At 41.7% G+C, this 72089-nt stretch overlaps 1 long non-coding RNA gene across 1 annotated transcript; it reads left to right on the top strand.

Annotated features, from left to right (window-relative positions):
- The first annotated feature begins 19229 nt into the window (after window positions 1–19229).
- Window positions 19230–47876, top strand: LOC310880309. The gene is made up of 3 exons (XR_014571621.1): window positions 19230–19318; window positions 20039–20234; window positions 47638–47876. It is a non-coding gene; the product is annotated as an uncharacterized lncRNA (long non-coding RNA).
- The last annotated feature ends 24213 nt before the right edge of the window (window positions 47877–72089 follow it).

Raw genomic sequence — 72089 nt, 5'->3', positions numbered from 1 at the left:
AAAGCTGTATCTCCTCTGTTTATTGCTGGACCCACTTTGTCTAACAGGCTGCATATGGCTTCTAAGAAGGATCACAGAGTCAGTCAGTCCTTCACATCTCTGCAGTGGAGGTGCAGGCTCAGACTTCTGTCAGGCCCTACTATATGACTCTCCGCAAGTACTCTACCTATTATACCTTATTACATTAGACTCCCATTACATCTCCTGAGACATTACAGGTGTAAAATGACCCCAGAGGATTAGAATACATATCAGCTCCCTTTTCTTCATGGAGGAAGTTTCTCTGTCAGTGACTGTGAGCTGCTTTTATCACCCAGTGATGGCTTGAATCCAGATTGTTTTGTGACTAGAGGACTAGATTTGGTTAGGAGTGCTTATCAGTTGTCTTTGAATGGTCTCTTTTCTGCTCTGCTCAGGAATAGGAGGTATTTAGTGAGAATCTGATATTTGATACTTAGCTTTCTTCAGTGCTGACTTTTATGTGATGCATTATTCCTTGAAAACAGATGATAAAAAAAAAAAAAAGGAGATCACTGTCAAATTGCACATGTAAATATGTGCAAACCGGATGCTCACAGAGAGCATGTGGCTTCTGGTTTAAGCAGTCTGTATAGCCCTGGCTTGTGCATCAGGCCTTTTTACATGAGGGAGCCTCAGTGAGGCTTGATGTTCAGATGGGTAGTAGGTGAGGGTAGAACCTGGGTCAAACTTGTTTAATTGGGTTTATGTAGCAAGGTTTTGGTAGCAGGGGATGGGCTGCAAGAGTGGCTTCTGTGAGAAGAAGCTGGGGCTGCCCCTTGCTGAACAGAGCTGGCTTCAGCTGCCTCCAAAAGGAACCCACCGCTGACCAAAACTGAGCCCATCAGAAATGCTTTTTGCATCTCTGTGATAAACATTACATATTTAAGAAAGGATGACATATTTAAGTAAAATGCTGTACAGCAGCATCTGTGAGAGGACGAAGTGAGAGAAACAACTCTGCAAACACCCAGGTCAGTGAAGAAGGAGGGCAGGAGGTGCTCCAGGCATCTGAGCAGAGATTCCCCTGCAGCTCATGGAGATGCCCATGGTGATGCAGGTTGTCCCCCTGCAGCCCATGGTGTGCTATATCAGAGCAGATCCCCACACTGCAGCCTGTGGAGGAGCCCATGCAGCAGCAGGTGGATGTGCCCCAAAGGAAGCTGCAGCCCATGGAGAGGAGCCTGAACAGGAACAGGAGGTCTGGCAGGAGCTGCCGCCCATGGAGGACCCATGCTGGAGCAGTTTGTTCCTGAAGGACTGCACTCAGTGGCATGGACCCACACTGAAACAGTTCTTGAAGAGATACAGCCTATGGGAAAGACCCATATTGGATGAGTTTGGGAAGGACTGTGTCCCATGGGAGGGATCCCATACCAGAGGAGAGGAAGACAGTGCAGTTGAAGGAGCAGCAGAGACAAATTGTTATGGACTGACTGTAACCCCCATTTCCCTGTGCGGCTCGGGGGAAAGAGGCAGAAGAGTCAGGAGTGAAGCTGAGCCTGGGAAGAAGGGAGAATGAGAGGAAAGCATTTTTAGTTTTGTTTCTGTTTCTCACTATCCTACTCTATTTTTTAGTTTGCAATAAATGAAATTAATCTTTCTCAAGCTGACCTTTTCTGCCCGTGATGGTGATTGGTGAGTGATCATCCTGTCCTTATCTCAACCCATGAAGTTTTTTTCATCATAATTCTCTCCCTGTCCTGCTAAGGAGTAGGAATGAAAGAGCAGCACTGGGCACCTGGCAGCCAGCCAAGGTCAAACCACCACAACTTGTCATTGAAAGGGGCTTGTGTCTGGAGCAACCATATGGAAAATGAACTTAAAGTAAACACAGCAATTCATCCTTGCCTCTTATGTAGTGAAAACAAAAAGTGCTCACAACTTCTTAGACAGGCTTAGTTGAAAATTACTGTGTTTACATGGTTTCCCATACGATAAAAATAACATTAAGTGTGTTTTATTGTTGTAGTAAGTTTTATTTACTTGAATACTAATCAAAGTCTGGCTATACGTACAGACTGGGGGATGAGAGGCTGGAGAGCAGCCCCACAGAAAGGGATCTGGGGGCTGTGGTCACAGGAAGCTGAACACGAGCCAGCAGCGTGCCCTGGCAGCCAGGAGGGCCAACCGTACCCTGGGGTGCATCAGGCCCAGCACTGCCAGCCGGGCGAGGGAAGGGATCGTCCTGCTCTGCTCTGCGCTGGGCGGCCTCGCCTCCAGCACTGTGTGCAGCTCTGGGTGCCACAGTGTAAGGAGGGCATAAAGCTATCAGTGCCCAAAGGAGCAGCTGAGGTCCCTTGGTTTGTTCGGCCCAGAGCAGAGCAGGCTGAGCGGAGGCCTCATGGCGGCCTGCAGCTGCCTCACGAGGGGAGCGGAGGGGCAGGCGCTGAGCTCTGCTCTCTGGGGACAGCGACAGGACCCGAGGGCACGGCATGGAGCTGGGACAGGGGAGGGTCAGGCTGGGGGTTAGGGAAAGGTTCTGCACCCAGAGGGTGGTCGGGCACGGGGACAGGAGTTCAAGAAGCTTTTGGACAATGCTCTCAGACACATGGTCTGAATTTTGGGTAGCCCTATGTGGAGCCAGGGGTTGGACTCGATGATTCTTATGGGTCCCTTCCAACTTGGGATTTTCTATGGTTCTATAATTCTTTCTAAAAAAGCATACCGTGTCACTTATATTTTGGCACTAGCCCTTTTATTTTTTTTTCCAGACTGCATATACCTTACAGTCATTTTACAAATTGGGTCTTCAAAGATGGATTCATTATAAAATTGAAAAAGCAAGTGAAAGTTTCAGAGAGTTGTCTATGTGCAATCTTTTATGTTTGCAACAATTGCTATCACAAGAAGGATGCAAAGGTCGGATGGGAAAAAATCAGTATTCCTTTGTTAAAGCACTACTGTGTGTCATAGAGATCACTCCTCCTACCAGTTTGACCCTGTGCTTATGGCCCAATTATGCTGCTGAAAAGGCTTTGGTAAAAGCAAGATATCTTTTTTTTTTTTTCTTACTGGGAAAATGGGCCTGCAGTTTGAACAGGAGAGCACCGAAACTATTTTAATGACCAGCTATGTTTAGCTCCCTTGTCAAAGAGAAAAGTTTGAAAGAAGGCACATAACTATCCTGCTGAGTCATGCAGCTCAACCATGAAAGAAAGGGTTATTATTCTCCACCCGTTGTTGTGCATATTGCAGAGCAAACAAATGAACAAACAAACAGAAACCTGAATATGATTTACAGCCTGAAAAGCTGCTTAAATTTTAAAAAAGTAAGTCTTTGGCCATAATGTTGCGGTCTGGACATACTCTCACAAATTCAGTGAAATCCTGGCACAGCATGAGTCTCTTGAAGAATAATGATGACATGACACTGTAAGGTAGAGCTATAGTTTCTTTTAATGTAGCCAGATTGCTGGGAATGGGGAGAAGCCTCATAGTAATGATTTGGTTTTGAAATCTCAATACTAGGAACTCAATTCAGTTGTCTTGATGTCATCTGAGGCATCCAGGAGTAGCCTGGAGGGTAGGGGGCTGGTGAATAGGTTGCAGGACCTAGGGAAGACCTGTGACCTTCTGGTCTATCAGCTGATGGCAAGACAAAATACCCTTGGGGCACCTCAAATAACGTATGCGGCTATGTGTGGGCAGTTGTATCTTACTGTATCTAGAGGATAAGATGAACCTCCACTGTATTCACCAAATGCCATCTGAGTGGGAATTTTGTAATGGCTGTCTTCTGGTGGCAAATGTGTCCTCTCAGCACTGTCTGGATCACAGACACCTCTAAGGTGTCCCTGGCAGGCTGTGGCTCTGAAGGCTGTGTGCCACGTAGGAAACAGGGAGAAACATCGGACAGTTCTGAGAGCTGTCCCCTGGTAGTGGTTTAAGATACATTACCTTGCATTTCTTAATAGGTCAGTAGTGCCACCCAGGTGCTACTACTGGCACAGATGGGCTGGGTTTCAACTCCACAGGGTGGGCATGTCATTTCAAGTGTCTAAATGTAGATGTGTCCTGTTACACTCAATAGGTCAATTCCCTAAATACAGTCAGCTGGTACCCTCTGAAATGCCCTTGGATATCTGAAACTTTTTCAAGAAGTTAGCATTTCAAGAATGTTTCATGGGAACTGCTGGAAGTGTGTGCCTTTCTGGAGAGGCAGCTGGTGGCCAGGTGGGATCCCCAAGAACATCACAAATGACACTATACTTCACCATGCAGGGAGCTGGACTGAGCCCACAGCTTACAGGACAATTCAGCTGAATCTAAAGTAGCTACCTGTGTGTACCGAACTCTACTTACATGACATGCTTACATTATTGCTCTTACATGAGAAGCTGAGCACAGCTGTTAAAAAGAACTTCACCATTGTTCTTCCCAGTTCTGCAGAAAATGTTTGCAGGTGTTTGTACTGGAAAGAATAATGTGCTGCACAAAAAGATAGGATGGACGGGGCTCAGCTGATGGTGCCACACTCCATGTATTAAAGAAAGTTTAATCCTTTTCCTTTTCCTCACTTGGGAAAGTGGATTCCTGTCTGGCTGCCTGCTGGGCTGAGCTTTTAGAGCATGGAGACACAGATGCAGATTGACTTCAGAGACTGTTCTGCGGCATCTGAGAGGGTTGTGTGTGGGGGGGTGTTGTTTCACATATGAAGAACTACACTGAAAAACACACAAAGTGTCCAAGAGGAAGCTGAGAGAGCTCTTTCTCTTCCATCAGTCATTCCCTATGTTACCTCCTGAGTGCAATCCGGCTTCTTGAGATATTAGCAGCACGTGCATTTATACAAATGCCTGGAGATGAAGGAGATTTCTTCTCTCCATTGTTTTTTTTGTTAGGGGTTTCTTTTCTTGCCAAAATGTGAAGTCAGAAATGGCTTGAGTGCCTTACCAGCTGATCCGTTGAACGGACATGACTTTTGCCTTTGAGTATGGGTGATCAATGATAGGATTTAAAATAGTATTAGAGACCAAATCAGTTTAAAAGCTTCCAAGTTGAGAGTTTGAGTTTCCTAGACAGGGATTAAAAGCCTTTTCTGTTAGGACAAATGTCTATGTGCTTCTTTTTTTTTTTTTTTGGCTTGAAATCTGGCCCATGATCCTTGAAGAGTTTTCCACAATTTTTAGGAAAAATGCTCATGGCCTATTTTTAGTTTCAGAGCTCATATATATTACATTTAGGAATCATAGATACTTTCTCAGTGTATGTTTCCACCATAAGAACCACCACCATAAAACCAAGCGCTATTTTTGAGAAAAGCTTTTTTTCTCACGAGTAAATGACTATGCCACTCACAGTGTTAAATATTTTGCTTTATTTATCTGCTCTTTTCCTTCAGTTTGGAACATGCATCTCCAAGGCACATAGTGCACAGTGACTTGATGTCATGTAGGGGACAGACAGTGGCAAACAGATCTTCAATTAAATTCAATTGCTCTTTAAGGGCTGTTGCCCTAGTTTGAACAGAGCACATAGGTGAGAGTTTGAAGCACAGCAATGTCATATTTTAGAACTGTGATTAATCTCAGTTAAATGTTTTTACTCCTCTCCAGCTACCTCCCTTCCCTACCATGAATCTCGGGTTCGGAGAGCTTTCTGTGTCCTGTGTCCCATGGAGGAACCTGGCTCTGGCTGGCTTGGTGCTGCCAAATGTGAGAGAAAGAGAAACTGCAGAGCACACTGTGGCAGCAGCAAAATTCAGAGTGGCATTGCTTCAGTGGGAGGGCACCGCTGTGTGTCAGCAGGGTTTCAGAAGGCCAGGAGGTGATGTGAGGAGAAGTAATGGAGCTCTGGAGGATGTGAGAGGAAAAAGAAGGAAGGTGCCTTGGGCAGGGCATCTGAATTTCTCTGGATGTACCTCTGACCTTCAAGCTAGCCACCTTCCCAGCTAGCCCCTCAGCCAATCTGATATGGCTGGAGGGCCTGTTCATGGGTAACCTCACCCCAGAAGGGCTCACATTCTGATATATGTGCTCCTTCAGTTCCCATGTCCCTCTGAGGTGTGAAATGCCTCAGGCTCATACCTACTCTGTGCATGAATTCAGCCCAGCCATGCTCTGCCAAGCTCTGCCTGCCTCTCCTGCTCCCCTTTCCAACCATGCTGGAAACCAAAGTTGGCTGGGGAGGACCTGCAAGGTCTCAGTACAGCTCCAAGGCAAAATCAGGGAGAACAGAGCCTGGGTGATGGCTCATCACAGCCCGAGGCAACCTTGTTCCCCGAGCCAGCCCTAAGAGGGCCCTGCTTTGGGACTTTCTAAGCTTTGCATGTTACTCTCTGCACAGGTATTGTAAAGCAAATGGAGTGAGAATGCCATGCTTTCAGAAAGTCGTGTTTTATTTCATAGCTAATTGAATGAGATGGGTACTTACTATCTATGCATGTATCACGATACATCCACAAATGATACTTCTATTCCTTGGCTATAAATGTTCCTGTGGTTCATTCCAAAGCATTAACTGGAGGGCTAGCTGTCAGTCCATTACTACACTGCTGTAGCAGAAATCAAAACCTCTGCAAAAATGTCAGCCCCCTTTCACAGTGACAGAAAGAAATGACAGACAAAGTTTTGTAAAATTTCCCCCGCCTAATGCAAATACTGTTAATTCTAAAAAATAAGCCATGTCAAGCAAAACTTGGCTTCATGTCAAATAAGACAGTTCCAAACTGACAAAGTGATTGTGTAAAACAAAAAAAAATGAAAATGCACTTTCAAAAGTGGGAAGTTGTTTTATCTTGCTTTAGCCAACACTGTTATTCTCAACCCTCGATACGATTTTAACCTTAAAGTCAATAGAAAGCCAAACACTTCTGATGACCCCTTTCTCAATTATGCTGTTGAAATGTTCAACCCATGAAAATTGTAATGAGAGTCTATTGCCTTTTGTCAGACGAGGCTAATTCCCCATGAGAAATAATGTGTCAGGAGCCAGAAGAAACTTGTTAGAGATCAAAGGAAAAGCCTTGTGAAGCAAGATGGCTGAAAAGTGACAAAAATCAATTATGATGTGTTTGGATATTTTGCTAACTCCATGCTGGAGAAACTGTGCACTGGAAGATACTTTCTTTCTCTCAAGAGATGGCAACCTGCCACCAAGAAGCAAAAACAATGTGGGTAAACAACTTAGACGAACAAGCGCATTAAATTGCTGTAACCACGTATGCTACATTTGGCCTGCTCTTTATTCCATGAAAACCTGAGAAAATGTCTTTCATTCTCCTTAGAATCAAAATTGTATAAGACTCCAGAATTCAGAAAGATGAGAAAAGTTTCAAGAGAAATGGGAAGGCTAAGGGAAGCATCCAGGCAGGCTTTGCATAGGCTTTTCTCTGCATCAGGTAGGGACCGGGAGGGTGTGGTAGTAGTCACGGCCCTGATGCCTCTATTTTTCATTGCAAGGAATGAGTGGCATGTGAGGGGAAACAATGTGCAGCATATTTGTAAACTTCTGTGCATAACCTCATTGCATATTGCCTAGTGATGTCAAAAATTGGTGGGAAGTTTTGGAAAAGCTCCTTTCCTGGGTCTTAGCTCATATGTTGCCTTCCAGTATTCCCCACCTCCTCATTGTCAGATTTGGCTCACCTCATTGCGTATTATCACCAGGTCTCCAGAAAGGATGTCAAAGTACCTGTAAAAAGCTAAAAAAAAAAAACACAAAACAAAACTAGAAATCTTGGTTTATAAGAAAGAAATGAGATTTGACAGCTTGTGAGGTTGTAGAGGGAGGATGAGGCAGAATTTTTGTACGGAATGTGGCTTTGTTCTTCCACCTTATTCTCAGTAGTATTTTTCCTTGTTTACTTTAAGGCAGTTGCCTTGTTCAGCTAGGAAAAGTGGGATATAACTGTGGACTGGGGCAAAGTCTCCTGCCATGCATCTTGTTTATAACTCACAGAGGTGAGGGAGTGATATAGGAATTATTCATCTCCAAATTGGTCAGGGATTAGTCCTGATCAGCCTGAGTTGAGGATGTCTATCATCCTGACAAATGAAGTCAGAGTACTGCTCCAGCTCACCAACTGTGATATTCTGGCCAGCCTTGTTGGCTGGAGACAGGAAATGTGTTGACGATTCCACGCTTTCTGCCATTGCTTGAGTGCAGTCTGTTGTGTCCTGACAATTGTTTTCATGTCCCTTCTTCATTTGGGGTGCATCTCATCATTAGAGTTTCAGCAAGAGGCCAGAGGAATAGATTGGGATCGGTTATTGCTTTCACAAAGCCAGATCGACACATGCAATTACTTTTAGTGCATTTCCAACACCTCTCATCTGTTCTGCTTGGCTCTTTGTTAAATCCTTGCATGTGTAGGAGATGAATCATGTCACGTATCCAGAAAACGCTCTGTATTCTGCATCAGTGGTGGCAGCGTTTATGAGTTGTGCCTTTTCATAAATTATTTCCAAGATGCATTCTGACTGCTCCAAGTCTTTCACAGCCAGTTTGTTACAGGGTGGCATACTGGATTTTTCATCTCACTTTGTAGTAAAAAAAAGCAATCCATCAGTCATCATTGGACACATATTGAACCAGATTTTGTACTGTGGCAGAGGAAAGCTCAGCACAAAAGAAGAAGGAAAGGAAGGCTTATGAACCCCATGCAGACTGCTGACAGTAGTTGCTTGACTTCACTGTCACAGCTCCTGTGAGACCTACAGTGGAGAGAGACATGGTGAGCAAACTGTGTGCCCTGCAGGTCTGCTGGAGGGTAGGGAGGCATATTTACAGAGGCTATCTAGACACATTTACAGAGGCAGGTAGCAGGGAGCATCTTGCTCATGGGCTCTGAATTGTGCCATTTATAAGAGTCTAAAATCAGAGAGTGTGAATACCCTGGCAGAGAAGTATGGAGGAGACACCAGAATTTGGAGGAGAGGCCAGAATATGGAGGAGACACCAGAGTAGTTCCACAGCAGTGGCAACCCTTTTGCATAAGAGAGACCTTGTAGAAGCTGGGTGGGGGTGTTGATTTTTGGCCAGATGTGCATCTATAAAGCCTTCAGGAGTATCCTTCTGTTGTATTCTCTGTCTGTAAAAACTTGGCCATTCCACTCTATAATGTTTTAAGGAAAAAAAAAAAAAAAAAGAAGAAAAAGCCCAAACAAACAATAGCACCTTTTATTACGTTTCTTTCTGACTGAAACTTTCACTTTTTAAAGTGAATTTCTCCCATATGAAGCATCAAAGGAAATTGCAAAAGTTGATGAAAGAATCTCCCAGTCTTTTCTTATTACCTTTCACGTGGCACACTATTTTTGATTTCATGTCCTTGAGGAACCTCAGTAATTTATCTTAATAAATGTGTAATTTGCCAATGAGACTTCTTCCTTTTTTCTTTTCTTTTTTCTTTTTGAGTTATCTGAAAGTATCTTGAGAAAAAATCATTTGCTGAATCAAAACCTCAATGCTAAGGTGGATTTTTTTTTGGAATTGATAAGCAGAGAGTGGCTGAATAATGAGGATAATGGATAATTAGAAAAAGCATATGGCTTCCTGAAACTTCGTTATTCATGCCAGAAAATCACTGGGCAAACAGTGTTAGTACAATATATTCTGCGACTGTTGAGTAAGTGAAACGTATCTAAATCCTATGTAGTGCTCAGACCAGATAAACTGTGGGAGCAGTAAAGGAAACCCCCCCAAATGGCACACATGGCAAATTTTTCAGGAAATAGCAGTGAACTTTTCTTGTTATTATCTACCACAGCCCCTCTTCAAGTGAAAACCCAGGACTTGGCTAGTGATGCAAAACTCTTAATCATGACACTGATTCCTCATGTGCTGAAGGTGTGTTGGGTTTCGGTGGAAATGTTGCCTCTGTGGGAGAGAGCATCCCAAGTGGATGACCACACACACAAAAAAAGTAACACCTAGGCTGTGAAGGACCAACATTTAACTTGGCCTTGAAGTGATTAAAAATAAGAAGAATGAGTAAAATAACTTGAAGTTTCTCAGTAGATCTGAAATCCTCCCTCAGTGCTAACAACATCTCAACATGTCATGACGTTCAGGTATGCAAATTCTGCCCTCCTGTAAGGCAGTGGGAATAACATCCAGAGCTCACCTTATTTATCCTATTTTAGTCCTTGGACTGCTTTAATGTTAAAAGGAGTGCTGAGATCATGACGAGTAACAAGATGCAGGGCACTGTACTACTTGTCCTTAACTGCTCTTGCCTCTTGTAGCTCTCAAGATGATGTGTGCGTGCTTCATTGCTAAGCAGATACGTAAGACTTGTTTTAGGTCTTCCTAGAATGATCTGATTTTAGGAATCTTTATCAGTTGGGCCCCCATTCGTCTACTGTTATTTATCCACTTACTTACCATTTTCTCATAATTATTTTATAATCCATAGCTATTAGTCAGTGTGATAGTAATTGAGAATGTTTCTGAGGTATTATTATCCATATTTGCTATTTTGCAGGACTTCTGTCTCTTTGTGATGTCTGGTGGTAGCCTATGATCACCTACAACATGCAGCTGATTGTGTAGGACTTTTCAGACTTACTGATTTCTGTGAATTTTGATCTCCAAGGCGTCTTTTGGAGAAGAGCTTACAAATGAACCTATCAATGCAATTCCTACATTTGCTATAATGCGATTCAGCTACTTATTTTATTAATGATGGACTGGCCTACAGTGACTAAACACTAATTCCAGTAGGATTGACTTTCCAGGACAGATTAGAATTTGGCTCTTGAGGCTTGTTTGTGGAACATTTTCTAAGACTATTTCTCCACCAGGCAATCTCTTCAACCTGTGAGGAAAGTTTGGTAACATTTAACAGCAGCTAAATTTAACTCTCCGTAAGCACAGTGTTAGGCATTATATTTGTGGTCCAGTTCCATGCAAAGCAACACAGACTTGACCAATGGCATTTCAGAGATCTGTGTCAAGAATAATGTTTAACAACAGATGCATTTCTCCATTTCTCTTTTTATTTTTTGAACAGGAAGATCCAGTAATGAAGGACATCCAGCACTTTTTCAGTCACATAAGCAGACTTTAATGAAGTTTTTTATTCCAGTTCTGGCAAGGTTTATAGCAATATAAACTTAAAAGTGGGTGGGTTTTATTCCCCCCCCCCCCTCCTTTTTTTTCCCCATTTGGAATAAATACTCAGCTTTAAGTGTAATAAGAAGAAGCCATTGGGCAAGACAAGTAGCAATGATTGGAACCTAGGTACTTCATAATTAGCATTTAGCTATATTTAGTGGGTGCTTGAAAACAGCTTACAAAAACATATGTTTTGGGATGAGTGCAAATTGCCAGTGATGGAAAGGGCACATGGGAAGTCTATCATATCTACACACTATATATTCTTTTCTATTAAAAATAGGTAATACATTGTATGTAGGAACGTCAGAGGAAGATCTTTCCAGCTTGTTGGAAAACTTCACATTTTCAGGGTAAATGATATTTTTGTCTTTCTCATCTGTTTTTTTTTTTAAGTGGTTTTCAAGAGCATTCACTAAGAAAAATGAAAAACTGCAAAGAAATCTAAAATATCACATCCTCAGAACAAAAGAAAAAAGAAAAAAAAAGAAAAAGAAAAAGAAAAAAGAAAAGGAGAAAGAAATAACTTATGGACACATGAAGCATGTGTTAAATAACACATGCTGCCAAGCAATTTGAAAAAAAGTTAAACACCCTTTGAGTGTAAGCCTACCACAATTTACAACCCACAGCTGTGACTCAGAAGGAAAGTTCTCTATTAAAATGTCAGCCTTGTCATTTATTCCGTTTGTTATTTACTTAATTCTTTGATGGAAAACTTTGTTCATTAATGCCTCTCTTTATTCCAGGTAGCAGTCATGCTCTGGTGAACATTTGTATTTGCATTCAGTCCAGAGGTTTGAACTCTCTTAAGAGAAGATTACATATGAACCTCTGCTGCATGCAGGGCTTGACACCATGCAGTTTTATCCATCTAAATAGCTGCATCAACACACAGCAAGTAATTAAGATACAAATCAATAGCTGGTCAAGAGCTTAACCGTTATCAATAGCAGGAGGAAAGCAGAAGACAATGAAATAAGCTAGAAATTTACTTTCCTTCTATTAGAATCTTTAGGAACACCTGCATTCAGGACTTGAACACTAAACATATGACGAGACTGGAGGGAATCATGCAGTAACCCTAGAGTACACACTACTTTCAAATTCCCCAAGGAACTGGCAATTATAAGAGAGGTGGTCAAGGAGTGAAAGATAGAAAGTATCTTTCCTCTTTCCAAGAAGAAAACTGATTGCATGGTGTCCTCCTGAAAAGCTGTACAGGGTCTCTTGAATGGTCTATCATAATGGCTATTCATTGCCAAGGAGCAGAAGGGTGGTCCTCAGATCATTTTGCCATCTTCCTAGAGAGCCAGAGCAGAGGCTGGTGATCGTGTGGTAATAAACACAGATCCCTCAAGATGCGTGGACATCAGGCAAGCAAATTTGAACAGTTGCCCGGGATAGCAAATTGCAGCATTAAAGATATAGGGATCTTCATAGTATTATTTACTTATTCTCAAACTCTCTCTTAAAGAAATTTACATGGGCATGAGTGGTATGAGCTACTCAGACATCTTTTTGCATCTAAACAATTATAAAAGTTTGCGTCCTAGGAGGAATGAACACTGCGATTATGTTTCTGTTACCTGAATTTGACAAGAAATGTCATGCTCAAAGCTGCAGAGCATTGTTTTTGTAAGCCTGATTGTGAGTGACACCCACTACTCACCTTTCAGATGCTCAGCTAACTGGAAAAGTGCTCTTCTGTCATCTCTGAATGGGTCTCCCAGGAAAACTATATTATAAACTATATTATAAACTATATTATCTCTCTGTTATATCATTTAGGGAGAATGAATTTGCTACTTTAATATGCCCTCTCCAGCTTCCACTCACTGTGATGAGCTACTTACTCTGTGTTGCTTTATTGTGTGGATAATCTCTGCTTTACTCCTTGGAGCTACTGGCAGAGTAAGGGACTGCTCTGTGCTAGCCGTGGCTTCATAGTCCATCTCTGTATGGGATTTACGTGGCAAGGTTTTGGTACTGGAGGGCTGCAGGACACCTTTCACTAAATCAGGTAGCTCTCAGCTGCATCGAGCCTGACTTTGAGTGCTTCCTATGATGGGAGATCCACAACTTCTCTGGGCAACCTGTCTCACTGCCCTCATTGTGAAAAGTTTCTTCTTTATATCCAAAAGTATCAACCACTGGGAGCTGGGAGCTTGTGACATCTGGGAAGTTGCTCGTGAACCTTTAATTCAAATCTTTTCCCCTCTGATTTCATCACTGGGAGCAAGCTTCTTGGAGAGCATGGAAGAGTTTCTGTGAAGTTTCTATAATTGTAACCTCACAGTTGAGCTGTGTACATTTTCGCTTTGGGAAGAATCTCTCTTGTGAGATCTCACTTGCCCCTTCTTTGTTCCTGATTTACTCCGAGTTGAACACAGTAGCCTTGTGTAGGTGCCAATGAGTCTCCAGTGCCTTAAAGCGAGAGCTGGAGAGCTTACACAGAGCAGAAGTGAAACTGTATTACAGCCCGGTTTCTCACAGACACCGTGTGTGCTGAGCTGGGTATCTTCATTTTGTAATTATAACTCACTGATTGATTTCACAAGGTGCCTGTAAGCTGTGCTGTGTCAGCATGTAGCGACAGCATTACAAGATTACCTTCCATATTGGACAAACTCTAGGGAAGCAAATGTACTTAATGTGTTTGTAGGATTTCAGTAAGTAGGACACTTAGGACATTGCTTTTCACCTCGGTAGTATTTTATAATCTGAACTGCTTACTTGCCTGTGTATGTGTGAAAAATAATCTCTCACTTTGATGCCAAGAAGTGTCCCTATGCTAATACCTTTTTAATGGATGTATCCTGCTTTTTTTTTTTTTTTTTTTTTTTTTACAAAAAGGGCTGGTGAGAAGAAACACAGGCTGACTTTCATCAAACTGACTTCCAAAAATCTTCCCGCAGACTAATCTATATTTCATTAGATGAAGTACATAAGAGGCTATATCCCTCTTGATTTATGAGCAAAAGTTTTATGAGAAATATGAACTGTATAATGCAGATGATCCATCATTCAGAGATAACTATTTGTAACTCTAGCCAAAATCAAAATTCTCCTGCGCTGCTAACCAGTGATTATATGAGATAATTTTCCAGAGATCCCAGAACGCTACAGCATGGGTAAATTGGCCTTCAGACCAAGTGCTACGCTAGAACGTGTGAATTCTTGGAAAAAGTATCATTAATCTCAATTTTGACCTGAATTAATATACTCCAAGGCTGACAACACACTTTGGCTTGAGAATTGTGTACAGCAGCAGAGAAAGACTTAAAAAGACCTGATGAAGGTCTTGTGCCCCTGCATGCAGTAATTGGTCTAACAGATGATATCACTTCTCCCTAACGATCTAAGATATTTAGACCACTGTTACAGCAACAGGCTTGCTATTTCCAGACACAGACTTATTGTAAGAGAATTCAGCCCATCCCTGAGGGCTGGGTTAAGGCTCTGGATATGGGTTCAGGCTGAGACTGTCTGTCTGCTGGACAGTGGCTACGTGAAGCTGCTTGTGCATCTCCTATGTGCACCAAACAGAGCATGCATCACCCTTCTTTTCCTTGGAGGAGCCTCTGAAGTGCTCTCACCTTCCAGCACCAGAGACATCACATTTCTCAATCATAGGCAAGAGGAAAGGATGCCATCTTCCTCTCCTGCTTACCTTCAGCTCTGTGCCTAAGGCGCTGTCTTGTAGAGAGTGAAATACAGGAATCTGCACTGAAAATATGGGAGTCTGCACTGCCCTGTCCCAAAGGGATCTCTTTGTTTGGGTGCTTGATGCGGATCCCAGCTTCATGTAAGTGCTTGTGTCTGAAGAACACTTCCTTCTGTTTGCAGTTTCCTACTAGGTGGCTTCGTACCCTTCTCCAAAACTTAGTATGCTAACTACTATGAATCCTATTTTGAGGCACTTCATTCTAACTCTTCCTGGGCATGGCTTTAAGATACCAAAATCCCCTTTGTGAATGTGGCCCCAGGTGACTGTCCAGAGTCTCAGATGATACATGCAATGAGGGGATGCAACTGCATCCCCTCATGATGTCACTGCTTTAACTCATGGATTGCAGGCTTCCTCTTCCCGTCAATTACATCCTGTACTTGACTGTTCTGCTCAGGCTCTTGTCATTTTTCTTATTAACACAGGGTCCTCCACATCCACAGGAAAGCCTAAAGATCTGCTCCTACTCTTTAGCAGCTCCAGGTCCGTGGCTATTCTTGATGAGCAAGAGAACAGGGACTTCTGTCAGAGCCTGTTGGTGCTTTGTGGAAGCTGATGTTGCAGAGCAGGTCAGCCTCATGCAGGTATCTCAGAAATACTGGGGCACCCCAGGTGGTACTAGGCACCTACATTTATTGAGATGGATCCTGAAATCAGTGTCTACAGCCTACTGCTGAATTGCAGCTTGAAAACTAGATGAGATAAACCTTACCCATCCCAAAGACCATATGACAGCTCTCTCATTTTCTATGTGTAGCACCATTCCTAGCTCTTCATACCTTCCCTGTTCTCATATTATTTGTTAACTAGTCTTCAGTGCTGACTATGGTTTTAATTTCTTTTCATAGTGTAGCATTGAGCAGGTCACTTAATCTCTCAATATATCAGAGATTGGTGGTAGCATCTGTAAAAAGGTGATGTCAATGCTCTGAAGGGCTTTGCCAGGAAAAAAAAGTGATTAAAGAAAGCTTGCAAGAGCATTTCAAAAAGGTAAAGCAGGATCTGATCAGTAAACTGCTACTTAAATATGATGCTAATTGCACAGAACTTGAAGTGCAAAGAGAAAGGGAAGAGCATGGGCAGATGGAATTGACTGGCAAGGTGAACTTGTGGTTTTCCATGGATTCATTGTAAAAACCAGAGAGGATTGAGACGCTTTGACTCACCAGGGCACCATGAGGACCTGGATTTCGTCAGTTCAAAATCTCCCACCACAGCCAGATGGTCTGAACCTAATGAACTGAAAACACACCATTCTGCAAGCTTCTGATCTCTCTTGCATAGAGGACATGGTTCTATCATACCATCTGTTCTGAATACATTTAAAAAAATCCTGCTGGAACTTCATAACGCTGCTTCTTGATAGAGTTCCACATTGCATTGTGTCTGCTTTGTCATTGCACCCTACCTTCCTATATATAATTCAATTTAATCACACCTTTATATATAATGAATTTCATTCCTTTGCAGCAAGACTTCTGAAAAGAGAATTTAACTACTGGACTATATACATACCTAAATATTTAGCATTGTCATCTAGTATGAAAGATTTTCTTGCAGATGTAAAAAAATAATATCAAAACTTAAATGTCAGTTGTTGAAAAGAGCTTGCAGAAGATTCTTTTTGTAATAGTCCTGGCTGCGTTTTCAGAATCAGCTACTTGGAGGCAATACTTAGGTACTCAGTGATCATTTTTACATCTTCTGAATGTTGAGAATAATTGTTCATTTATGTTCAATTACAAGTAGCATTCTTGAAAAAGCTAATACTTGGAAAACTATGTCTCAAAAATGTTAGAAAGTTATAAGAAAAGATTATTTTTCCCATGTTTCCAAGGATCATGCTATTTGTCAAAGCCATTATTTCTCACTTCATCTCTAGGGAGTAAGCATTATCATTTTTATTATTTACCCAAGTCACCATATTCAAAGAACATGCAGAAATATTGCTCATTGCACATAATTCTTCCTTTCTTGAAGAATGAGAGCAAAGGCATCAAAGCAGGCTGAGCTAGATGTAGTTTGTCTAATTCAGTAACACAGTCTGTTAAAATCACAGCTGATTCCTGAGCCACCTTGAAGTTTGTTCTAAAAAGCTTTTACTTCTGCTGAAGCTATTTCTTCTTCCAGAAACTATGCCTACCAATTTTCTCCTTATTTCATTGAATGACTAAATGCCTTGGCAGTCCTTTCTGTTGGTTCTGTCCCCCTGTTTTGATCTTCAACTCAAAATAAAGAAAAAACAGGTGAGGGGGAAGAGGGTTGTTGTTTTTATTGTGCTTCTCTGAGCATCCTGAACTCCTCTTCCTCCCATAATATGGTGATTTGGCATGTAGAGAGCTGTTCCCACTTATAAAGCATAAACATGTAAAAAAAAATGGAAGAGAGAATGCTACAATGGCAAGAAATATGAAGCTGAGGAGTGCAGAAAAAGACGGCCATTAGCTTAAGTGCAAATGGTGACCAGAAAAGCATATGCTTTGCTATCTTGTAGACACTTTATTTTTGCTACATTCTTCTCCTCTTCCTTAAAATAAAATAAAAAAATAAATCTAGCAATGTCTGGTGTCTTGCACACAGCATCGAGTATCTATATACATCAAATGGCCTTCATCTGACAGAAATAACAAAATATACAGTAAAGATGTTCACATTCAAACTACTTGTCTAGGCTCTCTTTTTTATAGCCAGTACATGACTATAATTTTGGTATGTGATTCACCTCATGTTAAAATAAATGCCTATCATCGATCACATGAATTGTGTCCTGAAAATACCTATTCCCCATTGCTGCCTGTAAGAGGAACCAGGGAGAACATCTGAGGCACAGATGTCTTTGCTGCAGGCTTCCGAGAATTTGGATCCTACCAACACGCTGGTTTTGAAGGGATAGACTGAGACTGCCTTACTGACCAAAGCTGAACTCAGGCTGAGCAACTTGTCTGCCTGATGCCTCAGATAGTTTCGTTATTATTTTATACTTCCAGCCTTAAGCAGTTTTGTGGTATCACTGTTGTGTTGTTAATAACTGTTCTTATCAACCAGATATTTACACGGGAGGCAGTTCCATGTTGGTACTGGGTAAAGTGACCTCTCTTAATAGCTTCCCTATTATGCTGCAAAAATATTCTGGGTTCTATTGGGCTGAGAGCCATTGGACATGCACAAGCTACTATTGTTTCATTACCATTTCCTCCTCATCATTTTTTTTCCCGGGTTTCCTCATTTTGATATTTGTCCTAGTCACTACTGAGCAGCTGTTTTCAGTGCAGATTCCAGCCCTGGTTATCCCTGCCTATTACCGTTCAGAACTGGTTAATTAGGGTACGTCTCCCTTATCTTAGATGTTGCTTTAATCAGAACTGATTCTGTCCCACTGTGTTTAACACTGATACAATAGACGGTAGGCCAGGACAGATGTGTTTTTCTACCTGTAAAGTGGCCATTTCTGCACTTCCACGCTTTGGAGTCTGCTCATTCAGATCTCCCCTCCCCTCCCCTTCCCTTCCATTTTCTCCTCCTTTTTTTCTGCAGTGAAGCACCAAATATCCTGTGATAACATGAAAGCAATCAGAGCTTATCTGAGCATGACATTAATGAGAGAAGTCATAGGGATCATGTACATGACACCAACCATGCAGGGGGACATAGAAATGGTCAATTTGCATTTAGAAGCTTTATGTGAGATAATCCTTCACTTGTTTTCTCAGGTGCCTGGTGATTTCCCAGTACTTAAACTTGAGCAATGCTTCATTTCATCTTATTACTTTGCATTACTGGGTGATTATGTTCATTTAACATACCCAGAAGCAGTGATAAAGATTAGGGCCCTGCTGTACTAACTCCTTCCAGGGACAAGACAAGAGAAAGCCCCCCTCACTGAAAGCTTCCTGCTCTCATCCTCCAGCTGTGGACGAAATTTCAGAGAAAGCTTCTGCCTTCTGCACTGCGCAGTGCTACCCATGACCATGGTTATTGGTTCCTGGCTATGGGAGGTAGGTGCTGCGCTCTTCTTGGCAGGCTGTCTCCAATTCCTCTCTTCCAGCCCAACTGGAACGTGTTTCCTTCTTCTGACCAAGGCTGCCTGTGCTGACCGTGCTTCTGGCATGGGCACCTCTGCTAAATGCCTGTGCTGGAGGTGCAGGTGTATTGGGACCAATGCAGCTAGGTAGAAAGGTTGAAGCCCCTGCATTCCCCCAGTCCTTTTTCTTTCCATGCCCAGGCAGGATCCGAGTACTCCAGCTCAACCCAAGGGACCGATTTCCCACTTGGCAGTGCAGGGTTAGGGATTTTTTGACTGCCTGCTCTCCCCAGTCCCTGCTTCCTTCCTCATCCTTCTTTTGTCTCTAGCTCATTCTTTGGACATCTAGGGGCTCCTTTTCTCTTCTGTTGACTTTGTTGTTATGTGTTGTTCGTTTTTAGGTACCACTGCTGATGGCCACAAAGATCGGTGGTAAATGGGGTGCGACAGATCATAGACGTGCTCCCTGCAGGCCTTAAAGTGTAAAGGTAATGCATCTAAAAACAAGCAAGCAAACAGAGGAGAAAACAACGAAATCAATCACAGGCTAGAGGGGAGTGCATTGCAGTCAATATGCTTTTTGGAATATGGGCCTTTGAAAGGCTTGCCTGAAGCAGAAAGAAACTTGAAGCACATTAGTTAAAGGATAGTACAGGCTCTTGGGGGAGACTAAATAGAGTTTTCCTTCCTTTTATTTGTTCCTGTCTTCACAATGACTTTAGCAGAAGGTAGTCAAGGATGGGGAGCTCATAGTTGGAGCAGATGATGATGATGTGAACATCCGTCATTTCTGGATGAGCCCAGTCTCCTGTATACAGAAGCATCACTCTAGATCCAGATTGCTCCTATGCCCACGTGAGGTTTATACATTCTGGGCCCTGGGTATATATTGATGGTGGATAAATACATCTGTTCATTCATCATTAACAGATTAGTTAGTTTCAAATCACAAGTCGTCAACAATTGTAAATGTAACAGCTTTCTGTCAGCAAACGTTATTTGAAAGAAATGAAGTGATTTCATGGTTGTGTACTGTGGTTGTGTCAAAATATTTGAGGGAAATTATCAAAATATTTGTTTTATAAAAGGTTGCAACATTTCAGTTTGACTTTATTATCACACTCGTTTGATTCAAATTGAGACAGCCAAAACAAAATCTGTAAGAACAGTCAAAGTGAGGTATTTTTTGTTTTTCTTTTGTGATGTAGGATGAAACCAAATGCCAGTGCCTTGAAGTTCCCCCAGGAAAGAAATCTGAATTTCACTAGGTTGAATTTTAATATTAACAACATAACATTATCTACATAAGCAGCTTGAATTCCTCATCTGTGCTGGAAAGCAAATGAGAACCAGACTTCCTAACACTGGATCTACATATAGAGAAGAAAGAGGCACCATTTCCGAGTAAGTACCATTTACTCTCTCTCCTGCTCCAGGCTGCACTTGATTAGCTCAATATTGTGATTAAAACCCATCTTGTCTTCATCTTTAGATACAGATCCACTCTGGGAATAGCGGGAAGAATGCTGTCTTTGTTTAGGACGTGTCTTCCCCTGCCAAACATATAGCTTATCCAAACAAAATGTAATAATTTCTTTCATTTAATACTGAACATTTGCTCTAATATTTGTTCACTTTTCCAGAACTGTCTTAATTAAACTGCTGTAATCTATGTTTTCATACCAAACTTAGTGATTTCATTATTCAGAAGACACGGAGTTGGCACACATTCTGAAGCTTCCAAAGTTGGGGTGTTTTATGGAAATGAAAACTTATCATTTCTGGAGGCACATAAGAAGAATTAATTTTGTGTAATGTGAAATTAACTCCTTCTGAAAATGTTGCTGTTTTGTCTCTGGTTGAAAAAAAAAGCACACTAGCATATGAACCATATTAACTGGCTTCTCTGCTGTTTGACAGTCACTGGCAGGAAAATTTCAATCCAAGTGCAAAGTAAAGATATGAAAAAAGTCCATTGCATTGACAGGAAAGATTCCTGTTTCTTCTTTATCTTTTTAAGGGTTGTCTGGATCAAGCCTTGCATGTCAAAGCAGGAATGATGATAAAGGAAACACCTTTATCATTTCTGCATCACTTAAAAAAATACATTAAACTCTAGGAACAACAACAGCCTAAAATCCTCCTGAGCCTGCCCATATCAGACACTTCTCTCCGGCTCAGCAATCCTACCTGGTGCCTGAATCCAGGAAAATGTTCTAGGACAATTCTGATTTAAATCAGAACCCTTTGAAATAGGATTCCTCATGTGTTTGTCATTTAACACACTTAGCCATTTCTGCTTTGTAACACTTAACAGTTGGATCACAGGACAAAAATCTGACCAGATCCCTTTCTTTTACAACTCCATATACATTTAGCTAAGAGATATATTTATCTTTAGGTGGATAAGGAGAAATGTATGGGTAAGTTTTACTTCTTGCCATAGAAAGTGTGGTCCTCTTTGATATACCAGGTTCTACAGGGAAAACAGAGTGGTTGGTACCTCAGCATTTGGTAGTATTTTGGGAAGTCTGTGACTTTCAATAGCTGGGGACATAGACTGTATCTCACCCCCATCTCCCAGTTACTAGAAAAACACTTGCTAAAACAATTCATTAATAGGTTTTGGACCACATTCCCAAGGAGTCGTCCAAACTGCACTTATTTCAGTTACCTTTTGTAATGATATAGTTAATGATCTCACTAGTTTAGTGCACAGTGAACTATACAGGTCTGTAGCCACCATTCAAAGAAATTATCTCAATTACTTTAAGGTAATTTTCCCTCAAATCAAAGCAAAATATGGAAGGTCTATTGCTTAATTGGCCACAGAGAAAATGAAAACTGTCTGAGAATAGTTTTGCATTGGTCTAGGGAAAAGGAAGGGGAGTTCTCTGATCCTGAGCCTTCAAGGCTGATAGGAGAGTCAAGCTTAGAAGGAGAGTGAAAATGGTGCCAAAATCAGGCAGGTGTTGTAACTGGGTGGTCTAAATACATTGCTCACTGTGGACACACCAGAACCCTAGTCAAACTGCAGTTAGCTCTTAGGTACTAAATAATCATGGGAATATGCGGTTTTCCACTGCTGAAAGTCTGGGAACTGGGCTTTTTTTGTCCCCAGGTCTTATCAAAAGACAGTCACTTCTTGGTGCAGCTGTATTCCAGGAGTGCTTCCCAATGCCACCCTCTCTGTGCTCAAATGTTTCAGTCTCACCGTCACTTGTATTCTTGCTGAGCATGTGTACACCTCTTTGCACTTACACTTTGAAAAAGTGCATTTATGAGAAAAACTGGCTTCCTTGAGTTAATGGATTAGTGAGTGTCCTCGTTGAAGCACTCTCAACCTATCCATTACTTCACTTATTAGATCCTCTCTGCTGAGATGACCAGAGAAATAGGAAACCTCCTGTAACCTCTTTAATAATTTTTTTTGGTGCAGTACCAGTGAGGTCCAACAGATTCTTATGAAGTCTTTCAATGTCGTTGCTCTTTTTATCTACTTCCTGGGTATGGGCTTGAGAGAAGGATTGCTCATCTCTCCACAGAAGCAGGCTGGAATTAACCTGTCAGTGGTGGGACTGTGTGTGCTCTGGCAATGTAATTTAGCAGGTCATCAGTCTGTAATGAAGATTCAGGTTCCTTCTAGCATTTGATTCATTTGAGATGGCTGAGTGCTTTGTCTCCTTTCTTTATTGCATGTTTTTTATATAATTGTTCCAACTTACGGATAAGTACATTAGCTCTGCTATTTAAATGCCATACAGTGCTTGTCTTTATTCAAAGCCTGCTGCTGTTATCAAACTGAAAATGGAAATGTGAGACACTTTCACAGCAATAGTAGACCTCCAGTCTAGGTTACCCTTTTATGCTTTACTCAGTCAGTAACCTGAAGCACAAAGTGCACAACCATGTACCCCTCACCACTGAAATCCTCCTGCAGTGAGGCAAGGCTTAGCAAGGGAAAGTTAAGCAGGAGCATAAACACTTGACCTCTCATTTCTTAGCTCTAATTATTTATACTCGTGTAACCACTAGCTTCAGGCTGAAGGTAGGAGTGTGAGTGCTGTAACTTTTCTAAAAATAACCACTTCTGGGCTTGAAGGATGTTGTCTTCTTTTGAAAGCACTTCATCTGACAACTGGTTTTGGATAGTGCTCTGCGTATGGGTCTTTATGGCACAAAGAAGATGCTTTTAAATCATTGGAACAATGCTTATCTCCTCTTGACCTTTGCAGGCACTCCTGACTCTGCTATTACTTCAGTCTTATTTTAAGTGTCACACAATTTGCAGAAACAGTTCTCCACTCAGCTGAGGTCATTGCTTGGCTTCTGTTAACCTTTTTTTTGTTCTATTTCCTCCTATTGTTTAAAAGTTATTATGAATGACGTGGTTCTGAATATATAAAATTTCCTTAACAGTCAATACCCCCATTTGCAGTTTCACTGTTTAGATTTCCTTATGTGCTTGATGTGCACCAAAACAAGACAGGAAGCCAGCAAGCCAAGCATGTCCTGGTGGGAGATCCTTAACTTTTACCATTCAGCAACCTGTAAACTGCCTGTCAAGGACTCAGCCTATACGGGATTAGATAAAATGGGATTAAGAAGCATTCAGAATAAGCTCAGGATGAAACATAAGTGCTTTGTAATTTGTTTATAGCAGGGGAAAGAATTAGTATTGATGGTTCTTCTTTATGTTTTGAGTAGTTGCAGTCAAATTTTGCATACACCAAATGCATAATTTTAGACAGGGCTAATTGTTGTGCTGCTTAGTAAAGGTGTTTTATATGTATCATGCTTAGACCCCATTTTCAGTTGTTACTTATGTTGTTTCTTAATCATTTGAAGTCAAGCTTTGCCTCCCAGGTCTTACTCAGGTGGAGTTACAGAGTTTTGCTTCTCCTTTACTTGGCTTGCAGTCTGCGTTGAGAACATGCCATTTATTCTTCTCATGAAAAGCAGTTAAAGATTCCCACTTACCCACCGTTGAAAAACAAACTTGTATGTGCTCAAGAGAGTTTGCTACAGCTTGATTTTCCTTGTCCTGCTGTTTTCAAGGAAGACACTTTCTCTAAGGCAGACTCTGTGCCATCAGAGCTTTTAAACGATGTCCAAACTGATCAAGCACCTCTAGCCCAGTGTAGATAGGACCTGAGTTTTTGTCTTGCTACTTCTGAACCACTGAAGCAATCTGAGACAAATCTGTCTATCCTCCCAGCCTATGCTTCATGCAAGGGTGAGGCACCAGTGTAGTCTCACTCCCAAGGCTTCAAAGTGATAAGTTCCTATTGCAAATCTATGGGCTGCTCTAAATAACATGGTCCTGTACAATTTCTTTGGTGTCTTTCTGGTGGTCAGGGTAGATGGATGGAAGAATCTCTTAAGCATGTGGCCCGTCTTCCTTGTCTAAGAAAAGGTGGGAAAAGTATCTGTGGGAGGAGCTGTACTGTCAAAATCCTTAAAAATTCAATACAAGAGGTTTTAGGATTGCTTTCTGCCACAACATCATTGTTAAGCCATCTGAACAGCACTGGAATATATCTTCATGGATTAAAGAGGGAAAAAAAAAACACAACACCCTATCTATTTATTTTACTTCAGATATTACAAACCTTTATTTGAAATCCTCCACTTCCATAAACTTCACAAAATGATAAATGTTTCCTTATCTTCCTTATCCTTCTGACACCTTCTTCTCCTTGCAAGTCTCCAACTGAAACTCACACTGTGACCACCACTACATCTTCCTCAGTAGAATTAATGAGATTTAACACATCTGCATTTGCAAACAGACGACTGTCCCTGATGCAGGGGTAGTTTGTGTCATAATCTCCTAAGAAGCATGTTACAGAAATTGTACATGAGTTGTAAAGAAAACTTTGTGTGAAATAGAAAAGGAAGATCTCAGGGTTCAAGTGCTTGGAGGATAATGCAGTCTCTCAAAATTAGACTCTTTGTTTGATATTGAAATAGCTTTCATGTGTGACAGGAGAGAATTAGTCATCTTTCTCTAAAATGAATCGATCACCAGCCACCTGCTGTTCTAGCTGTCATGAACTGTCCTCTCTTTCAGTTTAAAAACAAAACAAAACAAATCTGTTTTTAGACTGTCAGAGCTTAAAGAAAATAATAATCAAGATGAATAACCTCTTGGTTTTCCACTGCCATGGAATGGACATCAGTCACCCACTGGTGCCAGATGTTATTGTAAGCCCCATGTTTTCTGCATGCTGGTGATAGTAAACAGCTGTGTGGTCCTCTGGGGAACACTGGGGCTCTAGCACACAGTGCAGATTTGCATAAAATCATTTTCTGTCACTCTTAGGATTGTATTCAGATTCAAGGCTGAGGTCGGAGAGGTGTGAAGCAGGTAGAGGTTTGAGTGCCAGAATCCCAGGTCCCTCAGTGATTAGGACAGGATTCCCATTCTTTGCCGACCTCTTCTTGCTGTGACCAATCCAAGGCATCCTCCTTACAGGTTCTGCTACTATTTTCCACTGTCTGGGTTTGTCTGCTGTGTCTAAATTAGCAGAGAATGGCAACATTAACACTAGAATGCTAAATAGTGCAGTGTTAGTCAGGCAAAACTAACTGTCTTCTATGGTGCTGCCAGAGAGAAGCAAAGAACCAGAGCTATAAAGGGGGTGAAAATGAGAGGGACTTCTTGGAGGGTATGTAAGAATCAACTGCTAGCCCATGAAGCACACAGTGAATCCCCATTATTCACCGTTCCCCACGAATAACCCTGATACTGTAATATGCAGAAAAATGAGTTAATCTTATAACTTAAGAAGATTTGGAGAAAGAAAATAATCCATAATGGAAAGAAGAAATACAGTCTTGTATTTGGGTAATCTTCGGGATATAGGTGAAACTGATGGCTGTGGATATATGAAGGGTTTTCTCTCTGTGCTCTGGGTGGGAAATATCTGAGAAGCAGGAGGGCCTGAGGACAAATGGGCTAGCAGCCATAAAGGTAATATAAATCGTTGTTTTGTTCCCTCTGTGCTTTGCTTTGATTTTCCCCTGTTTGAGCTATTTTTAAGGCCCCCAAAAGAGAAGGAGGATGACCTTAGACTGTTCCCTCATTTTTTTGCTCATTATTTAGGTCTAGTTTCTGCCACAGCTGTTTTGGTCTTTTATTTTCCAGTTTACTGTTCCTCTTGTTTACCAGTCATGATTTCAGCATGTTTCCTTGTGTTGTGCTTGGTCCAATTTGTCTTAAACCTGAGTTTCCCACAGAACAGCAGGAGTAGCTGCAGCAGAACTCAGCAGCAGCCATCTGCTTGAATATTTACCCACCTTCCCAGCGAGATTTTGAGTCTGTTCCTGAATTCTCAGCTGCTACAGAGGTGTTGTTATCAGTATCCCACATAACAAAAAGAAGGCCAGCTTGGTTGCATCTGCAGGGTGGTGGTTGGAGAGTTGCTGCACGGAGACACACTTCCAAGGTAAATGATTCAGGCAATGGGGATCCTTGCAGAAAAATTCTTTGATGCTAGAGGCAGTCACTGGCACTGCGGGCAGTAGCATCACAGGACGCCTACCGTAGGGCTGAGATGTTATTTGCTCATTGCTAAAGACACTGCTAGCGATGGAGCGGGGATATTTGATCAAGTCTAAGCTCTTCCCTTCCAGCCCATGCACTTTGGCAAGCTCTGTGCATCAACAAAGAAGGAAATTGACTCTGGTACTATGAAACAGAGAAAAAAAAATCAATAACACACAATTATCAGCAGTTCCAGCCCAATAGCCAGAATCCTGCACTGCATCAAAAACAAAATCATGGAATCCAATATTGGAGCATTAGCTCCATCTGAATATTGCACCTTTGATCTCATGTTGTCTTCAGTTTCCTCTATTATTTTGTGTATTTTTTGTTTTAGTAAGGAGACAATGTGGAAGATGTAAGCTCCACTGCATTTCTGACTGTGCCATTTTAATAGCTGGAAACAGGCAATGGGCAGGAAGAGCCCTCCTGAGCATCGAAGTCACTTGATGTTGCTGCAAACATGACATATCAACTGGTTGAGCTCTGTCTTAACGCTGATTAGGTTTTGTGCCCCTGCTTTGACCAAAAGTTTGCTTTACGACCTCCTCCTCTAAAGTTGAGACCTTCCTATTTCCATGTTAAATGTGTGCACAGTCAGTCACTTTAGTGTGTTTTTTGAAAAGTAAGTTAAAAAGCCAATGACTTTTTATATATATATAAAATATTTTCTCCATCCTATCTGGGTTTAACCTAGCTCTCAGTCTTCTTGCTGCAAAGATACACAAATCAAGTTACTTTCATTTTCTCCCAGAACATAAACTACTTATTGCTTTGGCCACCTGAACAGTGCTGTTTTGCATCTGTTTAATTCTGAACTCAAATTCTTGAATATGGATGACTAGAATTTTACCCAGTTCTCCAGTCTTTTGTACAACACCCAAGCATCTTCTCATGTCCTTCTCCATTAAGAATTTTTGCCAAGCAAACAGCAGAAATGTTTGCAATTAGTCACTATATAGATATTTCCAGGAACAGATGATTTAAATAGCTCCCTTCTTTTCTAATAATGGTTTGTCTTCAGAGAAGAACTTGCAGACCTACTTTCATGTACTCTTCCATTTAATATAAATTCACCTTCCTAGTCCTTGCAATTTATTTTTAATGATCAAATCTTCTAAAAATGGTTTCAGCAATTACAAGACCAATACAAAATCGCGTACGATCTGCCTTTTTATGTTTCATTTTTTTTATGGCTATTTGGTGGAGAACTTTGCAACCCAAGTCATTTAGAAGTAATTGGCCCTCCTGTCACATGTATCCTACAGTCTTTATCTAGGATATTGAAGTGTGCCTTACTGATGCAGTTATTAGTAAAACTCTCTATCTATTAGCATTACCTAAATACTTACAACAGCTATATGCCAGCATGAAATTATATAGTGGTTTATCAACCTGGTAAAACTTCTTTCCTTTTCTTTTCCTTCCAATAGATCAAGACAGGTACTGTTTTGTCCATACCATTGTTTCTACCTTTACATTTTTACACTCCGGTCCTTTGTTGATCCACCCCACTGACTTTATCTTCGTCTCTGCCTTTCTGCAGTCTGCAGTTTGACATTTCCCAGTCTGTTTGCCAGGCTTCCTGCATCAGTGCACGTTTGGGAAGCATTCTCATTGGTCACATTCAGCAAACCTTCCAGGAGAGGAGCAGTCCCTTGGAAGCGCTATCTGTTGCCTGACTTTGGTCCCTATCAGCATGAACTTTTCCTTCCTTCCTCACTCTCCACCAGCTGTTACCATATTCTTGGTTATCTGATTTGTTTTTCCTGAGAACTAAAACCAAACCTTCATTTTTCTAGCTTAAATTCCTTTCTGTGAGCCATGGAAATCCTGTCTTGTAGGAATTCAGGATTCACTAAGATCCATCTTTGTTCCATAAGTGCCTCACTGCAGCTAGTTTCTCCCAAAAGTTCTCAGATCTGATTTTCTCGGTCTGCTTTGTAACAAAAACATGAAACCCTGTAGACCGCTTGAAGGTGTCCCACTCTGCAGGCAATGCAATAACAGCTTATATTTCAGCACAGAAGCATTAACAAAAATAAATAAATAAATAAGTATTTTTGGTATTAAATGCCATATAACAAACTAAAATCCCATTTGTGCAATAGCCATATGAGTGGTACTGATTTTATTTTCCAGAAATCTCTTGTCTCCAAATCAACAGTTCTAACACCCAATCTCCCAATGTTCAATACAAGTTAAGCTTGTCCTTGTACGTTGAAAAGTGTTGCTTGCAAAAGGACAGAGTCATTTATATTAAGGACATATCTTCACTGAAGAGTGAGCACACACAAAATTCCATTTGTGTTGCTTTGTTCACTTCAGTGATGTGTAAACCCATGTCTTAGTTTGAGCTCTTGGCTCTGCTCACCAGCTGTGCCAATCCCAGACGATACTGGCATTGCAGGAAAATTTACTTGGAAGTGCTGTTACCCTTCCTGGTCAGGAGATCAAGCCAACAATGGGGAGGGATATGTTGTTGTGGCAGAGAATGAAAGTCATGTTTCAGGAAAAAAAGGATTCTGATGGCATTTTGCATTGATGCAGAAGCATGTCATGTTGTGGAAATGTGTGCAGTGAAGATGGCCAACAAAATCCCCCTGAGCTGGCTGGCTGTCATTTTACAAGGCAGCCTTGAGCCCAGACTGACACTACCACATGGTGTATTTAGAATAATCATCAGTAATTCAACAGAAGCAGTATCAGACAGACACTACTGATCTGTCAAGTGCTGAGCTGCTTTCTGTGGTCATCCTGAGCACAGCCTTCAGCATGCTATTTATTTCCTATGTTAAGGCTGCTCTTTTGGGAGTCCTTTTGTTGTCTGTTTAGAAATTTCAGTTTCTGATTTCTGGGTTCTTCCCAAATGATGAGTCTTACTGTTCCCCTATCAAAAGCTTAATGCATGTAAGGTCAGGTCAAGGCAAGCTTCCAGGCTGTCAGGAGAGAGCTCCTGTTCAAATCTGGCACACGACTGACAGAAGCACCGCACAGCAATGAGCAGGATTTGGTCTTTAAATGCTGCATCAACCCAGGTAACTTCCAGTGCCAAAAGGAGGAGTTAAGGGGACAAGAATACAAGGCCGTTTTATCAATTTGCGGGACAGGATGGCAGGAGTAATAACAGTCTTTGAGTTCATCTACAAGGTAGTCAATCTGCCAGTCTGGGCCAAATCCAAAGCAAATCTCAAATCCTCAGCTGTTTGTACTGCAGCCCCCCGATAAGGGATCTCTCTCCCTCGTGAATGGCAGAGGAAAGCAGTCTTTGTGCAGAAGCCCAGACTAATCCTGCTGCCAAGACCTACCCTAAAGAAACAGTTCCCCCAGAGGTGTTGTGGAGAGGTTGTGAGCAGAAGACATGCAGGTGAGTTTACAGGCTTGGAGCTGGTCTGAACAAAAAAACTCCAAAATAACTGGATGTAGTAAGTTAGCACTCCTGAAGAATACTAAATAATGTATGGACATTCGATTCCCTATTTTAGGCATTGTTATCCACTGTAGCTTGGTGAGAGGCGTTATTTAGCTGCACCAGTAACGTTTTCTGTTCGGTGAGCCAGTGGAGATGCACAGCGGACTGATGCCACGCCAGGAGAGGGGTATGGAAGTTGTTTGCATTTCTCTCACTTGCTCAGCTCAGCAAACGTGGCTGAACTTTAAGGCGCCAGTAACAGCAGTGAAGGTGATGGAATAGGGTTCATGTGGACCCTTCAATCTGTTTCACAAGTCCTCGGAAAAGAGTATGAGTCAAACAAATGTGAAGTTCAGGTCAGAGTCCCTGTGGAACACTTGCATTCAGCTTTCATTTTGGAAGAATAAGTGCCTTAAATACTGTTCAGGCTACAGTGAAGAAATAATCAAAATTGTTGAATTTGAGCAACTTTGATTTTTTGTCTGATTAACTTCAGACAAGCTAATCTTGTTTCCAGTCTATCTCACTGGGCCAGGAGGATGTGGTTGAACCATCTCAAACCATCCAGGTCAAGGATTAAGGGGTTAGCCCCTCCTGGTGAGAAGAGTCACTCTCAAAAGTACCTTTTAGCTTGAACAGATGTTCTCTGTACTCTGTACTCTGATGTCTCCTTGGTTATGAGATTTCCTGCAGTTAAGCGTTATACATGTCTAGATAAGTTGAGTATCCTCTCCTTGCAATGTGAGGAACGCACTGACTTGCTTCTTCAGTTTGTTAGTCGAAACTTTGGGGCCATTTATGGAGAATGATTACATCCCGATTCCTCTTACTTTTCTTAACGTTAAGTTTCTTTTCCAACCAGTGAAGTAAAGGTAAGGAATAAGGAGTGAAGAAGGATTTATTTGAAGCTCTTGCTTGACAATAGGTAGAGAGATTTCTAAGCACCTTAAAGTCATTGCTTCTATTTTTCAACCAGTATGTTAAATGGTAACAAGGTGCTACCTGGAGCTGTGAAGAGGGAAATCCTAACACAGATACATGATTAAACTATGTGACAGTGCATAATCTGCATCATAAACTTATTATTATATGCACCTCTAAAATACTATGATTTATGTGTATATCTCAAGTTTTCCTAAGCACTTAAATATGAATCTCAGTTTATAGTGATTCTAATTTATAGGTATTAGTTGGTGGGACTCAAGTTCTTCCTGCAGGTCAGGAGTAGTCCAGTGCACTGCTACAAAGCAGTCTCAGTAGGTGCCTTTCCCAGCCTTTGCATTGTCAGAATGTTTTTGTCATTTCATGTCCTTTCTGTGGCTCAGAAAAATTGACTAGGTATGACAGTCTGTGCAGAGATTTCCTGTTTGTAGCATGGTTCCTGCAAAGAGAGGTAACACGTAACAGATTTCAGTGTAGCAAGTCCTGGTTTCAAAGGAACTCCTCATTACTGCCATGGGTATATCCTGTGGCTCCTGTGTCAGACTATTTTGATGGACCTGGTTGCTGGAAATACAACAGAACAAACACATACATAATTAGTGCATGAAATTACCTAGAATCCATTCACAGGTAATTGTTAATACAAATATCTGATCAGACATTGCTCCAGGGACATGTGTGCACTGGTATTTCCAAAAAGAAAGCAATCACAAAACGTGCACACACATTTCTGAAAATTCAGCTCTGTCATAAATGGAATTGGTGTTACTTGCTGGCATTACACACAAAGCTGTTCTGAAAAAAAGCTAATTGCACTCTGCTTTGAATATGTAAACTGATGAGGTTCATTAATGGAAATGCCTAAGCTTATAGCTTTACCAGTGTTAGTATTTTCTATTAATGACAGTGTTTACAGCTGTTTGTGAAACACAGCCCTGCTTGTTCACAATATATGCTTAACTTCAATTTGGTTTCAGTGAGGCTTAAGCAGATACTTATATATAAACAGTTCCAAAAGTACGGGGCTTAGCTGTGAACAAAATGAATATGCAAGGACATTTCAGGGCATTCAAGCCATCTTGAAGCAAAGCATGGGGAAAGTAACTCCTTGCTGGAGAATGTAAGACTTCATTATGAGGAGGATTTTTAATTGCAATCCCATGCTTAGTGTTTTGAGAGGTTGCACAGAGCAGTTCTGCATGCGTTTACATTCAGTAGAATTCAGCAGTTGTTCTCTCCATTCACACCTCTGAAAACCACCAGGAGCCTGATTTTCTGCAGGCTGAGCCAGACAGGCAGATCTCAAAGTGAGGACAGCAGAGCCCTTATGAGTCAGAGCTTTGTGGGAAAACATGCTTTAGACAATTTTTGCCTTTTGTTAGCATAACTAACCAAGAAACCAGTCTAGACAGCTGAGATTTAATGTTAGCCTCCCTTGATGTTTTCAGAATAAATTGACGAGCAGGCAGATGAGGAAGATGAACTGCACTATTCAAGTCCTCAGTAAAAGCAACAGGAAGTTTCCAACACAGTTTTCATGTATCCATATATATCCATATATATTTATATATATCTATATATAGAGGGACAACTAATGCCCTCATAGCTTCAGCCTGAAGCTCAGATACTTGTGGGATATTGTCCTTATCTGTTTTTCTATAGCATGCAGATTTTGAACTCTTAATGAAAGTTCTGTTTGGGATTGATCTCTACAAACTTTTTCTTTCTTGAATATTTGATAGTAGATTAAAAAATCCTAATTGATAGTTGCCTGTTCCTAGAATGCTTTCAGCTCACTGCAAGGTGACAGTGGTTTTGATATACAAAAAGCATTTGTCCATTTAGCTTTCTGTGTTTCATAATGTTATGGAGTGCTTTGTTAAACATAGGAGCTGTCATGCTGGATCAGAGCTGTAGTGATTCATTGGCTTAATTCTGCCGGAACCATAAGCAACATTCAGATCAGAATTTCAATTAAAAATCAGAAGAGATGTAAGATACACACTTTTAACAGAGAGGGTGATTCATCATTGGGAAAGAACTAGCCTTGAAAGCAGCAAATTTTTCATAAGTGTTTGCAAATTATCACTGGAGGTCTTTCTGGAAGATATGCTGCAGCCAAGTACAAGTTATTGGGTTATATACAAAGATAACTGAGTGAAACTAGATGGCATATGACAGAACAAAGGGCTGCGTGATAAGACAGTCTTTTCAGTTCACTTGTCATACATGGAAAAGAATGAAGTCCCCAGGAACAGAAAAGACTGCGTTTCTCAGGAGGACAAAGGCTACCTCCGACTTTGCTCGGCCATCTGAAGCTAAGAAGTTTTCATGCTGCTGACTTGCTGCCTGCCTGCAGCAGACCATTGGCACAGTGCTGGTTCAGCACTGAGGCTATGTGTTTTCACTGCAGAGCTGGCTTCAGAAAAAAGGCCTTCTGCAAAATCAGCATAAGTTATGCATGGGAGAAAAATTATGTGGTAGCAAGTGTGTGTGGGAGGAAGGCAGGAAGATCAAATTCATTTTCTGATCCTAACTGGGAAATGTAATCACCTTATTTTTTTTTTTTGACTTGGAAATGTTCAGTGAATTTGAAATAAATTGTGTCATACTCTGAATATGCCTTAGTAGACAGTCGTGTGTAGGGGGGGTACAAGTAGCATATGTTTGGTTTCATTGGTCTGGATTGTTTATGTCTCTGAATTTGTTACTCATGCAGGCCAGATCCCAGTAGGTGATTTTGTTTACAACTTCTTTTTTGAGGATCATTGTGACCTCCTGATCTGTTTTTTACCCTTGACAGGGTCATATTTCATCTCTGCAGTAAAATAAATTCAAGTATTATTCAGGGCCTGTCTTGGGCCTCTCTGAACTGCAGGGGGACAACACCTACAAAATCATGTTCCCTTGTGATTTTTTTTTTCCTGGAGTGGTATAGACACTTTCATTTGGGTATCATTATTCTTTCACTTTTACCAGTTTTTCTTCTAATTTATCCACTAAGATTTGCATTCTTGCATGGCCAGCAGAAGACATCAAACTGAAAAGAGAAGTTATCCAGTCCTCCACGTGCTCTAGAGTTCATGTCTCTTCTAATTAGCATAATTATAGGAATTGAAAAAATATCAGGTATTCGCAGCATTTTGAAGCATGTACAGTTGCAAAAGTAATAGCTCTTGTCTCAGTTACTTGACTTTGGCCAAAGTTGCAAAGGCTAGCTGCCAAAACTTCAGTTGTAAATTCATTCTATAAAATTACACTAATAAAAGTGTCCTGTTCCTCAAAGTTATCGAGTATTCTTCCACTAGGATTTTGAGTGGTTGTAGGGCTGTAAAGAACGTGAAAAATCGCTTGTGCTGAAATGGGTTGCTGTGTCACCTAACTCGACGATCCTTCTCAAACCCAGATCCTAGGACTGAAATCCACCAATGTGTTCCAGGTCAGTGCAGGAGTGCACGCAGCAGCAGAAGTTCCCCTGGAGAGGCCCCTGCTGTCCCCCTGCAGCCCACGGGTCCCACACGGAGCAGATCTCCACGCTGCAGCCCGTGGAGGAGCCCCCGGTGGAGCAGGTGGATGTGGCCTGGAGGAGGCTGCGGCCCATGGAGAGCCCCCGCAGGAGCAGGCCCCGGGCCGGAGCTGCAGCCCGTGGAGAGGAGCCCACGCAGGAGCAGGGGGTCTGGGGGGAGCTGCTGAGTCTGTTTTGCCTGTGACGATAATTGTTGAGTGATCTCCATGCCCTTACCTCAACCGTTGAGCCCTTTCCATCATATTTTCTCCCCCTTTCACTTTGAGGAGGGGGAGAGAGAGAGCGTTTGTGGTGGAGCTTGGCTGCCCACCTGAGTAAAACCACCACAGTGCAGAGAAGAGCAACAAACCTCATAAAGGGACTAGTAAACAAGAGTTATTGAGGAGTGACTAAAGGGAATTGGGGTTGTTTAGTCTGGAGAAGAGGAGGCTGAGGGGAGACCTCATTGCTCTCTACAACTATCTGGAAGGTGTTGGTCTATTTTCTCTGGTGACAAGTGATATGATGTGAAGAAATGGCCTCAAGATGTGCCAGGGGAAATTTTCTTAAGAATATTTTTTTCTCAGAGAGGGTGGTTAGGCATTGAAACAGGCTGCCTGGGAAAGTGCTGGAGTCCCCAGACCTGGAGGTATTTAGGAGACAAGTGTATGTGGCACTAAGGGCACTAAGTTTAGTGATGGGACTCAGTCGTCGGGGTGATGGTTGGACTCGATGACCTCCAAGGTCTTTTCCAATCTAGATGATTCTATGATTCTACATTAGTATTTAAAGCACATAAGTCTTCTCTTGGGTCCTGGCCCTAAGTAGCTACTTGTCTGTAATGATTTCTTGGCATAGTTTAGCCTGTAAACAGTAAAGTGTTTGACTTATTGGCCTGCATGTCATTGGGTTTTTGGGCTGATGACATCTCAGAATACTCGCACTGCAAAATTAGTGATTAATACCTGCTACTTCTGAGTGCTGGTCAAGACCATTCAGCACTAAGGATAATGCGAAAGCATGAGAGGCCAGACCGAAATCTAGCTAGGGTGACAAAAAGACAATCAAGATGAACTCTGAGTGTTTCTTTGATGATGAAAAGGAAGACTACAACACAAAGCCTTGCTGTTAATCCCTGTCTCTCTTTTCCAGAATGACTGAGCAGAAGCATGCGGTAGTTCTCTCTGGTGCATTTATTTCACACCAGCATATATGTATAATTTTTAAAGACAGTGAATCTTACTGAATTTCTGAGCTAATTTATCAGACAACGTCCTGACTTCATTGGAATTTCACATCTGGAGTTTGATGGTTGTGTTATCTTCTGCCTAATATTTTTCATAAGGCTGTCATGGCAACAAAGGAACAGCAAGATATTCCTTCAAGTCTTTCTGTCTTGCCTGTTTGTTATCCAGAATGAAGTTACGCTATGCCTTTGGTTATTAAATATGACTGTCCTGACTAAACAGCTTTCTAATGGGCATGTATAACCAGGTATTTGCTCAGCTTCACCTTCTTCTCTTTTTCCCCATTTTTGTGGACAAACAAGAAGAAAGAGTTTGTTTTAAATGATTGTAACTCTATAATGACAGCTAACTCCACCACATGTTTTGTTACGGGATATTTCTACCCCCTTAGTGGAGGCTGTGTCCATCAAATTGCCCTTCCTCTATGCATGCTGCAGTGTGGATTTCAACACCTCCTGCATGAAACTCCTTTTTGTCTTTCTTCCTGCCATTGCTGTCCTGAGTGTCAGAAACTACAAGCAGTGAATTAAAAATGCTTTAAGTATGAATGAATAAATTGCTGCAAAATCAGGTCTGAAATAAGCCAAAATAAAAAAGACATAAACCACTCTTGCTGCCAGGCAGCGCGGAGCAGTTGACTGTGAGATTTTGTCTTTGTTCATATTTTGTTTGTGACAATGTTGGCTGCTTATTCTTACAGACTTCACAGTCAGCTGCTTTGTCCCTGATATTTTTATTTTATTTTCCATTGCTTAATTTCTGCTTCTGACTTCTAACTTTTATCTCCTGAGTGGCTGAAGTAATGCCTTTCCCTCTTTGACAGCTAAACCCAGGGTATTTGTGTTGACGTTAGTTACACAAAATACCAAGCTTCAAAAGTGGTTCACCGTACTAGAAAAGTCGATCAGAAGTTTCCCTATGAGTTATTTAAAGCTGATCACAACATTCATTTCCTCTCCCAGACAGCCTTTTTCTAGAATTTGAACTTTAAGTCCTAGTTCTTAATGATTTGCTATAACCATGCGACAAGGATCTGTCTGTCGTGGCATTCAATTTATTTTAAGATTTTACATTACTAGTCAGGAAACATAGGTGCAGATCATGAACTAGGAATTTCATCTTGCATGCTGATGTTCCTAAGAGATTGATTTTCTTTGTGTATGCTATGCTTATTTGAAAGGCATTTTGAAAATTCATGCATAGAAAAATTTTCCATTATGCTGGGGTAATTTTGATCCAGCAGAGGATGTAAAATGTGTTGATAACACATGAAAATTGCAATGAATTAATTAATGTTGAAGCTAACTGTAATTCCCAAGGTATTGCTAGACAAACATCATTACAGTAACATGAACTGAATTTATTAAGAATGTCATCACCATGGATTTCTCTTTTAAGAAAGGATGCACTTGCGAAGATTTTGTTTCTAGATTTTACTTTGGTGCATGCGAAAGCAAATATACAACTCTTGAAAAGTCACATTGCCCTCCTAAATAAACTTCAGAAATTTGTCTGTAAGAAATCATTTTTTATTTTGTGATAAGTTGATACTGCCCTAGGCCTCTTCAATAATATTTAATGCACAGCAGATAATTAGACAAGTGAGTTTTTTTTTTCTTTTCAACAATTAATTTGCAGTCATTTCAAGAACAAGTCTGCATTTTTTACCTACAGATGCTGTTTTTGATTAACTACCGTTTTCCTGTGTTTCCTTGAGCTTCTGGTATTCAGAACTGAAATTTCGTGTTTTGAATTTTCATTACCTTAATTCCATTAAACAAATACTCAGCAGTGATGCTCCCTCACTGATTTAGATTTCCTTTCACCAGTCATTTAATTCATAGCAGCTCTTCAACAGCTGATAACTGCTTTCTATGATAGTGACTAGTACCAGCTCAGATTTCCTGGGAAAGCTAATGGGGTTGTAATACTTCTGTTAATTCCTTCCTCTGCCACTCTCTTACAGTGTTTCTGCACCTCCTCTGTCGTGGAGCCATGACTTTTCTCTTGCTTCATGTCCCAAAATACCAAACGTACCGGCCTGGAGGAAGGGTGTGACTCAGAACTGGATATATAGTGCAATATGAGTGCTCTGTGGTGGAATGGCTTAAATGTCTGTTGGTCTCCCTCCTACTCTCGCCATATCTGAGGGGAACTAAAACTATTCCTCTTGTTTATACCATGACATCTACTCATGCATGTGTAAGTTGGGGTGAAATTAAAAAATCCATGTCCAACAGAGCAGGGGAAAAAGAACTGTGGTCCAGTTTACTCCACTTAGACTTGGTGGTTCTGGTGCTCTGGACCATGTATTGATACCATGAGTTGATGACAGTTTGTCCAAAAATCCCAAACTAAGTCACACAACCACCTTGGAGGGTGTCCGCACCAACACCACTCCCAAGTGAAACTTTGCTCTTCAGAAAGTGACATCCCTTGCTACAACCTAGTGGACAATAAAGCCTTTAAACCAACAGTAGGGGTTTTGTACTGTTGACAGCCATCCACAACTATCTCAGGCTGGGCACTCCGAAGTGGAGATGTTGAAAATACTTGAGCAATTTGTACTTTTTTCCCATGTGACTCTGGACCCTGCCTTCTCCGCTTCCAAAGTACTCCAACATAGCCAAAGGTACTTGGTGCTTCTTATGCCCTGCTCAATAGGATCATGTTCAAAGAGAGCAGGGAGACATGGAAATGACATGGAGCTAAAATGGAAAGGAAGGGTAAATGATGGCATAGTCAGGAAAGTCAAAGCACAAAACTGATTAAAGGCACGGGACTTCAGTACTGATGAGGAAGAAATAGAGGAAAGAAACACCTACCTCTGAAAACAACAGAGAGAAAATATTCCCATGAGATTTTGTCTTTCCAGACAATAAGGTCAGCAGTAGCCCAGTCTGCTGTCTGTGAAGAAGGCGTGTTGGCAGAGGGAAAGCATGACAAGTGTGCTGTCATATTCCCCTCTGAGCAGAGCCACAAATGTGCTTCTGAAATCTTATCAATGCAAAAAAGCGTGAGAGTATGAAAAGGTGGGAGAGTGGCATTCCCGGTCTCCTGACAATATGTGCTGTGAATGAGCAACAGATGGAGCCTCCGACATCACCAGCATTTTCAGGCAGACTTGCTCACATTGCAGGCTTGTTAGATATTTGAAACCGTGGGAAAGACTAATGATAAGGTCCCTAGCACCCATGTAGCCTAAACCCTCATTAAAAGTGACACTTGGCCCCAGAGCATTAAGTGGTTGTCCTTCCATGGCCTCTTATAAAACTGCATGCATCCCTTGCTACATACAGGGGATTTTTGGTGGAAAGGATGGATGAAACATCTGAATACATGGTGCTTCTTGCTGAGTTATGGCAAGCCACATATGCCAGATTTCAATTGGGTTAGTGTGCCTGACAGTGCTGGAATCTGCTCCCTGGTGCCAAATGGGAGCTGTGAGATTGTCCGGTTAATGTTTAAAAACTAGCAGCCAGCACCCACCATCCTTTCTGTCATGTAACAGATGGTAGTCAAGAGAGACTATGGAAGCTGAATCTGCCCAGAAAATTCCACATTCCCCAAAATTAGAGATGATATATAGGTGGGGTGCAGTGAGACTAAGCTTCTCCCAGCTCTCCAGCAGAGCTGCTTCTCCCACACATGATGATTTGCCCCCTTTCCTGATAAAAATGAGTGGTAGGGCCAATGGTTTGCACTGCCTCATTTTGAACCTGAGAAAGGGCTAATTTTGGCTAATGTCTCACTCTTGTCCTTTTTTTTTTTCTTTCTCATTTTTTCCTTTTTACAATTTTGAAGTTTTAATACTTCACTTGATTTATTGGCTGGCTTAAAATTTATACTTTCTATATTTCCCAGATGGGCTGATGGCTAGGTTGTTATTTTAATGAGTTATCAGTTCTGAAATACCCCAAATATGCTCTGTTATTAAATATAAACATGATGCAGGGTGGGGAAATTATTCTGTGAAGGAAGAGGCTTGTCTCTGATGCAATTATCTTTTCCCCAGTACCGTATAGCAGAAAGCTGCTTCGCAGGAATATTAAGGAGACAGTTACTGCCCACAAGACATCTGCTGAAGCCAAAAGCAATGACAAAAATCAGGCCTGTTTGTGCTTTTGCAGTTTAAACAAATTGCGAGATGAATAACCAGAGCACCCTCTTACTCATGGCGAGATAGTCGGTGGCTGCTGAGTGGGGCTTATGGGACTTGGCTGTGCTGCTGGCCATGGGACCTGCTCTCCCAAGTGCTCTGGGACTCACTGTCGGCATATTGCTGTGCCAAGCCTGCCATCAACCCATGCGTTTCTGCAGCTATTCACTTGCCTTGCTTTCCTCCGAAAATGAATGTTGCTGTGCCAAAGAAAGCAGACGGAATATTGACTTTGAAGTGTATGCTAAAACCCAGATATTCTTGTAGGGACAGGAGTGGCAGGAGTGGGACAGCAGCTGGTTGTCATTCAGAGTAGTGATTTTCATCCCATACTTGTGAATGCCCTGGAGAGACTCATGCTAGCCTGTAGGAATTCACAGTCTTATACTTTGTATATCAGCTCTGATGCACAAACATTATTCACATGGTGTGAATAATTCACGTGTCTTTACACAGCCTGGAAATAGCTTGGGAAGGGTCCAGAGTCCTTCTTAGGGAGTAGAAAAGGAGGTTGTCCTGGGAGAGGAAAAAGCAGGCTACGAATAATGGAGGTCTCACCTCCCTGTGCTGAAATCAAACGTCAATAGGAAGGGAGGAGATTTTTGCATGAAGTGCAGCTTGCCTTGTCCATGCTGAAAGCCTGTCCTCTCTCTGAACAACTCTCCCCCATGTCAGATCTGCTTTTCCCCATACGAACAGATCATGGGGAAGGGTGAATATGTGAAAGTGGCAGCATGAAAGTAACATTACCTGATGTCTCATTTTGGTTGATATGGAAAAAAATATCTTTAATCCCGTCCCTTTGAACCATCTTGCATGTGCATGTTCACTTTACGAATATATCCACACTTGTTCTGATTTATCTGAACTACTCACCCTTGTATCCCCCTATGGTCAGTGGAAAGGAGAAGGTACTTCCAGTGGTAAATTCTTGTCCAAACACAGGTACTGAAGGCAAGTTGCAGGAATAGCATTCACTGAATATTAAGCTAGAGAAATTGCATCCTTTATTTCTCAGTGGTACAAAGCCGGGCAACTTTTATCCCCCCTGTCTACACCACGCGGTTAAAGATTTTGAGTTAATCCAAAGGACAGTATTTAGTGGCTATTATTCAGGGTCCAAGGCTCTGTCTCCCTGGGTCATTTGAATTGACAAAATGTGCAAGGGGAGCACACCACCCTTGTCAATCTTGTGTGCATTCCAGGTGAAGATCTGTAACTTCTCAGGCTGCCCTGACATGGGGGCTGTAGTTCTTGTAGTAGCTCTAGTTCAGGTAGTTTAACCTCTAGACTCACTGCTTCTGGCAGTTCTGGGCTTCAATGAATTGGAACAGAGGTCAACATTTCAGCTGAAACTGAATTTAAGGAAGAAGAAACTGAGGAAAACCATTTTTTTTCATTATCAGTATAGCTCTGTTCTGGCAAAACTAAATGCTGGAGCAGGGACAATAAGAAGTCTTTTGGAAAGGAAGGAAGGAAGGAAGGAAGACAGAGAGACAGAGAGAGAGAGAGAGAAAGAAAGAAAGAAAGAAAGAAAGAAGGAAGGAAGGAAGGAAGGAAGGAAGGAAGGAAGAGAGAAAGAAAAGAAAGAAAGAAAAAGAGAGAAAGAAAGAGAGAAAGAAAGAAAGAAAAAGAAAGAAAGAAAGCAAGAAAGAAAGAAAAAGAAAGAAAGAAAGAAAGAAAGAAAGAAAGAAAGAAAGAAAGAAAGAAAGAAAGAAAAAGAAAAAGAAAAGAAATGGAAAGGAAAAAAATGGTTCCTCATACTTTCACAGGGGATTGTATTTTTTTTTTTAAATCTTTAACAAAGCTCTTCAAAGTCAATGTGAAAGTCTGAAGAACTGAAAAGGCAATGAAAAAAAGGAAGGTGCCTCCCCTCCCATATCTGAATGCGTTGCTGTCTCTGTCACAGTGGGTGAGCTAGGCAGTGCAACAGCAGGACTCTGGCTCCTACAGGGTTTCTCTCTGGAGCCCTAGAGAAAATTGAATGTTCCTGTGAACCTCCCTTGGACAGTCCATGCTCTCTCATCCTGGTTTCTAAGTCCACGAGCAAAGTGGTTCAGCTCACTGTGTGGACGACACTTTGTGCACAGTAATCAGGACAAAAAGCTGGCAGCTTGGAGGCTTGCCCAGCCCGTCTTTCTGATAGACTGCAGGGAAGAACTTCATTCTTCAAACGAAGTGGATCACAGCTTAAATATGTGACCCGTGGATCAGAGTCCAATAATTACTATGTGTGTTTAGGTGTCATTCCATAGACTAAAGACTACATGCAAGCTGCCATATGATTTTCAAACTAATCTCCAAGATCTGTCTTTTGTATAGGTTTTTTTTCCTTAGTGGTTCTGAGCAGTGGTGGGGACAGCAAGGTGGAAGCATCCAGGGAAAAAGCATGAAAAAAAAAAATCATCTTCATCTCCCAGTTAACATTGGCTGCTATCATGTGTGCCTATTGGATGTCACCTCATCCCAGCTCCATCCAGCCACGTGTGACACAAGTTTCCACACTTCTGCTAGAACTGCCTCAGCTATTTTGTGGTCTCACATAAGAGAAAAACTGGATCCTTCTGGCTAGATCCTGATTTTGCAGGCAGAGGTATGAAAGTGAAGAGAGGAGAAAACGTTCTCTGCAGCCCGCCAGCTGCCTCTGTGCAATATCTCTTTACTGAATAGCAATAAATAGCACGGGGCCCAGATGGGCTACTTGTGATTGACAGGTGTCAGGATGCATGCACAGTTTCATCGGTGTTGCTCCAGCTCAGCTGAACAAGTAAATGGTTCGGGGAACCACTTGTTTTCCAAATCTGAAATGCTTATGAAAATCAAGCTAGAAGATTAAAATGTTGGTATTTAGCGTTTTCAACCAGAGCTATTTTCTGTGTCACAGAAACTCATCCAAATTCTCAGTACAAGCTTTGGTGTACAGTTTGCGTTCATCTGTGTGAACAAGGAGATCAGCGCTCAAACAAGTGTGTTCACTGTGTGGGTACCAGTCACCAATTTCAGTGCTTCCGAGGGTAATTCAGGGAAAAGGAAAGCATTTTCAGATTGTGTACATCTTTCCAAAGTCTGCATAAATAGATGTAAACATAACCCTATACAGCTCAGCTGTAGATGTAATATGATTATGTAGCTGTAATATGATTGCCACTTTGGGATTAACAGCCAATGCAATTTTTCATTTAGACAAAGGTGATTTTGCAAGTGCTACCTAATCCTCGTTTGAAGCTCTGTTTATCTCTACCTGTAACAACAAACCATTAGCTATGTGCTTTGGGGGAATTTTTTCTTTTAATTATTGTTTATTATTCCTGTCTTTCATAAAATGTAGTTTTCTAGGCAGATGACAGAAGCAATGTTGTATGTATGTGACATACCACATTAGAAAGTGTGATCAGTGAACTTAGATACACTTGTAAACGCTATATAGGCTCGGTCTAACTTTGATAAACGCCTTAGGAGATACTCCTGAGTACCTGTTGACAACCAGGCATTGATTTTCCCCATGTACCACCTTCACAGGGACTAGTCACATTAGCTTTTTTCCACCCTAGATGTCTGTGTTGCATTTTTGCACATTGCTTTTTTCTATTTCCTTGGTGAAGTGAATCAAACACTATTGCAAACTTGAATTGAGGTGTTTTCTTGAAAGGACGTGTAGGGAATAGCTGTATAGTCAAGGTAAGTCTCTTGCTGTCTGTATTCTCTAGCTTTTTGTGGCAATGTTTTTGGTAGGTTTTGCTTGTGCTCAGCAATGTAAACACAATATTCCCAAAGCATCACATCTGATGCATTAAGAACTTTTTAAAATTTTTTAAATTTTTTTTTAACTTTTTTTCCCCCACTCAAGTCTCAAGGGAAAAAAAAATAATCAAGAAACAACAACAACAACAAAAAACCCACCAAGCAAACAATATTTTTCTTGTATGCAGCCAGTTCACAGGAACTCCCCTGTGAAAACATGCACATATATTTAAGGCTAGAGGATAAATGTTCTGACTCAGAGCCCTAGGAAATAAGTGGTGGTTGTTCACACAGCAGGCAGCTGCTGCCTTGCAGCTGAGCTGGGATCTGGTGCCTCCATCAGTTCCCTGCCAGACACATGTGCAAGCCATCTTCTGTCTCATGTTCTAGGCTTTGATTTTCTCTGACGATGTGTTTTTGCTTGTTATGTGTTTATTCTATGACTAGGAGAAAGCCCTGGTTCCTTACTGGGGGGCAGATAGGTGGTGGAGTCACAGTCCCTGGGGGTGCTCAAGGAGAGGTTGGACGTGGTGCTTAGGGACACGGTTTAGTGGGTGACACTGGTGGTAGGGGGATGGTTGGACCAGACGATCTTGGAGGGCTTTTCCAACCTTAATGATTCTGCGGTTCTGTGATTACTGGCATACCTCATTTTACTCTCTGTGTTTCCTTTTGACTCTGTCCAGAAAGGTAGCTGCTTAATACAGGTGATTTTATTTTATTATTTTATTTTATTTTATTTTATTTTATTTTATTTTATTTTATTTTATTTTATTTTATTTTATTTTATTTTATTTTATTTTATTTTATTTTATTTTATTTTATTTTATTTTATTATTTTATTTTATTTTATTTTATTTTATTTTATTTTTTGCAAAGAGAGTGAAGGATTCAGTGAACACGGATGTGACCGAATTCTTTCACTGGGTAGTAAAATTCAGACTTTATAATATCTTTGGCTAAATTTGAGTGGCATTTTCCTCTGGTATTGCTTGATCATTTTCTTCTGGCTCTAGCGTTTCTTGGCATACCATCATTCTCCAAAGCATTTTAGCTTTATGTTGATGATCTCTCATGCAGGAGCAGAGATGAGCACAATAGCCATAGATCTCATATGTGACACTGAATCAGTTACTGAAAAGACGTATATAAAGTTTAAAAGCTGTTCCTAATTGCAGTGCAGTTCAAGAAAAGCATCATCCAAAAGCCTTCCTCCTCCTCTAAAAAGTACACAAGGTAACAACCATCAGAGAGCTCTTTGTTCCTTGTAACTACCATTGTACTCTGCTCTAAGTTGACAGGGTCTAATAATAAAGACAGGTTAATGTCATCTTGCAGTCAGGAAGCCCTTTCGCTATAATAGAAGAGTAATTAGGTCAGCTCATCCGTAGTATTAAATTTCAGCAACTCTTACAAGTTTTCAGAAAGATTGGGTAAAGGAGCATGCTTGAACTATAAGAAAAATCATATTAAACGAAGGTTTATCTCTCTTTCAGTAAGGTGTTATGCTTCTGAGAAATCACTTGTCTATGCGGCATTTACCTCCGTCTGTTCTTCTTTGAGTTATGTCCATGAGCATGTGCAATTGCACCTTTATCCTTATATAAAAGAATAGCGATAATCAGGAGGCTTCCAACTACTTTATTTCATGGAAAGCGATATTTTTCAGTGTAAAAATAATAATAGCATTTTTTTCTATCATTGTTTAGTTTTATATTCTACATGGGAATAAAAAAAAAAAAAAAGGATTTTTTTTTTTGAAAGACAAAACCAAATCCACATACTCCAGTTTACTGGATCAATCCACTCATTCCATGCTGGCCTATCCATGTTTATTTGCATTTGCATGGGATTCTGCAGTGCCTCACAGAGTTAAGGGACTGGTTACTTCCATGATCTCCAAGTGCCTTAGTGATTTTTCTTCCTTGGATTGGGCTATCTCTTGCAGGACAAAGTATTATCTGAGCATCCTTAGCAAAACCTCATTGGTGATCTAGTTTAAAGGTGATCTGGAAACTTCAGTAGGAATAGGAGATTAAGGTATCTGAATTCCAGTTTTTATGGAAGATGTCTGAATTACAGTTTTCATGGAATTTGCTACAGCTTAAAATGGACATATAGCAGAGACAGACCTGAAACAAGCTGTTAAAACAGTGTGTTTCTACACAGAAAAAAATGTGTAAATAGTGGACTCTGAAAAAGAAATAAATGCTGTGGAATTCAGCATATTGCTTCAATATTAAAAGCAACTGCCAACATATCTGAATTTCCCACGGGATGAAAATTTTGATGTTTTTAGTGACTCTACAAAAAGTCAGGAGCTTGAAGCTCACTTGGGAGAAAAAATTCCAGGCAAAGAATATTAAAAATACAAGCCATCTTTTCTGAAACTATATAACTTTCATCAGATCCTCAGAGTTTTAGGTACAGTTAAAAGTGAAGCCAACTTTATGGGCACCAAATCTATGCTCAGGGGCCTAAACCGAAATATCCAGTTTTGAAAATACTACACTGTATAATGTTTCAATCTCATGCAAAGGCACTGTGATAATGAACCACTTTGTTACTGTGACGATGGGGAAGTTTCTGGGTCAGACACTCAGCTACTATAGGTAGGCTGACTAGGATAATTAGACTGTGTGCGTCCTGCTTTAGGATATCCCAAAAATCCTCAGCTGCATCTTATTCCTAAATTCATTTTAGGATGGTCTAGATATCATATATCTGAAATAAGGATGGAAGTAGCACAGCATGGTAAGTCTCATCTGTGTCTAGGAGTATCACACAAGACTTATCGATAGGCACTGTATAGTGGTAAATCTCACTAGTGTGCTAATTCAGCAAAGTTTAGGGAAAATGTATGGATGAAGGAGCATGCTGGGCATGTATTTGAAAAGTTTTTCAGAAACGGGGCTGGCATTGTTGTCTCCAGTCACACTAATGTTTAACAACAAGAAGAGCTTTGTAGTAAAGTAAATGTAACTGTCACAGTGTATTTATGAGGTAAGCTTTCCCATTATGGTGGCAGTGATAATTAACAAACCAGAGTGTTTCATGGGTCATTAACTGTGGATAAACAAATTCCATATGCAAGTAAGTGCCTTCCAATCCCTTGCCCCAAACAAACCTTCTCTGAGATGATAAAATACTTTAGATAACTGAGTTGTTACTTTTCTCCTCTGTGCACTAGTGGAGGTCTAGAGCAAACTTAGCAAACACATTGTATTTCCTGGAAGATAACAACTTTTTTGCTGTGCAAGTTCACTTTCCTGAAATTTCCAACCAGTTTTCTTCATTGAATAGAAAAGCAAGCACGGATTGGGTTTGAACTGGAAACCTATGTAAGGAAAACATGCCATTAGGAGACAAACGCAGTGCATCAGATAGACCATTTCAAATCTGGAACACAGATGAAGGCAATACTGGATACAACTAAGCAGTTGATTTCTTCAAGCAGAAACACAGGACTGCAATGGGATGAGCATCGGTCTCCTAGCCCGTTCATGGCCAGGTGATGGAAAGCCCGTAGACGCAGCTGAGCAGTGTTGAGTGTGGAGGACATGGAAATTGTGAAGAGAAAAGTTAGGCTGGTACCTGGTGCAGCAGAGAAAGAAGTCCCTTGCTACTTGTTAAAGACCCATATGCATCAGTTGAAGTTCACGATTTCAGTCTCTGTGGCAAGCTTTATCAACCAAGAAATCAAAAAATGGTTTGTCAGTGTTTCCAGAGGTATCCAAGGGAGCTAAGCACCTCAGACTCATTGGTGTTTGAGTTTGGGCTACATTGAAAATCCAGAGCCACATCTCATTGAGAGCCTACATATATAGCCCAGGACAAATCACAGCTAGGTGCCCAGCTTACAGAGGAGTCAAGGGTTTATTTTTATTTTCGTGCAAATGAGTGCTTTTACAGAGGCAATGCAGGAGTTACTCCATCCTGGCCAGGCCCAGTACATCATGTAATAGCATTGCAGGTCCTATGGCATGTGAAGTTGAGCAAATCTGTAGCCAGCAGTGCAAACTGAGGGAGAAGTAGAGAGCCTGCAGCTTCCTCAGTCTTCTTCACTTTCATTCCTGGGAATGAGCCGCCTCTGGGAAATATAGTGCTCCTACAGTGGGCTGTGAATGGAAGGAAGGGCAAATTTTATTTAATTTATGTGTTGTGCCTTATGAAGTATAAATACACTGTGTGATTGAATACTTTGGGCTCATTTGCAAGTGTCAAAAACTCTGCTCTGTTTTCTCTGCAATAGGAAACCATCAATGTGAAGATGTTAGAAATATACTGGACACTTCCTACCCTGTGTGCACCATATGAATTTTCCAAAGTGATTGTAAATACCCTCCCCTCTGAACATCGGTATTTGATGCCCAGGCTTTGGCACTCAGCAACAAATAGATCAGTGCAACAAAGAGGGAGAAAGATCAGCCCCTTAGGGTGAGGCAAATTCATCTTTGGACTGTTTTTTACATGTCTTCGAGGCAAGTGTTGAACCGGTGTCTTGAGCCATATGGGGGCAGCACAGTCATGAAACAGCTCGAGCTTCTCACCTACCGGAACAGCAAGCCAGCACTGCGGAGGCAAAACAAGGTGCCTTATCGCTACGTGATCCATGGCAGATGCATTTCAGCCCATGTGGAGACAAAAATGTTGCTTGAGAAGAAAGCTACATCTTTCAACACAGCAGGAGCTAAAATAAGATGTTAACAGGCTCCGTTCGTCAGCTACCCAGCAACTATAAAGGATTAGATCTTTTCTGAAAATCTTCCTGATAACAGCACCTGCTGAGATTTGGTAATTCCTAGCTTTTATTTCACTCTAATGCAAACACAGCCTGTTTCTGCATCCTGATTTACAGTTGCAGTACAAAGGGGTCAGTCTCACAGCCTTTTATCACACACATAACACTTTTGCTGCAACTGAGTTTGAATAACAACTTATAACCAATCCGCAGGGGCTAAAATTTAGCCTGAAACAGGATGGAGAGCCCTTGTTAGACAAAAGTGAAGGCATCTCAAGTGAACAGAAGATTGTGCATGTGGAATATACTTGCAAGAGTTCAGCTAGAACTGTCCTTTCTGATGGACGATATAAAGCTTGCTTCCGCAAGTGATCTCAGAGTCCAACAGCCATGAACTTTTAGATACATGCATGTCTGAAGACAAATTTCCAGCCTATGTGGCTCAGGAGCTTGGACCACATGACCTCAGTTGTCCCTCAGGTCTTAAAAATATGGGAAATCTTGCTTCAACTAGAAAGTTATTATTCTTCTGATTGTTTCTTTGACTGTAAATGTGGCTATATTGTTTGTTTCACATGCAGTAAGAATTGTTTTTATTGTGAGCTTCACTTCATATTCACAATCCAATAAAGGAACCACAAGAATGGTATTGTGGCATCTCCATCCTCTTTTAGTATTTTTAGAGATGCTGAAAACTGACAGGATAAGGTCAGAACATCCAGAGTTCCCTTCCAGCTAAGTTATTTTAGGATTTTATGATTCTCTGGTCTAGACTATTAGGACTTCTGGTCTTGGATTGTTTTAGAGGATATATAGTCTGTTACAAATAAAAAAAAAACAAAACAATTTTCTGGGAAGTGGGTTGCCTGACATATGCCTTGTGTATTGATAGCACTGGACCTGCCTCACATTCAGGAAAGAGAGCAAATATGAAATATCAACTGAACTGTTGCAGAGTGACAAAAGAAAAACTGAAATTCAATTCCAAGAGAAGACTGGAGAGTCTAATATAGCTAAGCAAGCAAAATAACCACAGCATTCAAGAATTTGCATAGTAATTCTTCTGTTCACAGAAAAGAAACAGACTTTCTACTGAAGGGGTTTTGGTTTTGTTTGTATAAACTTCTGTGCCTGAATTAAGCTGTTTTATTGATGCAAAGTGAGCAGTCTTGCTCACTCCTTTCCCCAAAGGACCAGTGTGCCTGAGCATAATTTTTTTGCACTGAAATTTTTAAGATGTTCATTCTTAGTTTTGAGACCTCTCTCATGGGGTTAGGACTCACTGCCGTGAAATACCCAGCAAACCTGTTGAACTATCAGTGCACAACTTGCCCTCAGCTATGTATGAATTTCATCTCTACCCAGGGAATCAGCACAAATTCCGTGTATTCCAAGTGAGTTCTCATGTTCTCAGTGGTCACTGCAGAAAAATTAAAAGAAACCTGCAAATATCTAAGGCAGACATTCTTACATGGATGCTGAGTGAAAGATCTGGTTAGGGGTGATGTGTGTAGTAAAACTCGAATAGTTATCCAAGAATCCCTACAAAATAGTCATATTAATTAACTTTATCTTACCGTTCAGACACAGTTTTTTTTTTTTGACTTAAATTTTAGTAGTGATCCTGTTAAAGTGAAATAAGCCTGTATTTATAGTTTTTCTTTCCTTTTTTTTTTTTTTGATGATGACTATATCTACTGATTACTGAAATGTGCTCAAAAGCTAGGCTTCCTAATCATTGCAACAATTGCTTTGCGATTTAAATGTCAATTCATAACAAATCACTGTCACGTTTTGCTGCCTACATGAACTGATTTCGTCTGGATGTGCTCCAGAGCCCAAACACATATTCTGCATGTATTTAATCCGCTTTCTAATTTCACCTGATATTTTGCAAGCTGGAAAGCTTCTGGCAAATTATGAGTCAGCATTCTCCTTCTGTGATATACTCCAAAAAAATTAACCCAAGTCAGATATAAATGCATGTCCTGTAGGATGTGCATTGCTATGGGCTATATCACTTGCACACAAACTGAGCAGCCTGATGGCTGAATGCTGTGGCAGTGTGCTCTGGCAGATACAACTGAAACAAATTTTCTTCTGGAGATTTTGAGGAGGTTATAACATGCTCAAATTGCTGTCTCTCCGTAAGGGGTGATGTGATTCTTCTGCAAACAGTCCCTCCCAGTTATCTTTGGCACTGCAGGGGATAGAGTGAAAACCTTACCTGGCCTTTCCCAGTTTTGTAGTGTTAAGAAAGAAAATTCTGTTTGGACAAGTTCTTAGAGAGTACGACTCAGAGTCACAAGGGTTTTTATTCCCAGTCCCTCTTATTTCAGTGTGCTTGAGTTCTCTGTGCATTCTCTGTCTTCCCACCTATCAAAGTGACCAAAATCTAGCAGTGAATGGACCATGGATATTATTACTTTCTTGTTTCTTGTTTCTTGTTTCTTGTTTTATATCATCACACGATACCAGGTCATTGCCAAACCTCACTACATCTTTGAGCTTCCTGTGACCTTCTTTAGTACCCTTAACTCCCAGGGAATCTGCTGCTTTCTTGTTTGAGCAGTCCATACACCAGGTTGTGATGTTTTAATGCATTGGGAAAACGTAAGGTGAACTTTGGCAATGTGGCTGAGGAATTTCAGCTTGATCCTTGGTTTAAAATGAATCCAAAATCTCACGGTGAAAGCACAATCTGATTCCATTCCCAAGTCAATCATGCTTTTGTGTTAACCAGAAACTGCTTCCAATCTACCTCAAAGTTGCCCATGGATTGTTCTTAAAGTTTTATAGAATCATGGAATCGTAGAGTATCCTAAGTCAGAAGGAACCCATGAAAACCATTGAATCCAGCTCCTGCCTCCACACAGGACAACCTAAAAGTTAAACCCTTTGTCTAAGAGCATTATACAAAGGTTTCTTCGACACCAACAGGCTTGAGGCAATGACCTGGGGAGCCTGTTCTAGTGCCTGACCACCCTAACAGGGAAGAATTTATGTAATATCCAACCAAACTCCCCTGTTGCAACTACATGTCATTCCCTTGGGTCCTGTTGCTGGTCACCACATAGAAATCAGTGTCTGCCTCTCATGAGGAAGTTTTGTGAATATATTTTTAAATTGTTTAGACTTTGAGGCCTGCTGGCTTTCAAGTGTGGTCTGAAAGATTCATAGGTACAATATGGACATTATTATTCCTCTCTAAGCTAAACAGTATTGTGTGTTACACTCCAGTTTGTGGGTTCGCCTTTTTTCTGTTATGACACCCTCCTAGAACTCCAAAAGCTTCTCTTATGCTATAGAAACTTCAGACAGATTTTGGGTGGGATCTGGGTATGTAGGAGACAGGATGGACACAGAACTGTCTTTTTTTTTTTTTTTCCCAGTGAGAAAAAAATGAAAATTCATAAAGGCAGAAGGAACAACCTACAAAAAACTAGTTTTGGTTTAGAAAGGCTTAGCGTTCTTTTTTCCCCCTTCATTCTGAAGATGTTTATCAGGGGATTTTTCCCCCCTACTTTAACTACAGTTACTGAACAACAGTCCAGGGCAGGTTAACTACTTTAAATAGGTCATTTCAGGGGAAACAAGGTAGGTGCAGTCAGCCCAGGGGTGTGTGAGTGCACACATGTATACATGCATGCGTAGTGTTGATTGTGATAGCCTCAATTTTTCCTTCACTGTGTTATAATTCACTTTTTTTCCAGGTCTTTACCCACTGTGTCCGTATCTATAGTTGAATGAATAGTTTCACACTGAAGAAGGAGTGCTGAAGAGCCTGATGAACTGTATATCACACCAGGCAGGACTGGCTGAGCTCAAAAAAACTTGTACACATCAAGGATTTCACCACAGTTGCTTTGCAATCACGATATGTGCCAGATGTTTCTTATTTTGGGAGCAGTCATCAGAACAGTTAAATAAGGGGGTTGGAAAGAAACAGAGGGCACTCAAAATGCGCAGCTAAAAAACTCCACCATAATAATTATTCCCAATAGGGAAAGGATGGGAGAAATACGCTTCGGGGAAACCAACTCATATAGTTAGAAGGATAATTCATTCCAAGCTAGTCCAGGCATACCATAGAAATACCTCTGCTGGTGATTGTTCTGCATAGATGCCATTCTTGATTTGTGAATACCCAGCACCAGGGACTGGGAAAGTATCTCATATTGACTCATGCGTTCCTTCATGGGTTATTCATAAATAAGTGGTGCTATCTAATTCTGGCTAACAAAAACGCCTTATGTAAAATTAATAGGAGCAAAACCCAGAAGGATCTTTCTGCATTAAGAACGTGTCCCTCAAAAGCAGTCGGCTGATAAAGCTTAAAAAGACACGTTCCTGGCTACTCAAGGTGCCTGCTAAGGGAAAGTGTTGGGCACCCACAGATATGAACTACTAACATTACATTTTTTGTAACTGGGGACAGAAGGAACAGTACTCAGGGCAGTGAGATTCAGAACATTTTCTCCACTCTCTGTATAGAATATACCAGCTCTTATATAATTTTTAAATGATTTTTATTATGATTTATGAGAAACTTTAAAGCACCCAGCATCTCACTGAGCTTTGCCTATATTAATGACACAGATATTCAGTGCACCTCTGAGCAAAGCTGAGGGAAAGCAGTCAGGCTGTAATCAGACTTTACGTAAGACTGGTACATTTCTAGGTGAAAGGGAATGGATTTCAAAAGAGAAGATCTCATGTAGAGATCATCTTGACCACACCTCTCACTTTTTAAATCAAAACAAAATACCTTCTCCTGTTGCAGGTAGTCAAGTGATTGTAAAAGGATGTTAATGATAGCAGCTTCTGTGACTGGCGTTAGCCTTCAAGAGTGTTTCCGTAACTGGTTAAGACTTTTTTTTACAAAGAAAAGAGACCCAAAACCAGAGATTGGAGATGGCCTGTTAGGGGATGCTGGGATCAGGGATCAGATGCAACTCTGGGGTGCAAGAGTCCTTGGTTCTTGTCAAAGTGTGTGTCAGACAGAGAGAAGGGACAAACATAGGTTCTCCACACCCTGAAGAGGTGCCCTCACCGCTAGATGAGGGGGGTACTCTCTTCTGTAGTTTTGTGAACTGGACTCATCTCCCATCCCTAGGCTCGTACACCTCTTTCAGTAAAATATCTGGGAAGATGAATGTAACAGACAACTCGCATACAACCTTTTTTCTTCCTCTGGTATTCACTTGAAACTCCTGGAAGGTTTGGTTGTGGGCTAATGTGGGTGCATGCACACACACACAAGTTATTTTTTTGGTCTGCATATGGGATGAAAACCAAATGATTAGGATAGCTTATATGCAGATCATTTCCCTAGCTGCAGTCTCTGAAAAAAGTGTGGACTAATTGCAGCTGAAACAACTAAAGACTGGGCAGCAAAGATTTCCCTTGAAAGAAATGGTAAAACAACAGCCCAGAATGGACGAAGAAGACACTCCAGGAACTGTTGTCATGAGTTCTTCACCAGGGTGAACCTGAGTGAAATTTGTAACCTGAGAGAGTTCCTCATGGTTTCGACAGCTTCTTCAGTGAGTTAACCCAGAAAACTGTCAAAGGGCAATGGTATATCCTTATCAGAGTATGGTATATCCTAAGCAGAGTATCTCTGATTGTCCGACCTTCTCCTCACTGAACCCTCGCTGTGACAGGCACAATTTTCCTTTTGATAGCTGTGACTGGGAAAAACAGTCAGCCTTCCCTGGCCAGCCCCTGACCCAACACCAGCTGAAACAGAGGCAGCAGCCTCCTGGGCACCTGTGTTCTGTGATGGGCAGCCATAAATCTTGATCTGTCCCATAAAAAATCATTTGCTGGTCTTGTCTCATCAACAGTGTTGCCCTGTGGTGTGACTGCTGAAGCCAGTCAATGCCATCAGCATTAGTGTCTGCACCAGCACATTTCTGGGGAGCTGCAGTGGTTTCTAGCATAGCTAAGTGGTGATTTGCTAATTCTGCTCTTTTCTGTACTCCAGATAAGCACATACATATAAAACCATATTGATTGCCAGGGCCCTGTGTGTCCCCACTCCTGCTGATTTCGCTGCTGGGGCTCAGGGCCAGACTAGAGACAGTGCAGAGAACTGCCCTCTTCCTGCTTGTGGCCACATGGAAAGTCTCCCAAATATCCTGTTGGGAGGCTGTGGCCAGGGAATAACCCATCCTGCAGGAGCTGCTTTAAGCTGAGCTTCTCCACTTAGTTCTTGCCTGGTCCTGCTGTGTCATAGCCCTACCTGTGCTCACAGGGCCCACAGGGTGAGTCCAGCTTAATTGTGAAAAGAAGTTCCTCCCAGTGTGATGGCTTCCTTCAGAACTGTAAATAAATCAGCAAGGGCCAATGGCATCCTGCTTTGTTTCAGGAGTAGTGTAGCCAGCAGGACCAGGGAGGTGATCATCCCCTTGCATTCAGCTCTGGTGAGGCTGCACCTCAAGTATTGTGTTCAGTTTCACTACAAGAAGGACATCGAGGCCCTGGAGCATGTCCAGAAAAGGGCTATGAAGCTGGTGAAGGGCCTGGAGCACAAGTCCTGTGAGGAGCGGCTGAGGGAACTGGGGTTGTTTAGTCTGGAGAAGAGGAGGCTCAGGGGAGACCTCATTGCTCTCCGCAACTACCTGAAAGGAAGGTGTGGGGAGCTGGGGGTCGGCCTCTTCTCACAGGTAACCAGTGATAGGACTAGAGGGGATGGTCTCAAGTTGCACCAGGGGAGGTTCAGGTTGGAAATGAGGAGACATTTCTTCTCACAAAGAGCAGTCAGGCATTGAGATGGGTTGCCCAGGGAGGTGGTGGAGTCACTGTCCCTGGGAAAGGTTAGACCCAGTGCTTATGGGCATGGTTTAGTGGGTAACATTGGTGGTAGGGGGACAGTTGGGCCAGATGATCTTGGAGGTCTTTTCCAACCTTAATGATTCTATGGTTCTGAGGGAAAGTAGGCTTCTTGCAATCAGTGTCATTGTAAGTGCAAGTGTGTCCTTCCTCCACAGTTCCTTTGGCTGCCCTGTTCAGAGGAACTGTGGAGCCCTTCATTGTGCTCCCAGCTGGTATGCAGAGCAGAGAGGCCAACACGTGACTGGCCTGTGGTACCGCCTGTGCTGTCCACCAAGCACTCCACTTATGCTTTTGCCTGGATCTCATGTCCTAAGTCCAGCCATGGTGATGTTCAGTCAGCTTCTCATCTTATGTTTCCTCAGTGATTACTAAGTGCACTGTAAAGCAGACATGAAGATCACAGTGTTGATCTGTAACATTCCTCACTTTGTCATGTATTTGACATTTGCTCATTCCTAGGTTTTGGTCATACCTTACTCTGTGTCTTCTTCAAGCCAAGCTGCAAACCAGATGTTGACATTGTCTTATAACACTCTCCAATTGCAAAGAAGACCAGCTCAAGCCTGCCCCAAGTTTTGTTGGTCCCTTGGTGGAAAATAGACCCAACTGTATTCTGTTCTGGGCGATGAAAAAAGAAGTTTAAACCAAATAGTTTCTTAACTAATTCCATTCACTAACAATATCTTACTGGAAAAAACAGAGCAGACTCATTTGCCTTCTCAGTCATCACTTGCATAAGCTCTCTGTATTAGGCAAGGTCTGAAGTGAGCAAACAGTCATTTCCCGAGTCCTGATGGTCAACCTCAGAACTGGTGTGACTCAAAGGAAGAGCTCAATCTCCTTATGAAAGGGCATAGCATTCTAATATCCTTGCATTCAGATAAAGTGAATGAAGGCAAAAGCAATTCATCTTTCCCAGCAGCATAGTCATATGAAAATATGTCTTAGAGGTCTCAGCTACGACAGGAAAACTACCTATCATTTTATGTTGTCAACACGAAGAGCATTAAAGATCTCTATACTTAACAATGCCAAACAAAAAAAGCATAGGGAAGGTCAAGCCATATTCATTACTGCTTCAGAAACTGCTTTTAGGTCCTTTTCAAAACAAAGGTCTCATGACATCTTCCAAAATGATGTAAATCTCAGCCGCTTCTGATTTAAACTTCTATGATGATGTTCTGCACCATAACCCCCATAATTGTTATCTCTGAAGTGTAATTTTCCAAGCCTCCAGGACAGGAGCTGTGCAAACAATTGATTTTTTCAACTCTTCAGCTAACCTGAAAAATTGAGAATGAAATCGGTTGCAGTCATTGCCAAATGCCTTTTTTTTTTTTTCTCATTTAAACAATAGACAAAATGATTGCAGAGTAAAATCCATTCAAGATTCAAATCTTTGTCAAATCCAAAATGCAATGTTTTCCTTTGGTTTTGGAATTCCACTCTGTTTAAAAAGCTTTACATTTTTAATATTTTCGTCTCTCTCTTTCCCTCCTCCTGGGAATGAAACTATTCACTGAATTTTAGTCCTCTGTGTGAGTATGTATGCCCTCTTACCCCTTTGTCCTAGTTGCATTTTCATGGTAGCAAAATACTTACTTCCCAAGCCCCAATTGCCTGTCCTCTTCAGGGTGGCCAGAGGCCCATTGCATGAGGCTGTGACTCTCAATATTATGAATCAAACCCAGATCACCTGTTTTTGTCCAGAAGACTGGAAAAGGACATATATAGTGCCCATTGTAAAAAAGAAGGGGAAAGGAGCTGAAGAATTAAAAAAGAAGAACAAATAACAAAAATAAGAAATAATAAATAAATAAATAAATAAATAAATAAATTCCTCCCCTTTCCCCCCAGCTTAATTCAATTCTTGGAGAAAGTCTGGAACAGAACAAACAAAAATAAAACTGTCTATAAACAGCTAAGGCGGACTGAGTAACTGTCAATGCAGATTAGTCAGAGCAAACTATTTGAAAGAAATGTACTTGAAGAACTAGGGGAACATTGGGAACTGGGTGGATAACCTCCTAAAACAGAAACTGTGGATGGTTCATTGTCAAGGCGGTTCATTGTCAAAAAGGAAGAGGCTCCTGAAGATGTTCGTGATGTCTGAGATAACCTTGGTGCTGTTCTGTTCTGTGGTTTTGCCTATTACTTGGATGGTGGAGGAGAGAATATGGATATTAAGCCAGTCTATAAAACAAGTTGTTGAGAGGCTGTGAGATGGGCTTAGAATTCAAAAATAACTCAGCATTTTGAAAAAGTGGTCAGTAAAAGAAAAACAATGTCATTTAATTAGGACAGGTGCAAGATACTGTGCAGGCAGTAACAAGTAAATACACAATGGGGGACAACTGGGTGGGTCAGTGGAGCTATGGTGCTTTACATCATCTCAGGATAAGATCTTTTAATGACACTGAACCCATGGAAAATCACATACACAGATGTGAGTATGCAAGGGGTCAGCAGTAGGAGTTGATATTAGTCATTATTTTTCTATCACATTGAAAGCCTGTACTTCCAACAACATTAATATGCTGACACTTCAGCTGGATTGCCGAGGGATCCATTTTCAGCACTGACACTGTGATACAGCAGGAAATGCTGCAGTTGCTAGACTGACACAGGTAGCAGTTGTTTTGATGCCTGCAGATTTCCATGGGGAATGAAACACTGCATTAATTTTGTAGTTTTTTGCTTTCCACCTTATTCAAGCCAAGTGAAAAGGAAGCTTGACAGGTGCCAGAATGCAAGACAACTTGCAGGCTGGACTGCTGCAAAGATCCTTTCCCTACCCCACGGTCATGAAACAGAGCAGCCCATGCAGCAGTGACTCCATCCTCACTGGAGAATGCAGAAGCGTGGAGGACGAGATGTGTCTCACTCCCTTTGTTGGGAAATGCCCATCAGCAGAGGAGCATGGTGGACAACTGGATTTGTAACACCTCGAACCACGTGAGTTTAACTACAGCTGTCGTAATATGTTTTTACACATCCTTCATAGAGGGACACCCCTTTGCTGTGGTACTAAACAGCAGTACACCTTTTACTGGGTACTGGGTAACTGGGTTTTCTCCCAGTGTCACTCAACAAAAGCCTTCACTTTGCAAATCCCAGCTGCCTGCTTTGTGGCTGCAGTGGCACGCTGATGCCTCCCTTTTTTTCCCCCAATGTCTGCCACCCTAAAAATCTACCTATGTTGCATAGACATGAAGCCAGATGTCTTGGCTTCTCCAAGTCGCTCTCTGAATTTCTTGGTGTCCAGTGCTAGGTTTGCTTGCACCTACACAGAAATGCTGCCTGAATATTTTACTGACACATATATATCTAGCAAGGGGAATACTGCAATCAAATCTGATAACACGAAATAAGCAGAAACTCTCTAGAGCAATAGACTTCATTTACTGACAATGGACTAGATGATAAAATGAAGCAACAGTAATGAAAGGCGAGACATGCAAAGGAGATAACAGCTAGTAAAAGGTACTGATGAGAAAATGGCAGAGGGGGTTGAGTTGTACAGTACCTGTGGCAAGATATTTCAGTGATAGCTAGGGGTTTTAGGAAAAGGTGGCACATCTTAAATAATGTCCATTAGCTAGATGAAATGGGCAAACTCCATACCATTTATGAAAGTTTGACAGACTTCCCAAAGTCTTTTGAAGACTTCCTCGGTATTCTTCCCCTTACTCTGACCTGTTACTCTTTGTTGATGTTCTCCACTATGAGAGAACACATGAGAAGTGTGCTGCTCTTTTCTCATCCTTGCTGAAAAGGTCAGGAAAAAGGACTTTGCGGGAAGACCAGTAACCTGGTAAAGTTTCCTGGTGTTATAGAAAACCCTGTATAAAGTGTAACTCAGGACTGAAAGTTGCTGGATCAATGCAGCCATAGGTGAAAGGGCAATGAGAATTACAGGCTGTTGCACCTGGGACTTCTCTTTGTCAGTGGGCACTGGAGTAGACAATGTGCTTTCTGCAGCTGCCTCAGCAGAAACGGATCTTAATTCAGAGACTCTACACTAATTTAAATGACCACAGGTCTGAAAATAACACTTGATTAAATAATGAATATCAAAGGAAGCTTGCAGGTGGCAGCAAGTAGTGCTTGGAGGGGGAAAGGTGTGTGCAAGCAAAATTTTTGGATAAACACCTTCAAGATGCTGCAGCTTTTGTTTTCCTGTCATGTGAGTGAATGCCTTTCTATGCTGTTCTTGGTCTCATTCAGCAAAGGCTGTGTGCTGTGCTGCCTAAAGCCGGGCAAAGCAGGAGAGGTTGCTAGAAGTTTCTTCAGCAGTTGCATTCATAGTCTTGATAAAATCAGTGGAAAACTGGCAAAAGGGGGCCTGGCAGTCTCTTGGGTAGGAGCCCAGAAGTGCTCCTGCAAATTAAAGCAGTCAGTCATTTTCAGCAGAAGTCGCTGCCGTTAATGCCCTGCATGCAGCCTCCTCATCCCCTCGCTGCGGTACAGCACAGAGACACAGACTGGCGAGGCAGTGCTCCTCCTCTGTGTTCACTTTTTCAACATTCCACCCCATCTAATTTTTTCAGAGACAGTTGTTTGGTGTTGCTACCCGGCAGCTCCTTCCCTTGAGGGAAGCCACCGGGAGTACCTGTAAGAAAGGCAGCTCACACTGGAGGTAGCGTTTTAGTGCAAATTAAAAATGTTAGGCTCATGTTGTCACTCTTTTGCACCTGAAGCTTGAGTGTTTGAGGGACTGATGTCATCCACACACTAAAAGAGGCAAATCAGCTTTTTGCGACTCAGACCCATGCCATTCTTGGCTGATGAGTGATTTTGTAATGTCACTTGCAGCAAAGAAAACCACAGTGAAGTTCAGGCATTAGCACATGGCAAAGCTCTCACTGACTTCACCGGAGACTCCTGTCCTCAGGGGAACATGGTAGAGGGAATAAACACTGATATGTAATCTGATGCATGCTCTTATTTGTATGACAATTTTTCTACTACTATTTTTTTTAAGTGGACATTTAAAAGAAATTGGCAATCACCCAACAGCTCAGTAAATGAGGTTAGATGCCCACTGACTGCAGGAGTATGTTACTAGCCTAGTGACAAGAGGCAGCTGAGCCATGAAATAATGGAGCACACAAAGAGCTAAGCGAAAGGGACAGAAAGGTAGTTGCAGAGATTGTAGCTGCACTATGACAGGGTGAGGTATGTGAATTGGAGCAAGTAGAGCTGGAGGATATGTTTGAGGAACTATTATTTTTAATGCAATGCAAAATATCCAATGACAGAGAAAGAAGTTACACTTCAGTGCAATAGAAGATAATTCAGACAGTAACAAAGGTCAGATGAGGAGAAGCTGGGGAAAGCTATTAAGACAGGCTTATGTGATGCCTTTTATCAACTTCTTGTATGGCTTTGAACAAAGAAGAAAAAAAAAAAAGAAAAGGAGCATATCCTTTTGGTTTGAAAAGTTTCCTTGACTGATCCAAAACTGGAGCTGGCTGTTAGGATGAAAAATAAAAGATACTTGCTCTGACATTTAAGCTTTTAATGAGTGTAGGGCAACTTCATCTGAATGGCTGTGTCTAATCAAGGTGCCAAGCATAGATCTAGAGTTCATCCTAGCCAACTAATATTATGCTTTGTCTATAATGCAATTTGTCCAGACTACATTAGGATTTTAAGATTGATTAATAGCAATCAGACTTGAGTGTCTACAAGCTCCGATGGTTTAGACCTCCAATGACAAAAGCCTCTGGCACGCTCCAGATTTATCCTTTGTAGGGAAGTCAGAAATAGGCCCAAAATGGGCATATGAAGCTTTAACAAGTGCTTTCTTGCAAGCATTCAGAATGATGCTGCTGCCTCTGCCACATAAGCACAAGAAAAATAGTCCATTGAAGCATGAGGTGTGAAGATAAAATGAAATAAAGGATACGCAGAGTACTTTTAGAGTCTGTTGTTACCATGCACCAAGGCCTGCTGTCGGTATGTCATATCAATATTTCACCCCTGACAGTACCATCAAAAAATATAGCGCAAAATACATGCCGCTTCTAAAATGTTTTGTCGTCTTCACTGTTGTTGCTGGGTTCCTTATTATTTGAAGCTTGAGCTTGTATATTTTATGTATTGTCCGGTTTAGGAGTCAGGGCTGAGCTCTTCAAGATTTCTTTGTCCTTCTCCTTCAATTTTGCCATGTACAATAGGAAATGACTCTTTTGTCAAACTTTATCTTATTCCAGCCTTCAGGTGGAGGATGTCCAGCTCTATCAGGTGCTGCAGAAAATGGACAGCTCTGGCTCCCGGAAGGCATGAGGGGCAGCCATAACATTAGAATTTGTGCTTGAATTATGCTTACTGCCAGCACAGGATGTTCATCTATTGCATGAGCATACCTATTGAAAAATAAAGTACTTTTCTCCCTAGAGAGGGAAATAAGAGACACAGGAATTGTCAGTGTAAAAGGTTGTGAGGGCCCAAAATCCAAGAGCCCAGTTTTTGTAAGGGTAAATTGCATCTAATTTTGCATATACAGATTGAAGGTTGGTGGTAAACCCAAGTGTTTTCTCTTGTCACATGGATCACATTGTAATGACATTATCAGCTGTTCACATCTCTCAAATGCCTCTGTGGCTGAGGTATGTGGATGAATACGGGGCGCAAAGAAAAAGAAAATGTGGCCATCCTCTTTGTGATCTCTGCAAGTGCTCTTATTTAAAGGAATAGGTAACAGATGCCAGGGAGGATGGTTTGGTTTCAGCTGTCCCTACCTGAATTTCAGTGACTAACACCACAGTAATTCAGTGCTGAACACTTGGCAAACTTCAGCAAGCTGTTCCACCTTTCTGAACTCCACCTTTGCCATCTTTGAAAGAGTGATGTTTTTACATAATGTTTTTACATATCATGAATTAGGCAGGAAATTGAAAATCCACATTAAAATAAATGAGTTCTTTGATGTGAGGAATTGCTGGTACTGTATGTTCACTAAAACTAGCCCGACATTTCTGCTTCTAAGGGTAGAAACCACTTGAAGCAGACACTCTAAAATTCCATTATAATTAGTGGAAGAGAAATAGATTCATTTAGGCTGCTAGTCACATCATCTTATTGAAGACATCTACAATGGATCAGAGAAATCACACATTTAAAATGCTGATGATGTCAGTGGCTTCAAAGTTAGCAATCAAGAGACCTCAAGAGACTGTTGGGATGGGACGCAGTGAAACACCAAGGAACAGAATTGCAGGTTGAAGTATGTGAAAATAAATGTTGCCTAGTTTACAAAAAGGGACCTTTCTCTAAAAAGGGAATGAGCTGAAGGCTGTGGAGCCAATCTGTGTGGAGCCAGATGAACAGGACCTGTTACTCACGTGCAGGGAAATTGTATCCACTTATGATACTAGATCATCTCCCAGCATGTCTGAGGTTGCATCCAGTCCCACTGAGTACCACAGCACCACAGAACGGCTGAGGCTGTCAGGGAGCTCTGGAGGCCCCCGGCCCCAAGCCCCGCTCCAGCAGGGCCCCCCAGCGCAGGGTGCCCAGGATCCCGTCCAGGCGCCTTGTGCCGCTCTCCCAGGAGGAGACCCCGCAGCCTCTCTGGGCAGCCTGGGCCAGTGCTCAGCCGCCCGCCCAGCACACAAGTGCTGCCTGGTGCTCAGAGGGAGCCTCCTGCCTGCCCCTTGGTGCCCACTGCCCCTGGCCTGGCGCTGGGCACCCCTGAAAAGAGCCTGGCTGCGGCCTCTTTGCCCCCTGCCTGCGGGGATTCACAGCCCTGGGTGAGATCCCCCTGAGCCTCCTCTTCTCCAGGCTGAGCAGTCCCAGCTCTCCCGGCCTCTGCTCGCAGGAGAGGTGCTCCAGGTCCTTCCTCACCAGGGTGGGCCTACACTGCACTTTCTCCAGTAGCTCCATGTCTGTGTGGCACTGGGGCCCCATAACTGGACATGTCTCTCCAGATATGGCCTCACCAGAGCTGAGCAGACAGGAAGGATCATCTCCCTCAACCTGCTAAAATACATGATACAGGATACATGAAGCTGTGTCCTCCATAAATGCACCCAGCAAAACCCAAGGCCTCCTGGTGTCTGAACCCCACCACCACGAGGAAAGCCAGGGAGCTCAGTGCTAGAGGAACCTGGGGGCAGGTGAGAGGGTGCAGAAGAAGGAAAAATCACCATGATCAGTGAACAGGCAAATTGCAAATGCTTGGCTGTAAGGGCAGAATTGAAGAGAATTTATGAGGATCAAAGCATAGCTCAGTGAGTGCAGTAGGTAAAAGGAACAGGATTATTTCCAGATGTGAAGTGGTATCTTCAAACTGTCTTTAAAGCTCAAAAGATAAAGCAGCACTTTATGAAACTTCAGGATGATCACCCTGAGTGAAGACTGAATTAATATGACAAGGAACTCGCAGCTCCTCCAGCAACACCCAATCTCCTGACCCAGGACTAAACAGAATAAATAAGCCTTTGCAATACACAAGCCACGCGCTGTTTGAATTGTCATCCTTCAGTCCCTTTGCTACTACAGCAAATTAAAAGTCTCACAGTTTCTCCAGATTTCCATTAAGCATGCTTTCACGGAGGCAGGAAGGCAGCACTGCGTGCCAAGGAACAATCCACTTCTACTAAATAAATGCATTTATAATTTTGTATTATACTGGCTATGCCAGGTGCCCCTATTCATGACTTCATACACAGTAGACTCATCTTTGTATCTCCTGTTTATCAAATGTTTTTCACATCCTACACATTATTAAATGTTTTCGTGATGCATAAATCTCACATCTGTCCCTACAAGCACCAAAGAATTGTTTGACTTATTAGATCAAAGTGGCATATCAGATAACACCGTAGAATAGGGTCTTTTATAATTTGTTGGGGGCACTCAGGTCAATACTGAAGAACAACTCAAAACTTGCTGAAGCACATTTTTTAAGGCTTTCCTGAACCAAGGTCACACTTTTCAATCTCTAAGTCATTATTTTAAATCATAAATAACCAAAGCCAGCAGAAATCAAAACTCTCTGGGAAGAAAGAGTCCCATAAGAGGAGAGAATGGGTTTAAAGCTATCTAAAATATTGTCTTTTCAAATCTACCTGTGGTTTTTAACACCTATAATTGTGCTACTGGTTTTGGAAATTACTCTCGCTTTTGTTTTAAAAGCTTTCAGTACACCTTTGATCTGTAAAAAAAAAAATAGAACAACAAAGCAGTTGTGTTCAGGGAGGTATTTTTTAGTTCTTAGTTTCAGGCTTTGCTTGTGTAACATCGCTTTCGTGATTCTTAGCCCTTGACTGAATGTATGATTTCATTCATCTTGTTCTATAAGACATAGGATGTGTGACGTGTGTCCCTGCTGCACTGGCTCTCCTTTCTCTAACCAGCCACATCACTCTTGCTTACTGTCACTGCGCTAGCAAACAAGAACTCCCAGCGATCTCAGAAATTTTTCTTTTGCGCTTTGCAGGCACAAAGAAACCGTGAGTACAGCAGAGACTTTAATGTTATGGCCAGAGGACTGCTTTCTACCTGCCTGAGTTTCTGCTCCCAGTAGTGACTCACCAAAAATCCCCATGCCTGTTTCTGTTGCACCTGAACAGGTCCTAGAACAGTAGAATGACAGAATGGTTTGGGTTGGAAGGGGCCTTAAAGGTCATACAGTTCCGATCCCCTGCCATAGGCAGGGATGCCACCCACTAAACCAGGTTGCCCAAAGCCTCATCCAACCTGGCCTTGAGCACCTCCATGGATGGGGCATCCACAGCTTCTCTGGGCAGCCTGTGCCAGTGCCTCACCATCCTCCGAGTGAAGAATTTCCTCTTGAACATCGAAAAGATCCTAACATAATGAGGTCCTAACATCAACAACAGGCAGTATAGTATTCTGATATGTGCTGGGTAAGTAGAATGTGGAAAATGGACAATGAAATATAGGCCAGACAAACCAGAAACAAATTGACAAAATAGTAATAATAAAAACAAACAAACAAAAGAAAACAGCCAAAGAACTGAAAGAACAGACATCTGCACAAGGAAAAATATAACTGCAGCTATTCAGTCAGGACAGAAATATTGGTAGAAAAGTGAACTTATGCCCCATCAGGGTCACAAAAGAAGCTCAAAAATATTCTTTCAAATTTTTAAGACCTGTGAATCCTGCCTGGGGGCAAAATAGAGAATTTCCAAGCTGTGAGCCAGGCAGGATAAGTCAGAAGTGATGGACCTTTCTGTGGCCTTCAACAAAGGTCTCTCATCAGCTCTGGGAACAGTACCAACAATAGAAGCGGGCCTGCCATGAGCAGCAAGCGTGGTGACACTGCCCAGGCTGCTGTGTTCAAACCCCAGGAGGTGAGCTTGAATATTTTAATACCTTTCTGGGAGGAGAGTGAGGGGTTACTTCAGCTCCAGTGTGCTCTCTTTAGTTTCTCTGGCTAGTCCACAATCTGTCAAGACCCATGCTTTAGACAGCTTTTAGCTCCATCCTTGGGGTCCCACTGGCTTACCAGAGGGACAAAGCACAAAATGCTGAAAGGTTTTCTGCATTTTAGGTGGTAAAAGATATCTACAAGTGGCCATTTGGGGTTTGTTTGGCTGCTGGAGTGTTTGCTGAGAGGACCCTGCAGGTTGGTTCTCTGAAAGCGAATTAATTGGAAGGATACAAACTACTATCCAGCTTTGAAATCAAAGCAGTCAGATCCTGTAGTGGCTTCCTGATAAAAGACAGCTGAAGGAGGACAGGGAAAAGGTCAAGACAGAGAAAAGGGCAATCATTTTTTAGGCTTCAAGAAGGCACATGCGTGGGCAGCACTTGGGTTACTATAGCTGGGAGAAACTGAAGCAGCAAGGGGGCTAATCAGTCAAGCTCATTAACGGAGGAAAACAGAGGGACAGAAATTGTGCCTGCTGTTAGGAAACGCTTTAGAGAAAAGTCTAGAGATTCTGGAAAATGTCATGGTGCTACCGGTGCTGTTGGCTCCCTCCCTCCTTGACTGTAGCTGTGAGGACCCTGCCCAGAGGCAACTCCTAGGTTGGCATCCTCTGATGAAGCCCTGCTCTTGTTTTGCTGAGACCGTGTTCAGGATGGTACCATGGGAGGAAGGCATGCAGGGTGTGCGTTTTGGTGCAGAAGGCTGGGTTGCTCCTCTGTGCAGTGACACGGAAAGAAGGTCCAGGAGCAGACCACTGAGGGCACACAGACTGAATTCAGAAGACTCTTACTGAGCACAGTAAGTCAGCAGTGAAAGGGCTGCCAGCAGTGATGAGCAGCAATGACCCCTGTCTGGTTAGATCAAGAGCATCCATGGAAGGGGAATCATATGACCCAAAAACCAGAAAAGAGGAGGCAAAGATTAATCTACACAGATTAATCTTCTGACCCAAGTGGTTGCTCCAGGATTCAGGAGGACTGCTGCCAAAGCTCAGTGTGAGGTGCTGCTGAAGGAATAATTTTTCAGCAGTGTACAGCTAGGGAGAATGAAAAAAAAACTGACAAAAGAGCAGAAGATGGCCATTTTGCAGTGAATATTACATCAAATCAGGTGTGAAGCTGGGTAGAGACAATAGCAGTGCAAGAACCTTAACAAAATAGGAGGCTACTGCCATGGTTAAATCTGATATGGGTGAATTACCAAACATAAGGTGTATTTGGCTGAGAATATGAGGAATGAACTGGATGAATATAGGTTTTAGTAGATACTCATGCATTTGACAAGTGGGTAGGACCCTGGATATGTCAGCAGGACTGTGTACAGCCAAAAAGACTAGATGAAATAAATGCTAAGTCTGGAGAACTGGTGCGGAAGGGTATTCTTCAGGAAGGGTTTACAGGGGAAGTAGGAGAAATTGTTGCGGTGTATGTCATAAGTGAAACCCAAGGGAGGAAAGCAGGCTTGTAGAAGCATTCAGCGTGACAAGAGCCATCTGCAGAGGGTGCAGTGTGGTTGCAGTTTGGCAGAGGGAACATCCTCCTCCACCAACACAGCATACTCTTAGTCATACTCCTTGCCCTCTGCCTATGCAAGGGGGTGTGGAACCACCGGTACAGATGAACATTGAGCTGGGGCAAAAAAGGTACCATGTGAATGAGCTTTAATCACTACGGGTCAAAGAGAAAGGGAGAAAGTGTTTGAAGAACAGAATGTTCTGGGAAAGACAAAAAAGAAAAAAGAGATTGAAGGGATGAACGTGTAAGAAAACAGGTTTAAGATTCAGCATATCGAGGACTGTGAGGAGGGAAAGATAACCAGACAGCCTGAGGGAAGGAAAATAGCCTGGAGGGAAATGAGTGGGAATAGGAAGGATGTAGAGAACGTGGAAGCTGAGAAAGGAGGCAAGAGAAAGAACAATATTGCTGTTTGGAAAACAGGCTTAAAAGAAACGAGGAGCAGGGGGAACATAAAATCCAGATACAAAAGCAATGAAATAGTATGAAAGCTGAGGACTAAAATGAACGCAGGCAGCTTTTCAGGTACCTGTTACCTTCTAAGTGTTTAATACTCTGAAATTTCCAGAAGGGACCTTATAAATCTCACTGCACAGGAAATAGAAAATGTGCAAGTGGGGTGGTGTTACTCTACTTTACCTTCTCATCCCCAGCTTTGTCATCTATGGCATCATGCTGAGTGCTGATGTCTTGCTGGCAGCTAACAGAATTATATATCTAGTTAGAAGATTTTGTATTTCACATTTTGCTAATATAACTTCCTCCTTATAAGCGCTTGTCTCTTTCCCAAGTCAGTAAAAGGAGTCTGGATGACTAATGCTGTAGAAATCAATGACGAGGTGAGGCAAGATGAATCCCATCTAGCTTACAAGGATCAAAAAAAGAAACTTTATCATGTAGGAAATCGAGAAAGCAATAGACTGGCATGGCAGACAGGTGGGATCTTTCTTTTTGCTCTGCACAAAAGTGCGGAAGTCAGTGTCAGTATTATGGTACGCAAAGTCTGAAAGAGTGTGCATCCATGGCAACTATGTGGGATCCTTTCAGAGTTGGTATCACAATGGCCAAAGCATTTTCTAGTGAGCAGAGAAAATCTCTGTGGCATATAAAAAGGTGGTGGGCAGAACATATGACTCCCATGGGCCTTAAAGGAGTTTGTAACAGGAAAATACCAGTAACACAAGCAAAATAATGGAATAACAGAGGAAAAAAAACAAGGGCTCTCAGGCTACTGAACATAGCCTGAGACAGAAAATTGCCAAAAGGTTAAACTGCCAAGGGAATCTTTTGTTAAAACTAATGTATGGGTTAAGTTTGTAAAGGAAGGGGAAGCCAGAAGGGGCTTGTGGGGAGGAAGGCATGTTTTCCACATGTAATTCCAGTTGACACCTCTGCAGAGAGGGCTTGATGAACAAGTCTTCAGACTTGGGAAAAGGCTTCAGTTACTGGCTCAGGTGTGGATGCTGGAGGGATCAGAAGCATTTATATTGGTGGAGGGTTTATGACACTACTTCTCGCAAGAACAACAAATGAATGCTACTCCTTTTTCACTGAGCTCTTGCCTTCAATTCATACCTTTTACAAATGTCTCATCAAGTAAATTACCCTCAGATGGCATAGGACACACTTTGTGACGTGTTTGGCAGTGTCTGCTGGATTAGGAAGCATCATTTGTGCTATGATAAGAAGTGAGAAGAAAATAGACAAGATTTCGTTTACATTGTTTGTAAAGACATGTAACAATTTCCTATTGAATTGGTAAGAGAAAGCAACAGATGAGGATGATCAGCCTGACCTGAACTTCTGTGCAATATTTCATAAATCAAAAATACCATTAATCCATGTTATAAACTACAGGAACTGATGACAAGTCTCATGAGGGAATCAATACAGACAGTGTCCTGGGAATAAAATACTGTTTCTTCAGTGAAAAAGAAATTGTGTCAGGAGATGGTGGCGATGGAGAAGAATGCGTCATGAACAATAGAAAGGAGAAAGTAGAAGGCAGTGTACTGCACTGTACAGGACTCAGAGAGGGAATACACCCAAAAGTATTGGTCCTTAATTTATATTACTGGGTAGAGGATGGTTGGGTCCAACATTCCTTTCTTATTTCTTTACCTCCTCTTAGGCACCTCCCCTGAGCTGAATGAATGAGTATCAGTGGATACGCTATGTGGCCATTTGATCCCTCATGGGTGTGTGCAGAGAAGAACCAAGTAGGGTCTTCCCTGCAGGATCTCCTCTGGCAGATGCCCTTGCCCTGTGGGATAGACCCCATGACAGATGGCAGTCAGCCAGAGAATGCAGATAAAAAGCAGGCTCCCCTCTTTTCTGTTATGGCCACTGGTGATGGGTTACATGTGTTCTCATCAAGATTATAACTGACCATCTGGTGGGAGTTATCTGTATTAACACTCAGCAAAGATATTTCTATTTTTTGTTTCCCCTAAGATGTTAACTATAGTTGGAAGTGTCTGGAGAGAGTGTCTGCTTATCCAGGATTCCTCCTGCTTCTCCAAAAAAGGTGAGAAGGAGAAACATGAGGAAAGACAGGTCTTGTTTAGGTGTGATTTGGAGTGATACTGCTGACTAATGACACTCATTTCTCTTCTCTGTTACCCTGCAGTAACATCTGCTCTAGAGGCTGAACCCTGCTGAAGCCTGGTCAAAGCAAATGATGTCCCTTGTAGGGCCTACCTTATAATTTTTGTGAGATTTAGGTGATTGTGTAGGTGTTCAACTCAAAAACGCAGCTTACTTCATCGCCACCTGAAGCTGCAGACCATGTAGACTTCTTTTGTTTCCAATGTACTGTTGGAGATCACTGTCTGTAGAAGACAGGAAAGATGTTGCAGTATAGCTGATTTCTTTTATCTACAGAATAACAGTGCTAACACTTGGGACAGGCTTTTAATTAAAGTTGATGTTAAGGGCATTCATACTTTTATGAAAAATCCTAGGTGTTCATGAGCTACTAGTATAATTATAATTCTGGTTCTTTAAGAATTTGTTTTACATTAAGGGAGTGCTTTAGGTTTAACAAACCTAATGTAGAAAAATATTACAGTTTTAGGATGTTTTAAATGTCAATATGCCCTTTAATTCTTTAGTCATGAGAAACAGACACAACTATTTTGAGATCCTATGAAAATGAATACAAAATTAACCAGGTTTGGAAATATTAATGATGACTTGCAGTTTCTGTGAAATCATAGAAATCTATTAGTTTTCTTGTTTACTTTCATTTTTCAGCTACTGCATGTCTGGAACGTAAACGTTTATGTTTGTGTAGAAAATACAAGTAAAAACATAAAATGATATAAATAGATTTTAATATATAAGGTGGGAAAAACTGAGCAGAAGAATAGCACTGGGAAGGAGAATATGACCAATTCAGATCTTTTCCTGTATATTAGTCAGGCACCAAAGGGGCCCAATGTTCATTGAAAACATTGATTTCAGTATGTATTGCTTCAGGACTAGAAATACTTTGATACTAGGGAAATTTAGCACAAAAGCTCTCTAGAAGGAAAGGGGAAAGGAAAGGGGAAAAAGGAAAGGGAAAAGGGAAGGGGAATTGGAAGAGGAAAGGAAATGGAGAGGAGAGGAGAGGAAATGGAGAGGAGAGGAGAGGAGAGGAGAGGAGAGGAGAGGAGAGGAGAGGAGAGGAGAGGAGAGGAGAGGAGAGGAGAGGAGAGGAGAGGAGAGGAGAGGAGAGGAGAGGAGAGGAGAGGAGAGGAGAGGAGAGGAGAGGAGAGGAGAGGAGAGGAGAGGAGAAAGCCAACAATGCTTCTCCTTCCTTATATTGTTAAGAAAACAGGATTGCTCATGAAGGCAGGGCACGAAGGCAGGTTGTCTAGCACACGAGAAACACAGATACATTTTTCTCCCTCATCTACTTAATTCATTATAGAAAGTGTTAAAAAGCTCCAGCGCAAAGGATGAGGGAAACTCACCCCAAAATAGCAGCTTTCTTAGGAGTTAAGGGCATTACCCATACCACTCAGATGCTGGTGTTTAGGTCTTTGTACTGAAACAGGCAAAGCAACTGTTTGACAACTATTTTCTCATATTTCAAATAAATGTTCCAACTACTGACATTTCACATGGGACAGAAGTTGTTTTTTCTTCTTAAAAACAACAGAATGAAAGTGATGCTACCTTGCCAAGAGTTAAGATTTTAGTGAAATGATATTTCTGAATCCTTATGCCCCTCAGCTTCCTTTTCTCTCCAGCAATCCCTTTTCTTCTTCGCCAGACTTGACCAAATGATCAGTATTTTGTCAGATTAAGTCCAGGCAAAGGCATAGATCAAATTCAGTAAAACTACAGCACAGTAAAAGTGACATACTCTATCTTCTTTGTACAATGTTGTTGCTTTTTGCTTGATTGTTTTTACATTAAGGCATCAAATATATATAGTTTCAGGGCAAAAGAGCTTTTCAGTGAAAAGGGTAGGTCATACACCATTGCCCATATTTCAAGATACTGTTAAAAATCTTGTTTATTGGCTTCAGAAACACAAATGTCTTGAAAGAAATCAGAACTTAAAATATTGTGGAGTGTTGAAATACCGTCTTTTGTCAAGATACTTGTAACATGGGCTTGCTCTGAGTTTTTCACCAGCTCTTTATACCTGACTTACAAGGACCATACTGTGGTCTTTAGATGAACATCGTGAATTTTTGGAGTTGAAATATCCATGTCTTAAAATAACACGGAGCATTTTTTCCTTCAGGCTTCCCAGGACTGGTACTAGATAGATATTTTTATGCCACCAGAATTGCCAGCTCATTCCCCACTTTCTCAGCCTGTTAGTATTTGCAGAAACCCCTGACACTATCTGAATCATCACAGGGAGGTATGAATTGCCTAAACCCTCCAGTGTCTTTTTCATAGGTAGACACTCACCTACCATGAGCAATGAGCAAACAACACAACAACTAAATTTTGGCTGAAACCTGGAGATCTGCCATGGTTACTGTTGACAAAGTGATAACTATGGGCAGTGGGACACTGATTGTGGAAACATGGCCTGTCTTCAAGCAAGTGGGCTTCATCAGAAGAAAACACAGCAGTGCAAGGCTCAGCAGTGGGAAGTGGTCCTCCAAGCCCAACAGTTGGTTGCGTGTCCTCATGTACCTGGGAGCCTGGTACCCAGGGCTGTGTGCACCCTCAGCTGCTCCACATGCCAAGTG

This window comes from Anser anser (assembly GCF_964211835.1).
Source record: "Anser anser genome assembly, chromosome: 1".
NCBI classification, from domain to species: Eukaryota; Metazoa; Chordata; class Aves; order Anseriformes; family Anatidae; genus Anser; species Anser anser.
The sequence above is the reverse complement of the archived record's forward strand: the minus strand, read 5'-3'. Positions and strand labels throughout refer to the sequence as shown.